Raw genomic sequence first — 72,089 nt, 5'->3', positions numbered from 1 at the left:
TATAGTGGTTTGGGGTTTGTTTGGTTTTTTTTTTTAAAAAAAAAAATCCCTTTGCCTTGAAGTCAGTATCCACAGCAGATGCCAAATTACCTCATTTGAAACTGATGTGTGCTACTCAGGGAAGACAGCTCCCAGCAGCCACAGGTGTGGCTCATCTGTTAGTTCCCAAATTCCATGGGCTGTAGTAGTTGGGGTGTAGTAAGCAGCTCTCTAGCCTGCATTCATACTGTAGTCTTTCTGTTGGGACCAACATTTGAGAAGTGTTAGATGCTCTAAGAAGTGAGCTGGGGCCACCAATTCTTCCCATATGTCACTGAGCTGCTGCCAGAAGTTAATGGCTTTTAGTCACTGCTGATCTGAGCTTGTTTTAAAATGAGCAAGTGGTGACAAGCTACCTATCTCATTAATCCCAGAGCTATGAAAAGCCTTTTTTAGTTCTCTTAGAATTATTCCATGTCTTCAGCAGAAGCATTTTGCTGCTTCCAGAAGGCTGAAGGATGGTTGGTGAGCAGACTCCTGTTCAGTGTGGGTTGGTTTTTTAATGTTATATTATGCAACATAACTACAAGTGAGGAAATATTATCTTTGGTCAGTGTTTTGGATGAGTAATTACATGTCTTTTCAGTTCTTAGTTTTAGAAAGGAAGCTAAAATTATTTTTTCAATTAAAATGAAAAACAAAGGGGTGGTACACAGTAGTAGTTCCCAGCCTTCAAGTGTGATTCTGGACAGTAAAACTTTGAGGAAGTCCAGCTTTTTCCTACCCGATCACTTGAATGCAAGGGCAGCATGACCTGAACTCATCTTAGCCTGCCCATGGAAAATGGCGGATGCATCTGTTTAGTAGTCCAAACTTCTGGCAATGAATAGTGGGGCTCCTGGACTGATATAAGATAGATAGCAGACAGGTGTAGTTGCAGGTCACAGATACACTTCAAAAGGCATTGAACTTGCAAACCTGCAAGTTATAGACAGAAAAGTATGCAACAGGATACAGAAACTCAGCTGTAGTGAAGTCAAAACCCAAACTGCTTCTTGCAAGGGCTGGAGCTAGTTTCACCTAATTTCCAGCTGCGTTTCTAGAACTGCTCCTACTCCTTCCCACCTTATTTTGCTTTCACTTTGGATGTAATACTGGTGCTTTCCCTCCCATGTAGGAAACACTGAGCCAAGCTGTACCTTTGCTCTCAGAAGCAGTCCCAGAACTCCATTTCCACCTGAGGCTGTGGGGTGGCAGTGGGAGATGGACGAGGGCCCCACACCCTTACGCATCAGTTGATCCATGCTGATGGGCATGGGCTGTCATATGTATTCCTCCTCTTTTACAGTGTCTAGTGTGAGCTTGGCCTCAAATACAAAATGAATGATTATCAGGAACACTTCAGGGCAACAATTTTAGTCTCTAGATAAATCCATGGTGTTGTTTAATCAACGTGTGCTTGCAAGCTTTGCTTTGCAAAGGAGGCAGAGAAGTAATACAAACTGCAACTGTGTATCATGAGCAATTGAAACACAAAACCCATATCAATTATAGGACTTTCCCTCCTTGCCATTCCTGGGTTCTGCTGATCTTTTTTTTTTCTTTTTTTTTTTTTTTTAATTCTCTTCCTCCTCCAACTAATTGATACTGCTTTTAAACATGGTGTTCGTAGCTGAACTTTGGTGCTCCCAGCCCAACTTTTTTAGCTTGGCTTGACTTCTGTAATGAGTGGGTCAAAACACAGTTCACTGGAGACAAGTTAGTTTCCTACATCTGTTATTAATAGCTGACATTACTGAACATTTTAGACAATCTCTCTTTCTCCCTCATGCTCTCATGTGCTTGCTTTCTTGCTCATGCTTACCATCACTTGCCCTCACTGTTGCTCTTCCTATCGTTCTTGCACACACTCATGCATGTGCTCTCGTGCTCTTTCGCACTTGCTCTTGCTTGCCCTTTCTTACTGCTCTCTCCCTTTCATACTTTCTCATTCACCCCTGCTCTTTCCCGTGCCCTCTCGCATGCTGCCTTGTGCACACACTCTCTTTCTCTCCGTTTCCCTATTACACTGTCAAAACCAGACTTCTGAATTCTAGCTGCCTAGAAAATCCTTTGAAATATCTTTGCAGTTCATAAGCTTTTACAGATATATAATCATACTTACTCTGTAGGCTTATCTCTCATAGGCTCAATTACCATGTACATATTGTTACTGCAAAATGCATTTTGGAAAAGTGAGAAACATTTAACTGGATTGTAGACTGACTCACATTTTAGAATATAAATGCCTGTATTTTATTCTGTAATTACTGTCCTGGAATACTTTTTATTCTTTGTTACTTCTGTGAACTAAAGCTTAATGTAGACTGTGTTTGTGATTTTTGGCTTTAGGTAGCGTCACTTGATTTTTCATCAGTTTCAGCTGTCTGATATACATAAAATTACAGATCTACTTTTTGAAAGTTTTTTTTTAAGTTCTGAAATTTATTTTCCTTATTTCGTGTAAGAAAAATAAATGTGAATTTATCTGGTTGTTCATACTTTCTTCCCCACCTTTTCTTTTTCCTCCTCCAGTAATCAAAATGAAAAGAGATCAAAGGCTGAAGGTTTCTCCTTCATTTTGTCAGAAAAATTTCCCCTTCAAAATCAAGCCGTTTTTATTTTTTAAAACAATCAAACAGCTAGAATTCATCTGTGTAGGTGTGCTTGGTTCAATTTACTTCATAAAGTAGGGAGCATCTAGTTTGTTCAGTAGAATGTTTTGGATGTGAAACTGTGTTTTGTATTCTGATACATGATAAAAGTGACTGCTTACATACCTTTGTTGTTGAGGGAACACTCAGGACACACAGACTGAGATCCCACCCAGTAGAACATATGACCTTGAAGTGTCACATGAAGATAAACCACTTATTATATAGCTGTGATTATTTTTTCTGTCTGTGCTTGTTTATTTAGTATATGCAGATTTCCAATGCAAGGGGCATACAAAGAAATGGGGAGGTTAAATAAGGACTTGCAGTGTATAAAGAGAAATCTTATTCAGCTGTGGTTAACAGTGTACTCAATCTCATGTCATTAAATTAACCTTAAAGATTAATCTATAAATGTCACTATTATAAGTTTATACTTGAAAGTCACAAATTCTAATCCTTGTTTAAAATCTGGCTATATTCTATGCATGTGCTTAATTCTAAAGTCTTAGGAATAAAGATTTTGGCTGATTTTCATAGGTTGTGGCTGGATCACTAGTAGTAATAAAGGCTGTACCTTTTGCAATAAATATTGGGAATTAATTATTTTTTGTGACGGGCAAGCTGATAGAAACGTCAAACAAGATAAATATATTGTGTCAATTTTTTTTCTCACAAAATAAGTAGGCTAAATGGGTTTTATATTTTGAAGGTGAGGGCATAGCACTTGCTTTAAACCAAACTGAAAATGCCTCACTGTTCTGTTCTGCTTACTGGATTCCTGAGTACATGAATTTTGCTGCTGGAGAACTGCAGGAGCACAGGATATGTGCTTCAGCAGGATGCACTGGATCACAGTGCAAAATGGATAGGATGAGGCGTTCTGAGTATGACTGATTTCAGACAGGCTGGTGCAGTTTCCAAATCCATATAGCAGTTGCATACAAGGTCAAATGACTGACTTTCCTTTCATGCAAATATTGTCTTCAGGATATGTCTTTTGAGAATCCAGTTAGCCAAAACATGCTTGAGAAAATCTTTTTGACCAGCCTTACTGATTAAATGTGGCTATTAACATAAAAGGGATCTAATAATTACATGCTATAGCACTTTATATGCAATTACCTTCCAGTGATACTTGTCTTTTAGCCCATGAATGCATGACAGAGTTGCTTTTATGGAACTTCTTTAACAATTTTAAAAAATCATATCATTACCTTCCTGGTACCCGTGCACAGGTTTAGAAAAAGCACAGGAAAATGTGATATGTATTTTGGGAAGGAGAACAGGTAGTAGCGTAACTGGCCTTTGTGTGAATTTATTTTATAGTTATTTTCTGAATTGTAGCAGTCGGATGTTATCAGTATGTTGTTTGTTAACCAATATTGTAACACTTTCTGCAATGATTCACCTAGTGGAATAATTTTACTGAACTGTAACTTCTGGTTCTAAAAAGAATTTGAAGCTGCTGCTTCTTTTACTTTCTTTTTATTTTATTTTTCCTTTTCTCTTTTTTTAAACTAACAACTACACTTCTTTGCTACTCTGGTAAACGCAAATGGGTACCTTAAAAATATTACAAACATAAAAGCTAAATTGTCTTGACATTAGATGTTCCAGGGTAAATTTCTGACTAAAATGGAGTGTAGACTCTTTTGCCAGCCCTAAAGGGATAATTTAATGAATGCATTAGTTTCTGGTATAGTTTCTTTATTATTGCAAGCAAGCATATTTTTTTAAAATTACTTGATTGAAGCCAAGGTAATTTTTCCCAACCATTAAATGAGGCTAACATGCAATTTCCTTCTCCATGAAAGCAATGAAATCCTGTATTTTCTCATGTGATCAGGTTGTTGTGTTTTTTTTAAGTCAAAACAAAAACTAAACAAAAAAACATGAAGTGGAATTTCCTACTGCCATCTGGGGGAAAGACAAAATAATCTTTGAGAGTAATTTTTAATATCACTCAGGTTTAGTTGCCAGTCATTCTGGGGTTTTTGCCTTTTCTGTCTAAAATGTCTGTGGAGCCCTCTTGTTCTTTAAGGAGTAGATCATAAATGACCACATTTTTCCCAGGCTCTGACAACTGCCTGTTTTTCATCCCCAGCTGACTTTGCTGTCCCTGAAGAAACTCCACAGCATACAGCAATAGTCTAGCACAGTAATGAGTCTGCTTCCTAAACAAGGTGGCCCTGTGGATATCTGTTTGGCTTTTATTTTCATTGTAATCTTTACTCTAAGCAAATGTAGAATTCACCTGTAATAATGCAGTGTGTTTTTAAGATACTACAAATATCAGTGAACAACCTTTAATAGGACATAACAATTCTCAGGATGAGTTGGTAAAGGTTTCCCAGAAGAGACTATATTTCAGCTAGAAAAGGGCAAACCTGCCAACTTATTTTGAGATTAGAAGCAGAATCAGTGGGAATGTTCCGCCAACTGCACAAAAAGATATTGAAGATAATGCTTCATCTTCAGATGAAGCATTGCCCTTTCTCCAAAGTAATATCTAATTATTAATGCTTGCCCAAGAATAGCTGTGCTGCTTTCATGCTTTTCACCTTTTTAATACCTGTGTCTTTAGTCTTGGACTTTAGGATCAGGAACATCTAGCATAACCTTTAGAGTTTAATTTTTGGTATAAATTAAGTAAAGAAAAATGGTTTATTAACCATTATCAATAAAGCTAACAGGTCACCATTGGCAGTGACTAATAATCTTCAGAAGGTAACTCCATGATGCAAAAACAATTGCTGAGACACTAGTGACCCCAAATCAGAAAGTTATTAGCACACATCATATTATTACAGTAAAAATAGCATGACCAAGTCTTTGTTCAGGGAGAAAAGTATTGAGGAAGTTAAGAAGGATTCATTCCCAAAGTTTGTCTTTCTCACTGCAGTATAGCAATGGGTGGAACGATCACGTGTCAAGGGAAAGAAAAGACACAGGAACCCATCACAAACAAGCTTTAGTAGAGCTTTATCTTCACTTGGTACTGATAATTTCTTTTGTTAATTTTAGCTGTGCAATAGGACTTGGATGAGCAAAGCACTAAGAAAGCACAAGCACAAAATGAGAGAAGAACACAGTCAGCTAATTTCTATATTCCTGCAGAACTATATGCCTCAGCAACTATGAACAGTTCATGCTTTCAAACACCTGAAGAGTTACCTCTCCCTCTGTAAGCCCAACGGTTAGAAAGAGCGAACTTCTGGGATGTTGTGTCCACATTTTTTGCTTATGGGAAATTTCTATTCCTGCTCTTAAGTGGGTGCAGGAGAGCTATAATTGCTTTTTCTTGTCAGAGTTGTCATGAGGTGTTCAGGTGTTTCTAAGCATTGAATAGGTCCTGTGTTTCTAAAAATTAAAAAGGTTTGCAAACCTTGAGAATGTGTAAATGGATGAACCAGACTAAAACATATGTTTGAGTTCAGTATCCCCATACTATTTTTTCTAGTACTGCAAGATTTTACCTTTCTACTTAGTGTTGCATAAACATACGTATTGAAAGTTATTTAATGAAAATGTTCTGCTTCTGAGTTATTTAAGCCACAGATGTGCAAGACTCCAGATGTTAGCTTAAGGCTCAGATTTGCTGTATTTTCAAGCAGGAGCCCTCTGTTTTGTATAGCAGAAGGAAAGGAGATTTTTATCTTTTCCTATTAAAGGTCATGGATTTTTCAGAAAATGTGCTCAGTATTTCTGCTGTAGGCACATTAGCATATTAGCCTTTGAGGGGAGAAATACAGTGAGCTTCCTTCAGTTGTGTAATGGCTCTTGATCCTTTTTCAGCATGTTATGTCACCTCCTACAGAACTCAGGATCAGGATTGACAAGATTACTTATAACCAGTCATCTTTTTTAGACACAGCTAATGGCTAACTCTTCAAGTAACAGGCTGTAAGCATTAGCAGCTCAACCCTACTAGAAACAGAATTTAATAGAACCTGATTTCTCTGGAGTTCGTGATCTCCAAAAGCTGCCAATAGTAGACAAACCGGTGAAGTATGTGTTAGATAAGTGGACAGGGAGATGGACTGAAAAGTATCTGAACTGCTGGGTGCAGAAGGCTGTGACACAGCATGAAGCCTGGCTGGAGGCCAACCACTAGTGGGTAAATACTGGGGCCAATACTGTTATTCTTGAGCTAGACAACAGAACTGAGTTCACCCTCAGCATGTTTTCAGAAAATGCAAAACTGGGAGGAGTGGTTGATGCACCAGATGGCTGTTCTGTCATTCAAAGGGACCTTGACAGGCTGGAGAAATAGGCTAACAAGAATCTCGCGAGGTTCAACAAAGGCATGCGCAAAGTCCTGCACCTGGTGAAGAATAACCCCATGCATCAGTACAGGCTGGGGACTGACTGTCTGAGGAGCAGCTTTGCAGAAAAGGCCTTGGGGGTCCTGGTGGACAAAAAAAATTGAACATGAGCAAGTAATGCACCCTTTTGGCAAAGAAAGCTGTATTAAGAAGAACATTGCAGCAAGTTGAGGGAGGCAATCCTTGCACTCTACTCATTCCTGGTGAGTTCCCATCTAGAGTGCAGTGTCCAGATCTGGCCTCTGCAGTATGAGAGGAGACATGGACATACTGGAGCAAATGTCACAAAGATGATTAAGGGAGTACCTATGGCGACATACAGGGAGAGGTTGAGACAGACGGGAATTTTTAGCCTTGAAGAGAAGGCTCAGCATAAGGAAAAAAAAATTGCTACAGGAAGAGTTAAAACACTGGAACAGACTGCCTGGAGAGGTTGTGGAATATATCCATCCATGCAGATTTTAAAAATCCAACTAAAACAAGATTATGCACAACCTGCTGTAGTTGACCCAGCTTGAGCTGAGGGGTTTGGACTAGGCAATCACCAGACATCCCTTCCTACAAAAGCTGTGGTTCTGTAAACTTGGTAAAGTCCATGACTCCCTGGTACAGTACTAAATGGAAACCATTAAAACCTTTTCGTAGAGCATGAGGCCAGTAGTTATTTGATCTGAAATAAAGGCAGACACACTCTGCTTCTGAGTAGACTGATGCAAGCAAATAGGAACAGAACTGCAGTTTTATTGTGCCAGATCTGTTTTCTAGCTGCTTCCACAATATTGACTCACTTAAATGGAGATAGAAATTAAGTTTCAAGTGCTGAACATATCCAATTAAGAGAGATTGCCGAGTAACTCTTTTGCAAGGCTCCTAATCTGCAAACGCTTTTCTAATCGATAGCTGCTTCTGTTCAATATAACCCCAAGGTGACTGTATTCTGTCAGCTGAGAGTGAGACATGGAGATCTTGAAAACCTGGAAAGATTCATGTCTTCATGAAAAAAACCTGATTTTTTCATTACACCCTAGAGTAGCATGAAATTAATCACTCCTCATTCTCTCCACTTTTTGGTATACTCATCTGTTAGCTGTACAAGGTTCCTAAAATATTCTTTTTCTCCTGTTCATGCCATGATTCAATGGTCATTCCCTGAGAGAAGACACAGATGAGACATCTGCTGGTGGGTAAATGTTTGCACACCCTCCCCAAATCCTTTGTGTGTGGTGTGCCACTTCAGTCATTAACTTAGACCAAACCAAGAAGTGGCATGTCGAGAGAATTTCCAGCGGCATCGTGAGTGAATTGTGATGTGCTGGCAAAATTCAACCATGTGCATTACAATGTATTTATAGTGTAGTAAGTTTTAGCCTGCATTTCATGACAATGAAAGCATCCTTGAAGTTATCTGCAATGTGTAGTGGTCTGATTAATGAATATTCATACATACAAAATGACATCTGCTGTGATGGACATTAGAACAGTAATTGGTTTCAGAATTGATGGATGTTTATGCTGCAGTCTACCCCAGACAGTGAATGCTGGAAACATTAGCATCCTGTTTCCCTTGTCAAAGCTCAAAAAGAGTGGAAACAATTTAATTTTTCTCTGTGCAAATTAAGTAAGTGACAGTTGTTGATTTCATACGACTTTTCTGCCAAGTCTCTCTCTAGGTGGCACAGAAAATTGTTGCACGTGGTGAATCTCTTACTTAACACTGTTGTTTAGAGACAAGAGTTATCGGTTCAGATTATGCTCCTGACTAGCATGGAATTGTTTTTATTTGATTTCAGAACTGCATCAGAAGCAGCTGGCCTTCCTCTATGATCAGAGAGACATACCTGTGCTCAATACCTGTCATTCAGCCAGCAGGGACAGTAAAGGTTGTTCAGCATATTATTCCAAAAGAAGCTGCAGTCACATCAGGTCCCCTGAAATCTCTGTGTCCATAAGGTGCAGTCAGATAATAAAACAGAGGAGGAACTACCAATGAAACAGATAAATCCACAGATGCTTGGGAAAAGAGATGGTTAAATGTCAGGCTTCCAAACAGTTCTTCTATTACATCTTTCATTTTCTGAAGTGAGGTACCTGTTGAAAAGTTATTGTAGAGAAAGGAATAAATATTCAGATGACAACGGTGTATTACGACCTGCAAGACGGGGACATCTGTTATGGGAATGCAGTGGAGTTTTGTCTTGCAAGGCATGATGCATTTTTGCATTCCAAAACTGTAATGCTGTATATTGAGTGGACAGTATATATGAGTGGACAGTGAGGTGGACAGAGAACTGGCTCAACAACAGAACTCAGAGTCTCGTGATCAACGGAGCAGAGTCTGGATGGAGGCCTGTCACTAGCGGTGTTCCCCAGGGGTTGGTGCTGGGTCCAGTCCTGTTCAACATATTCATCAATGACCTGGATGATGGGACAGAGTGTAACCTCAGCAAGTTTGCTGATGATACCAAGCTGGGAGGAGTGGCTGATACACCAAAAGCCTGTGCTGCCATCCAGCGAGACCTGGACAGGCTGGAGAGCTGGGCCAAGGAGAACCTGATGAAATTCAACAAGAGCAAGTGCAAGGTCCTGCACCTGGGTAGGAACAACCCCATGAACCAGGACAGGCTGGGGGCTGAACTACTGGAAAGCGGCTCTGTTGAGAAGGACCTGGGAGTGCTGGTGGACAACAAGTTGACCATGAGCCAGCAATGTGCCCTTGTGTCCAAGAAGGTCAATGGTATCCTGGGGTGCATTAAAAGGAGTGTGGCCAGCAGAGCAAGAGAGCTTATCCTCCCCCTCTACTCTGCCCTGGTGAGACCACATCTAGAGTACTGTGTCCAGTTTTGGGGCCCCCAGTTCAAGAAGGACATGGAACTTTTTGAGCAAGTCCAGCTGAGAGCTACGAAGATGACCAGGGGACTGGAGCATCTACCTTAACAGGAAAGGCTGAGAGACGTGGGTTTGTTCAGCCTGGAGATGAGAAGACTATGGGGGGATTTCAACGATACCTATAAATATCTAAAGGGTGGGTGTCAGGATGATGGGACTTGGCTCTTTCCAATAGTGCCCAACGACAGGACAAGGGGCAATGGGCACAAGCTGGAACAGAGAAAGTTCCACCTCAATATGAGAAAAATCTTCTTTACTCTGAGGGTGCCAGAGCAGTGGCGCAGGCTGCCCAGGAAGGCTGTGGAGTCTCCTTCTCTGGAAATATTCAAAACCTTCCTGGATGTGTTCCTGTGCCCCCTTCTCTAGGTGTACCTGCTCAAGCAGGGGGGCTGGACAAGATGATCGCCAGAGGCTCCTTCCAACCCCTACCAGTCTGTGATTCTGTGATTTTGTGATATTAAACTTGTTTATTTGCAGTGTGTTTTTCCACAAATGCATCAGTACTTCAAGGGCACATACTAAAAACTAGATGGATTTACAGATAGAACAAGGCTGTTAAGGATTTTATATCATCTTTCTGTTGTTTGAGAGAAAGCAGGAAAAATTGTCCTCATAAGTAAAATTGCCAATTAATAGCTAAACACTTACACGTGGCAATCATTGAGAAAAGGCAACCACTTTATTTTTCTGCAGGGATTCCAGAGAGAAAATGTTATACACAGAAAAATTTCTGCCAATCCATCCACACAGCAGTAGAGATGTAAAATCTCCAAAAGAAGGAAGATAGTCTACATAAGTCTGTCCATCAGTCAGCTTACACTAAAATATAGGAGGATCACATTTAAAACTGATTTGATTCCATTGATCAGAGGGAGGTTGAGAGATCAATGGAATTTTTTTTTATCATTAGAGTAGCAGTCCTTTGTATCTAGCACTTGGCAAATGGTGTGCCTGTGCCTTGTGAGCATCGTATTGTCTGTTCTGCAGGACAGCAAAGCTGTATTAAAAGATGCTGTTTCTGACAGGACAAAAAAAACCAACCCCAAAACAAAAAACCCTCAACAAAGGGACGTTGTGCAAGTTTAGATGAAACACAACCTTTCTGAACCAGCTTCCTTCTCTGAAGCCTGTGACTGAAATGCTTTTCTGGAACTTGGGGATGTCAAAATGTAGTTATTGCTTGTGAATGATACTGGAAATCTTTGACAGAATACATAGCTTAGTAGCAGACTGTAGTCCTGTTTTCTGTGTGCGTGTATGTGTGTCTAGGTCTTTTATTCTAGGAAAAACCTGTGTCCTTTTCATGGCTAGTGAGATCTATGCAGTTGGTAGGCATTTCAAGTTGTAATTGTGAGTAGCTGGATGTTAACCCAAACACTTGCTCTCTTTGCAGGCATGAAATAAGCAAGGGGAGGGGAACAAAAGGGCAATCCCAGCTTATTTGGTTATATAAACAAATTAAGTGACTACTGCTGCCCATCAAGTATTTCACTGCAAAAGGGACTCCCTTCTCCTGGTTAGTTGCTGGTGCCAAGACTATTACATGTGGTCCCTACCATCAAATCAGCCTTCTATACTAATTAAAACAGTTGGAGTGCTCTGTTGGTGTCTCTTGTGCAGATTGGCTGTACCTTTGAACATAGGTATAAATACGTGATTGTGACGGTGTAAATTCTCAGTAGCCTTTACTTTGATACCTGGAACGCAGAAGAATAGGGTTTAATATCTTCAGCTTATTTCTGCTACTTTAATTAAAATCAATAATTTTCACCATGATAATGGATGCTTTTCCCGGGCAAGACATATTGGCCTGTTCAGAGAGAATAGAGAGTAAAGGGAAAGGAGTTAGAAGATTATGAATTGTCTTATCCGCTGGATATGATATCAAGATCTTTCAAAAACTAATTTTTTCCATTTTTTCTTGAGAGAAAAGGTGAAAGGATAGAGAAGGAGTAGACAGTATTTAAAAATACAAAACTGTTCGATCAGGAGTTTTCTGCTTTTTAATATATTCTCAGAGATGAATGGAGAGATGCCGTTCTGAGCACTGACCCTGACTTTTGCTGATGCCATATTTCCAACCTGAAGGGGTTTTCATACTACAGGGAAATCGCATAGACGACTCTGGCACTCCTTACCTCAATTTTGACAAACAGTCATCATTTGGGATGCTGCCCACCATACTTATTGTATCCATTTAAAAATTAACTTAAGTTTAAAAATGTGCATTCAAACTAATGGTCTCACTTGCTTGGGAATAAATGGACTGAATGCATAAGGTATTGTTTATACTGTTTGTGCTACAGCTGACAAATGCAAAGAATACTCTCTGCATTTCCACTGCCTGTGGAATTGTTTAATGTGCAGAAGGCACCACTGGTATAATATACGTAAGAAATTAATATACCAAATGTATCCTATGAATACCGCAAGATATTCTGTTAGGCTGTGTCTTTCGGAAGATAAAATGCAGCTTGGCAGTGTCAGAAACTATTTGCTTTTTCTTCTGTTATATTACTGCCTTTAGTAGGCCAATCTTTTTCCTGTTTCATTTTTCCACAAAACTCAACTCATCAGAGTAACTTTTATGGCCACTTTTTTAAGGCAGAAGAACTTTCATGAGTGAAGATTACTGGCTTTAGGATTTGGGGCTAAATTATGGGGGAATGGACTGAAACTGTAAAGTATTAAGTGGGAGTCAGAAGTGTACTAGTTTGCATTCATGGAACAATGCAGGCTTCCTGTGGGACTGCCAAAAGAGAACATTGAAATTCCCAATAAAGCTGCCACAAAGCAAAACAGAGTTTTTAGCTTAAATAAGGACACAGAAGCCAGAGAGCATAATTTAGACACCAATTAAGAAAATATAGTTAGGTTTGTGTGAAATTGATTTAAACTTTATATTAGCCACAGAAAGGAAGTTTCTAATTAATTAAAAAGTGAGTTGTTATCGAGCAACTCTTGAGCTGGAGGCTTGATTTCTCTTTCTTGCTTTCCAGTCATAGTCTGTCTTCTCTGTATTCCACACAGTTGTTTTCTATTCCTGCTGAGCCTGTTGGACCACTCAGGGAGTAAGGGCTCATGATTCAGTGTGTGGTCATACTGCCATGTCTACCTTAATTAATTAAACTAGTATTTTTCTTGATAAGTAGAGCAGCTTCTAAGGTTGGTACTATTGACAGAACAATAAACACAGGGTGGGTGAAAATAGTGAGGAAAAAAAAGCTGGGGGGCTGAACTAGAGCTGCCCGGAAATCCTGGTAGCATCACATCGGAGTTTTATTTATTTGTTTTTTAAAACCCTGCCTGAAACCTTTATCTGCAGGTATACAAAATAACTTGAGGGCAGGTCACTGTACCCAAATGGCTGGCACATGCTAGCTGTTTCTGCTCCGATTGTCGTCTGTACTACCTGAAATGAAACTGCATGCATTACTTCTTGTTGCTAAGACAGCAATGCTTGAAGTAATGTTAATGATTCTCACTGGGTGCAACGTAGGTGGATGAGATGGACAATTTGACCTTATCTCAGAAATAATGAGTGTGTGTAAAGAAACTTTAGTCAAATATGACAATAAAATACTAGAGCTGCCCACGGATCTATGCCCCTATTTGTAAATAGTGATGGTTTTGTAATCAAGTGTTATAGCAAGTGACATTTCATTTGTTAGGAGTTAGTGAGTTCTTAGAGAAATAGTAAGGTGCCTGGTATTAACATGCAGCATGGTACAACTACTCAAAGCTGAATCAAAAACATTTCCTTTCTATAAACATTTCTGTGGTTTTATACATTTTATCTTCTGCTTGACTAGGTCTTGTGTCAGGATGGCAAAGAACAGAAGTGAAAAGCCCCTAACTCTGAAAACACAGAGAGAAGAAAGTATCCTGCAAGGCAAAGAGCTGCACTGGGTATATTTCTTGGACTGGTATTTAATTAGATTTACTATAGTGTCTCTTGGAATTAACTGTTGCCTCAGAAAGGAGGTAAAAGAAGTGACTTCTTGCTAGTGATCTCCTCCTAAAACAATGGAGATAAGAGGTGAACTAAACAAATAGTCTGGCACTTGTTCTGGTTGTGCTTAAAAATATGCAACTACTTTTTAAATATAATCCATTGTTTTGAAAAAAATTTATTTTTACCTTATTTTAACTAATCTAGCACAAAATGGTTTAGTTAAATCATGTGTCATCTGGTCTATCTGATCATTACAGGTGGAAGTGCTTGGAAAAAACCTCTTGCCATTATATTTTGGATCTTGATCTTTGCGTTCATTCTGAACCCCTGTCCCTGTGATTTTACTTATGTTCTGGTTGCAAGTTAGGTGGCTTTTTGACTTTTGTGTTTTGTGTGACATTGTGATTGAGGTCATGAGGCTGATTTAAACTGTGGTTTTAGCTTAGTGCTCCAGGGTATGCTTAAGCCCCAACTCTCTGATCACTCACACAGCAGAATTCATTGTCTCTCTCCACTCTAAAGTTATCCAACTGTCTCCTCTTGTCCTACAAAAACTGAAAACTTGAATTTTTATAGTTGCCTTCAGCACAAGCATCTGAGACATCTCTACATAGTTTTTGCAGTGTACTTGTGAGGTCAGTGCAAAAACAGATGAGGGGGAAACTGGAATTAAGGGAATTACTCAGGTTTTTGCTAGCAGAAAATGGAGAAACTGCAGAGTGGTTGGCACTTTCCCAACTCCATCCAGCCTCCAACATCCAACACTTAAAATTATATTGTTAGCTTATACCTATGTTGTTCTTCAAGTGCTGTTTCAAGAAGCTACCCTCAAACTGGTAGGGAGTGGGGTTGGGAGGGAGTCACTGGGTAGGAAGAGCACTGCAGGCCATGTTAAAGTATTTTCTGACTAGTATGGTGATTCACACTTTATCCATCCAATATGTTAGTTATTTATAAATGATCTGTGTTCTTACTAACAGAATGTGAAGAACAATGGAGATGATTTCATGCATCAGAGTATCCATGCACACAATAAATTCCCAGGAGGGGGAACAAACTTGGAGAGTATGGAAAGTCTGGAGCAGAGTCTGCTGTGTAACTAGGGGTTACTTTATGAAAAAAAAAAAATCAACCAAACAGGCAAACAACAAATATCTAAAGACTAAAGAGTGAAAGATCCCTTTGCTCATATGGGGAGAGGGAATTGTGTTCCTCCTTTCCAATGACCTGGCCAAATACATGCCGAACATAATTTTTAAAACTATTACACAACATTCACTGATAATGCGATGAACAACAGCATTCATTGATTTCTATTAGAAATTGAAAGAAAATAAAACCCCTGAAGAATACAACAAAGCCCCAAGTTTTTGCCTTTGGGTGTGTTGGACGTAGATATTGATATTTTTCAAGGGCTTTCTGGGGAGAGTTCATTTTAGTTTGTTAGTTTCCAAAGTTTTTCCTGAATAAATCTCTGTGTTGTATAGACCTTCCCTGACGGGGTTCATTCTGACCTTTTCTATTCAGGTCTCCTGTAAAGAAAGGCACAAATGTCCCCCCCACCTGGAATTAACGTGCTAGATAGTTTTAGGGTTGTTCTCCAAGCTAAGAAAAATTTATTTTTTTTTTTTCTGTGAGCTCCCCATGAATTGGATTAGAATAATAATTGTATAAAATTAAGCAAGATCTTGTTTTGTTGACCCAAATACCAGCATGTTGCATGCTTAATAAGAAGCAGCAAAGAGAACTCAAGACCCAGTATTTCCTAAATTCCTTGTCCTAGCTAAAAATGTTTAGCCTCGAACTGATAGTTCTTATGGATCTTTCTCAAATCAGCAATAACTATAATGCTTTTGCAGGATGTTTCTGAGTGTTTCTAGTTATGGAGGTTCAACAGATACTCCTTGGATAGAGCAATTTCTGAAGCATTGTCACTCCACCTTCTGAATGAATAGCTTTAATGTGTCATACCTGTCTTTCCCATTCATCAGTTGCTTTGTAAATCATGGCAGTTGATAACATATTGGGTTCCCAGAAGACAATCAGGCAAGCCTTTTTTTCTTTCCCCTCATCTCTCATTCCATCTGAACCTGTCTCTTTTTCATGTTAATTTTAATGTAAACCTTTTTTGATTTTTGTAAGGTTACGTAGTGTCTGCAGCTCAGTGCGTTAGCGGTGCCCTGCAATCTGGGGCAGACAAGTTATATATCAGTAATTTAATAAGTCATACATAAAACAAAACAGCATAGATTTATTTTGTTTCAAAATTGAGTAGGGTCAGCTGTGTGAGCAATGTATCTGCCAACTATTGTCGTTGTCCTGTCTGGGCAAGCTCATTTATCTTGCTTAGTAAACAACTTAAGAGGCAAAGGAGGTAGATGGCTTAAGGGAGTGTTATTAGGAGACAGAACCTCTGATGTCTGACGCCTTGCCTAAATCCAGGCCAAATCACTTATTAGAAATGTACCACCAGTAGGCAGTTAGGGGATGCAGCTAAATATATGACTGTTATTAGACAGGTGATAGTAGAACAGGCAGTTTTCACAGCTGGGAGGTCTGCACAGTTAAATCAATCAAATTCAAGATGTCTGCAGAGAAAACAATAAAGGAGGAAGCTTGTAAATTCTGATAATTGCCAACATTTAAGGTGCCTACATTCAGTTGTAGAGTCTTAAAATTTAAGGGCTAGTGACTGGAAACCTTAGCCATGGCTTATGAACCTAAAACTCTGTTTTCCCCTCTTAATCCTAAATTCTATGGTATTTGGAATGCTTTGTATTCTCTGGTGTGAAAGTATATGATTTCTTGATATGATAAGCTACAAACATGAAAACTAGAGAACAGGTTGTTTAGTTTTCCAGTCACTTAATTTCTTGTGCCATCAGTTCAGCATTCCTCTAACAACAAATAGCACAGCAATTTGGAAATGCAGTGGTTTAAGCATGGATACACAAACACGCTGGATGCTGGGAAGGGCGTTCTCTGTTGGAGAACAACAGTAAAATCACTATAAATTCAAAACATATAATCTGCCTGCATAAAAGCCAACAGGGGGCTTGCAAAGCATTTCTGGGGCCATTAAAAATGACCATATTTCCCAGTAGAACTCATTACCCTAAAAGCATCCCTGGGGACTCCAAGGACCCCAGTTATATTTGGAGTATGTCAAGGGTAGCTGCTTCCTCTCTCTCTGAAAGGAGCATTGCTTTGCTCTTTTTCTGAAGGCAGCACATACTTAAAAGGGTGTATTTGAGGAAGAAAAAAAATATATATATATCTGCTATAGAATATACCACTTGGTACGTCAACACCTGCAAAGCTACTTGTCACATAGGCTGTAGATCTTGGATGATTCTATTGTGAAGAAGTTTGAAACACTTGAATCAGGGAATGTATAATGGAAAACTCCTACTAGGGTCATGTATACTACTCAGTATTCAGACTGCAATAAATCTCTCTAGCCCTATTGTCCCTTTTTCCATTCAGATAGTGTATTTCCAATGTACTTCTCTCTTTTTCTCCAGAAGACTCTTTCACAATGCACTATATTTTGCTTTTAACTTAATTTCTGGAAGTCTTTATTTTTTTATTTTCTTATATAAATAAGCAGACAGATTAAGGTTACGGGTTTTTGGTTTTTTTTTCTTCTGTGAAATGGGCAATGATGGGAATCTGTATTTCTTAGATGAAATTCAGTACCTGAAAGGTGCTGAATTAGGCCTCAAGTCTGTTCTGTAGAAATGTTCTTCAGCTTCACAAATAAAAAATGCAGTGAGCTATAATGCTTTTGCTTTCTTGCTATTCATTCTTCGCAACATGGAATAAAATGTATGGTAAAAAAACTTCATGAAATAGAGGTCAGTAAAGAAGTCTAGCAAGACGGTTAGAGGTTTTCCTAAGAAGCTGTCAAAGGAAGGTGTACAAAGTGTACTATGGGAGATGATACCTGCTAGCTGTCTTACTAAAGCCGCAGGTTTCTCATGAGAGGCAAATTTGTTCTCAGTGTGCAAGGTGTCAGAGCGCAGAAGTCTTTGTTGGAAGGTAGTGGTACGGGTATGTGAATGTATGAAGGCTACTCTTAGAAAACACTAGGAAACAGTTGGAGATACACTAATCGGCTATTTGGAAATGCAGAAGTAGCCGAATAGCTGTTCTGGCTCTGTGAAGTTGACAACAGAGAGTTGCTTAGACCTTTTCTTAAACTTCCAGAGGCTCCGTCTCTCTCATGTTTTAGAAAAGGATAAGAAACAGCACTGATCTGAGGTCAGCTTGGTTACTCAGTTCACTTTACTGCCTGGATCAATTCTTTTGAAAGATAAGCATGGCGCACTGGACCATCTTAAGAACTGCGGTTACTTGGGCTACCAAAACAGCAGAGCAAAGCAACCAAGTCTCTGCATGAAGAGACTGGACACAAATTAATGTAAAAATGATTTAATTCTTTTGTTTATATTACACAAGACTAAGAAATTAGGTAGAAATAATTTGGCAAGAAACTTTCCCTATTAGAGAAAACAAAGACAAGCAGACTTTGCAAAAACAGGAGAGAAAGGAATATTAAAGATATAATTTGAAACTTCTTTTCCATGTGTTTCATTTTGTCTAACATTATGTTTTCCTTAGTTACCTAAGCAGAACATTTCTGTTGCAGCATTGAAAATGAAAGGCCAAAGATCAAACCTGCTGTAATAATTTTTAAATTTTTTTGGTTCTTTTTACAAGATAACTATGTTTATGAAAGCCTGAAATTATTCAAAGGTTGTAAGTGTCACTTCAGTATAGTTTTGTGAGATTACTACTAGTAATAATAGTATTTACTTTGTTACTGGATAAGGATCTATGTTATCCATATCATCTGTTATTTTAAGAGGAAGAAATAGAGGACTCAATTCTTTTAATAATTGCTAATTTTCCAGTATATCTCATTTTGGTACCCCGAGTTCTTTGTATGAAAACCAAACAGATATGAACGGACTGAAACAATATAATGTTTCTGTTTCAGTGGCTGATGGTATCTGTTGGTAGCTACTGACACAGTGATAATGCTGGAAATTTGTGAGAGAAGCACACTTTTAATAAACAACAGGGAAAGTGAAAAAGTTTCCTAAGAAAGCATTTTTCTGACAAATTAAGAGGTAACTGTTGATGTTGCTGTAGAGTTAAAATAAATGCAAAAATGTTTAAAGCCATTAGTTGATAAAGTAGGAAGCTGTAGGAATGAAGGAAAAAAAATACATTTTTTTGTTACCTGCTATTTGAAAAGAAACTGTGAGTGCCGTCAAATTTACGAAGGCTTGAATAATATTGTTCTTTAAGTATTGTCCTTTTTCTTTCTTGATAAGCAGTCACTCAGGGAGATTAAGTCAAATGTATCCATAGTTTGATCTTGTTTCAGGTTTTTAATATGTCAGACAAAGGGTCAAAATTCACTAGTTGTATGTTATGTTCCGAAAAACAGTTATTGGGAAAAGCTGGTCAGAGTTTATCAGCTGTCTGAGTACTGCACTCTTAGACTAAAAACTTACACTGTTCACTGAAAGAAGCATGTCTGGGCATTTTATTCATGTAGTTTTTAATAAAATACTTAACAAAAAGAAAATAAGGTAGTACTGCCATTGGTAGCAGATAACATTTGTTATCTGTTAGTCCCTCACCGAAATGAGCACTGCAGGCAAAACAACTCGGTCTCAGTTTGTACGATGTGGTTCTGTAATCCTCACACATTCAGAGAGAAACTAGCAACATGCCATACACTTTGAAACATTCTGCAGGTGGGACTAATAACCCCTGAGATAGAGTTAATTAATAATTTAGTGTTAAAACCTGGACAATAACATCAGAGACAACTGTAAAGCTTACCTCTTCTAGTTCTCATGAGGTGCTGTTTTCCAGCCCATCAGAATCCTGTTATAATACAGACCTAACAGAGAGATCCTGATGAGCAGGAACCAGGCAATTTACTTAGTAAGAAGGTTCAGATTTTTCAGGATTTCGATGCACAAAGCATGTTTTAATGAGAAGTACTATGACAATGGTTATGGCTTTTTAAACTAGAAACCTTTCTTCTACTTTTGCCTTATGAATTGGTAAGCTTGAATACTGCGGCAAAGTGAAGGGGCTCCTTAATGACCCAGGAGAGCAGCTGGGTCTGGTCTGTTGGAAAAAAACACAAAGTGCTGCCTTCTTGCTGAAGGACATAGAGAGGAGTCCAGCTGAGATAAAGTGTGCTAAGGACAGCAACATGCTGGAGATAGAGAGGCTACCAGAAGACACGAGAGTCCTGAGGGCTTTCTTTAACCAGCCGGCAGACCTGAAGAAGGAAAAAGTTTGTTCCAAAGAAGGGGTCCCAGTTTCTTTGCTTAATTACATGGGACTGACCCTGTTGTCTTAGCACACCTAACACAAGCCAGCTTGAGACAACAGTTACCCACAGCAATTGTAGTATTTGCTTGCCTGACCTAGAACACAGAAACAATGAAACTCTCTTGCTCTCATTCCTGACCAAACCAAAAACAACCTTCCTGGCCCCAAACCCAAAACCTATAAAGTCTGATCACCCTCAGATTAAAGAAGCATTAGACAAAAATGTGGACTATTTTCTTGTAATGAGTTGTCAAACTACACTATACTTTTTTATAATACTTGTGGACACGGGTATGGCAGTGAAAGGCTTCACAAAGATATTCTCTGGGTGCTACTATGGGTGCAAGAAGGTCAGTCAAAGCCTGAGGTGGCTTTGAGGAGATCGTGACAGTCTTCCTGAGACAGTGAGCCCTGAATAGAAGGTAGATGCCAGTCTTCCTTCAGCGGCTGATCCTGGGCAGAAAGGTAGAGCTGTTCCCAAACCTTGACTTCTTAGGGCTTACAAGTTTTGTTGGTTGGTTTCTTTTTTTTTCTTCTTTATTCTTTGGAAGGTGTCCAGATCTGCAGAGGTTTGTTAGCTGAATTTCATTGTCACTGGCCCAGGTGAGTTAGAAAATACCCTGCTGCAACTGACAGCTTTGTAAATAGGTAACATTTTGCAAAACATATATGTTGACATCTCTAAACGTTCTTAATTTTTTATTCCCAGGAAAAGCAACTTTGGATACAGAAGCCAACTGTGGAGCAAGTCAGCATTGTTTTAAGAGGTGAGAAGATACTCCCCACACTATGTTTATGGGGAAGATTTCTGTAGAAGTGGTCTAAGGATTAATTCCTAGCTTTTCTCCCTCTGCTTCTGTTCATTCAATACTCATCCATCAAGAAAGGTAGAAAAGTTTGAGCTATTGATGATTCTTGATTCTAAGAACTATATAACTACCTAAGGTATTTAGTTTTGCTCCTCAGTGACAATTTTTTTTTTAATTACCTGCTAAACTTGGGGGGAGGGGGGGAGGGCATAAGAAGGAGGTTCAGTATAATTTTTTTATAGTAATAAACCAAGTTCTGTTGTGTAAGCATTAGCTGGAGTAAAACAGGTAGCTAAGTATTTCCCTTTGTATCCAAGTATCCTTAGCACCAAGCTTAACATTGTCTTTCACAAGCTTGCACCACCATGGTTCTGTTTGTACAAAGCACTTAAATAAAGTCAAGTGCAGAATACAGAAGAGACTTCTAAAGCAGCTGTTGAAGATAATAAATTGATTAAATTTGATTTAATAAAATTGTAGCTTCCTGCTCCATTTGCTGTAACACTCAGCTCCTTGGGTCACTCCTACGAAGGCACCTTCTGTTGTGCCAAGACAAAATCGCCCAGACACCACGTGTGCAATTATCTGTTGTTAATACATACAGTAATAGGCCAGGACTAACACACTTGGGTGGAGGTTTTATGGTCACTCTCTGGTATTTTCCTGTAAAAGGTCTGTGCTGGCCAAATACCTTCCAGTCAGACGTGAAAGAGTAAAACTCCACAGCATCTTGGGATGGAACGATCCAGAGTTTTCCTGAGCAGCCATTTCCTCCTCTCTGTTTTTTCCCTCAGGTTTTTTATTTTGTCACACTGCTGCCTCTTTCTGAATCTTTGATCTTGCTTCTTTCTTGGAAACTGTTACTAAAGTTTCAGCTTGCCCCTTTTGTTTCTGTGTTCTCTCTTTACTTATACTTTCTTCTCTTCCGTCCATGCCTTAGTTTGATCTCTCTTGCCTTCAGACTAAGGTGAGAGCCCAGCTATGGTTTTGTCATTAAGTTATTTCATTAAAACTGGCCCCAGTCACATATTTTCCCTGCCTTCCATTTCATATTTAAGAAAAAAGGCATTAGAAGTACTACTGATACTCATTATGGATATACAAACAGTGCTTGAAACTAAACGAAAACTTCTGATTTCCTAAATTATGTTTGGCAACTGTGACATCGGTGGACTTTTGGTTATGACTTTTACATCGCAACTGAAAATTCAGTTAAAATTTAGCACTAATAGGCTGCATAGAGCTAATAGATTGCTTCATGTTTTTGTCATCAGACCCAATTCATTTCTTATCTCAAAGCTATCTGGATTCAACAGCCTTAGGTGATTTAGCAAATGAAGTTTTTCAGTGCCCTGTGTAAAAGTGGTCACTCGGTTCTCCAGGTATAGTGTTACTGGGTCATGGAAGCATGTGCATGGTAGTTTTCAGTTGTGAAATGCATTGGTTCAATACCTTTAAATTTTATCTCTCTTGGGTTGTTGGGGTTTTTTTTGTGGTAAAGTGTGGGAATGCTACAGTCAAAAAAAGAATTTGAGAAGGTTTGCCAGGAAAAAGGAAAAAACTTCCCCTCGCAATTAGTGTGTTTTTGCCAAAGACTAATCCTTATAAGTAAAGGAAGAAAAATATCTCAAAACATTTGCTAATTTGAATTTTGCTAGTTTGACTTTTGATTGCCTGTATTTTAGTATTAAAAAGCAAAAAGTTGTTAGACAGATCCTAGAACCCTGAGCTCATTTCAAAGAAGGGATAGCTAATTTCAATGCTGTCTTCTCAGACCATAAATTTCACAGATTATGAGTGTGAATAGCTGGAAGCAATGTTCTCTTTTCTTGGTTTTAAATTCCACTGCTGTTCATTTCATGGTGTCATTCTTGCACTTCTGAAAAGAAAAAAGGAAGACTGGCTGTCACAGGAAAACTCTGTAATGCCTCACAAAGGAAACCTACCTACTTCTCCTGTTCTTAGGATAAGTAATTTGGGGGCTTTAAACTCATTTTTGGCATGTTCTTCTCTTCCATTTACACTTCTATGAGTACCTTTGTGGCTGCCTCCCTTAAAATGTGATTTTTCTGATGATAGCATAAAAGCTTTTCAAAACACAGCACAATCCATTTGACTACTAGTTATCTGTTTGTTGTCTAATTTAATGTTCACAGCATGAGAAATAGGACCCTAGTATGAACCATCTTTCTTAGTATGGTGGTGGGAGGGAGTTTATTTTCCCTGCTGTGCACAAGGAAGCAGAGGAAAATTTCTGGGTTAATTCCAGCAACTTTGTGGAACTGTTTACTCATCTGTCTCCACCTTCTCCTGAATATCATTTAAGAGCATCCCAAAAATTCTCTTACCTTAAGAAAGAGATGTTTTCAACTTTTTCCATTATACTTACATGTTTCTTCAGTCTGAAAGTCTGATAAATCCTAATGCTAAGGAGAGAGGCTTGGCAGCATGGTCATGTTTTGCAGGGTGTTCATGAACAAGGAGAGGTTCTTTTATTTTTTATTAAACAAAAAAAAATGTGATTCATCAACAAATTTTCCCAAATTTCTCTTTCCTTTGCTCTATTCACTGAACTTTTCCTCCCAGGACACACTAATGTCTGCGTCATCTTAATCTACACTATGATCTGGTTTGACACCTCAGCAAGTCCGAACAACAAAACATGACGATGTGACCAGATAAAATTCTGTTTGTCTTTGTGCTCTACCATAAAACGTCTATCAGTTTCCGTGGTAAAGCTTTCATTTTCTTACTAAGGTAATCGGGACTTTATGATGAGAAATGGATGTTATGTTGCAGGTTTATATATTCAGAAATATCTGTGGTTTGGTGCTTTGTCTTCATTTGCTATTTCATTCCTTTTTTTCCTTCAGAGCACACACATGAATAAATACTTTTCTAATCTAGCAGTTTACTACGCTTGAGTTTCTCAGCTTGTTTCTTATCGTCTGCCTGTAGAAAGATGAATCTTTGTGAACCTCTGGCTTCCTGCTAGGAGTTGTTTACAACTAACATCTTTAGTCATCTTTTTCTTTTGATGTGTTTTGGAAGGGGACTGTATTCATATTTTTAAGACCACTTTCCTTTCCTCCACAGTTTCTCAGGGGATTATTTATCTTCCTCTTTCACCCTCTCCTCTACAGGACCATTTTAAATATTTCTTTCATGACAATTCTTTACCCAAGCTTTTTTCAAAATATAAGAACATTACTTTTAAGTACTCTCCAAATTGCTATTCAAAACCTGAAAAATTTAGTATGTCTTCTTTTTGATAATTTTCTGATTGTTTTTCCTCATTTTATTCTCTTCTAGGGAGAAGTTGTGTTGGTTGTTTAAGTTTGAAAGAGTGCGTTTTACTGACCAGCTGCCATTTTTGTTCTTAGACCTTGGGAAGACTCAGTTGCTGTCTGCAAATACAGAAGCCTTGGTCCAGTTGTAGTCAGATCTCTGAGATCTGGCTTTTGAACCATTACGTGCTGGCTACCATCAGGTGCAGGCTTACGGAAGAATGTATCAGAGATGTAGCTCGGGACGAAGTTTGTATTTAGTATCTAGGCATTAATCATCAGCTGTTCTTTATGGCTGGTAGTCACTTCATACCATGATTGTAGAAACCCCACATTTTATTTCATCTTTGTACTTCTCTTTCTATTCTGTTTGGTGTATTTCATAGTCTGAACAGTAGGGCATGCTAAATTGTTAAGTCTCTTATGCTTGTTCTTTCTTTCCTTTTAGTCTTATACAAACATCTGACTTTCTCGCCTTTTAAATCTGAATGGTAGTTCTGTGGCAACTGAGCTAATCAGGGCAGAAGTTAACAGCTTTGGTTCATTAATTGGAACAGAAAACTTGTGCAAACCACTTGCAATGAACTCTGCAGTCACATTCCCCTAGCCAGATCTCTAAAAACTCCTGTAATAATAATAATGATACCTTCAGCTGATGTTCTCAGTTATTTGCGGGAAGAGAAAAAAATTCTGAAGTAACGCAAAGCAGAAGAATGGGATGCCATAACAAACCCATTTGCCTAAACGCCCTTAATATCCACCAGTAACATATTTAATGATCTGAAAAATCATTGTTAGTGATGGTCCCTGTAAATCTTAGAGGATTATTTGTGCTGTTCAGCTTGAAGGTGTTAGATTAAGCTGCCAAACCAGGTGGGATTCTGGAGAGAACACAGTATGGATTCCTCCAGAAAACAGTTCTGCCAGAAATTGATGGGACTGATCCCTGTTTTCCTGATAACAAAAGCAGCTCAGGTTAATTAACCTTATATTTTGCCTAAAACAGATATCTAAAACTAAGGGAATATTCCTCGTTTTGTCTTCATTTCCTCCTCTTTCCCCTTCTCCATCACTATAGGCTTGATTCATAATATGCCAAACTTGTGGATCATATACACTGGTTTGGTAATTCAAGCACAGCTGGAAGCTTTTAGTGGTTATTTTTGGGCCATCTGGAACATGAACTTTAATCTTCACAGGCTGTAGATTAAAAGGGCTGGTGGACTCATTTTCCAAAGTTTAATTTGACAGAAGAGTGGTTTTATCTGTTACATCAATTAAAGAAGAGTCTATTTGTTATCAGTCAACAATATTGTTTATGCTAAGTACTATAACTGTTGAATGCATTATGTTGCCCATACGGTAGCCATTCTGTCATTGTCTCTTTCTTCAAATACACCTCGTATTTATTGGAGAACCTATTGCTTCTGCTCAGAGCACGCTCATCGGGAATATAACTCCGAAACATAAGCAGGAACTCATCCCACAGAGCTCTGATGAATGTGGAAGTTTAATTTAGCAGAACAGAAAACAAAATGGGGATGATGCTATCCTAGCAGAATTGCTCAAAATTTTTTCTTTTTAAATTTAATTAAAAAGGGGGCGTTGTTCCTGCTATTCTAAAAAAATAAAAACATTGTTCCCAGTACATGTTCACTTATCATGGCAAATTCACTGTTTTCCGGAGAGCAAACAGCTGATTTGTGTTACTATGCACCTCAAAATAATAATTTGAAAGAGATGGGCTGTTCTTTAATGTCTTTTGTGGTAGGGGGAATATTGTTTTTAAGGTATATTTACGTTTTGGTTGTTAGACGCTTTCCACAAACATATTGTAAAGGTTTATTTTGTTGTCAGACCTTTAGAAATGCTGAAGTATGGGAGCTGAACTGAGCTTCCCAGTATTACAAAATTAGTGAAAAGTAGTGTTGGGAACAGTACACATACTTTTTCTCACACTTCTGAGCTTCTCCTGAGCATTAACAATGACTATTGATGACAGCAGCTATGAAGGCTCCATAGGTGAGCCACCATATACATTTTGTGATCAAAATCTGCCTTAAAATCAAACGCCGGTTTTACTTTAGAATTCTTAGTTCAGAGCATTGGCTTCTCTCTACAAAACCGCAATGGGGAAGGGAGTTGCAGACCGTATTCTCACTATATCTACTTTCTTCTTTGCGTCCATATGTTTCCTCCATATCATTTTTCTCAAGTGCATAGTTATTCTTTTTTATATTATTTTCTTAGCCCCCTAAAAACTTAAGTTTTGTCCCTACTCTTTTTTTTTCTCTTTGGGTCTTTTACACACATGGGTGAATCGTATGGTTGTACCCTTTGCAAAATTTATTTTAAGTTGCTTTTTCACATTGCTGAGAAATAAACATGAGCTCTAGGGACACATGTATGTGAAAAGGAAGAAAAATCTTGTTAAGGTTTTGCTATATTTTTTCCCTTTCTGTTGTGGTATCAGAACTTGCTCTGTATTGCCTATTCCTAAATATCATGAGATATTCAGCCAAGAACAAAATTCTCACCCACAGTACTGCTCTCCCAATTTCTTTCTGTGAAGTTGGTGCTGGGGAAGAAGGGCACGGTTATATGAATCCTCCCTTCTTCTTGAACGATTTGGTTTTTAACAGGTCTTATGAGCTGTGCAGCATGCTTCAGCTCTGTCTGCATTCAGGATAATATGCGAATACTTGAAGAAAAACAGAATTTGCAGCAGTGAGCCTTGCACAGTGATATGGGTAAGGTAGTGGTTCTCAGGAATATCTCACCCTTTTGATTTAACTCCTGCGTTTTCCTAAAGGTGAGCAGCAGTAGGAAACTTCCATCAGGTTTCCGTGTGGCCACGCACTGTGGTTTGTAACCACAATATCTCACAGAAAATTGTTAGTTACGTGTACTCAAAAGATCTAAATGTTCAAAGTATTAAGTTCCTGACAAATGAAAATGAAATGGTAATTGTGATGTTAACTTGATAGCAATTTCTGAACATTTTTTGTTCAGGAAAATTGTACCAAAGCACTTTGAGACAATGAAGGCTGCGTCACTCTAACGTTTGTATCAGGTTATGTTGCTGAATCTCCATCTGGAAACTTATTTTTAGGCAGGCTTCCTGGCCTTGACTCTCAAAGTTATTTAGGCAATGAGGTACAAAGACTTGCATGTGCACCTCCTGTCAAAGTGGGGAGCCGAGAGCCCTGTCTGGGGTCAGATGTGCTATAAATGGGCAAAATTTTCCAGAGGGCTCTGCCACTTTACCTTACGCGTGAACTGTTTTGTTGTCTTTGGCAGTCTTTCAGAGACAAATATACTGGATTTTGAATATGCCAGGCCATTTGCACCATCTGCAGCACAAGATTTTGTTGAGCGGAAGGAGGATGGACGCTTGGATAATTGGTCAGTCTTTCATTTGGAGTGGGAAGAGTTACTGAGGCAGAAAACTCTGGAAATTAAGATCTTGGCATTTATGTAAACAGAAACAATCACAACTGGTGCTGTGTCCTGAGCCTCAGCAACTCTTCTTTAAATGCAGGTACAAGGTGTAGAGTTTATAGACAATTCCTACTGAATAGTGATCATGTTTGTCTAGACACTGCAAGTATCAGTGCAAGGGGACCTGCCACACTGAGACAAGAAACAAATATATGAATAAAGTATATGCTGTATTGTCTTATCTCAGCTGCCTGGTATTGGAATGAGTGGCTCACCTTTGCATCTTTGCAGACTGAAGGAAGTAATGTATATACATGTTTACAAAAATTAATCTCGCAACTACTCAATCTTAAAGTGTTCATTGTTGGATCTTGACAAATGTAGTCCCTAGGGCTGACTGTGATGGTGGTGAAATGACTGACTGCAATGCTTATCATCATGGCACAATAACAAATGGGTCAGTCTGGCAGCCATGATATTCCTAAACCCTTGTCAGTAAGTGTAAAGTTCTAAGCAGTCCAAAAAAAAAAAAAAAGAATTAAAAAAAAAAAAAAAAAGAATACAAAAAAGGTCCCAACATAACAGTTTCATGGCAGTTGTATCCTCGTAGCCTGACTTTATACCCTAAACCTCTACCTCATAATGTAAAACATTGCTTCAGAGGTTCAGATGTGGTCCAGGCAATAAAAGGAGGCCTCAGCCAACTAGTGATATTGCTCAAAATAGTTTAGTGTTGACACAGAGGGTCTGAATGGATGCTACAGATTCAATTAAGGCCAAAAAATCTGGCCTTGCTCCCAGTAAGAAGCACCAGTGCTGTACAGTGCTAGTACACAGCTCATTTTACAGTTGCCATGTACCATGCACTTCATGGATTAGGTCAAAGCATAAACTGAATTAGGCCACAACCCACCCAAGTTATACTGTGTTATATTCACTGAACTCCGACGCTCACTGTGAAGAGGTTGTATTATTGGTGGCTTTTGTATTGGTCCTAAGCTATTTACAGAAACTTGCTGAACTGAACTTAAGTAGAAAGTTATCTTTCAGTGACAGATTTTTTTTTGTTTGTTTGTTTTTTATATTGTCCAAAACCTTTAGAAATACTTAATACTTTCTTGAATGATCCCATTACTATGTTACTAGCTATAAGCTGCCTGGAGAGGAGAATTACGACTTTTTCAAGGTACAAAGAAAAGCATTGAGGTCACTGAAGCATCCAGACTCATAAAATGTTTCCTTTTAGCATTTTTTTTTTTTTTGATGTCTATTGGAGACCAGCAAAGCAACAGCCATTGCATAATGTCTGCCACAGTCCAGCAGGCCAGTTATGCAGGGCCTGAGAAGACGGGTCTGCGGTCCAGGCTGACAGCATGAAGGTGAGGCCTCAGGGCTTGGCCGTGCATCACGCAGACCTGTAAGTCCATTAACAAGAACAGGAACAGCTTCCAGCGGTGGCTGTGGTGTCCTAGCAACAGAAAGTAAAATATATGCAATTGTGCAATGCTTTGACTTGTCACCTTCTTCAGTTTGCACAGATGTGATTGTGCATTTGTCTGATCGGGCTCAGCCAGCATGGGTTTATGAAAGGGAGGTCCTGCCTCACTAACCTGGTCTCCTTCTATGATATGGTGACCCGCTTAGTGGCTGAGGGGAAGGCTGTGTACGGTGTCTACTTGGACTTTAGTAAGGCCTTTGACGCTGTCTCCCACAGCATTCTCCTGGAGAAGCTGGCTGCTCACGGCTTGGACAAGTGCACTCTGCACTGGGTTAACAACTGGCTGGACGGCCAAGCCCAGAGAGTGGTGGTGAATGGAGTCAAATCCAGTTGGCAGCTGGTCATGAGTGGTGCTCCTCAGGGCTCAGTGTTGGGGCCGGTCCTGTTCAATATCTTCATTGATGATCTGGATGAGGGGATTGAGTGCACCCTCAGTAAGTTTGCAGATGACACCAAGCTGGGTGGAAGTGTCAATCTGCTGGAGGGCAGGAAGTCCCTACAGAGGGACCTGGACAGGCTGGATCATTGGGCCAGAGCCAGCGGTATGAGATTCAACAAGGCTAAGCGCCGGGTCCTGCACTTGGGTCACAACAACCCCATGCAACACTACAGGCTTGGGGAGGAGTGGCTGGAGAGCTGCCTGGAGGAAAAGGGCCTGGGGGTGTTGGTTGACAGCCGGCTGGACATGAGCCAGCGGTGTGCTCAGGTGGCCAAGAAGGCCAAAGGCACCCTGGCTTCTATCAGGAATAGTGTGGCCAGCAGGAGCAGGGAGGTGATTGTGCCCCTGTACTCAGCACTGGTGAGGCCGCACCTTGAGTACTGTGTTCAGTTTTGGGCCCCTCACTACAAGAAGGACATTGAGGTGCTGGAGCGTGTCCAAAGAAGGGCAAGAAGCTGGTGAAGGGTCTGGAGAACAAGTCTTATGAGGAGCAGCTGAGGGAGCTGGGGTTGTTTAGTCTGGAGAAGAGGAGGCTGAGGGGAGACCTTATCACTCTCTACAACTACCTGAAAGGAGGTTGTAGCAAGGTGGGGTTCAGTCTCTTCTCCCTAGTAACAAGTGATAGGATGGGAGGAAATGGCCTCAAGCTGCGCCAGGGGAAGTGTAGGTTGGATATTAGGAAAAACTTCTTCACCAAAAGGGTTGTCAGGCATTGGAACAGGCTGCCCAGGGAGGTGGTGAAGTCTCCATCCCTGGAGGTATTTAAAAGAAGGGTAGAGGTGGACCTTGAGGATATGGTTTAGTGGTGGACTGGGCAGTGATAGGTTAGCAGTTGGACTCGATGATCTTAAGGGTCTTTTCCAACCTTAACGATTCTATGATTCTATGATATACATATTTATCATTCATTTGTATATATATGTACAAACACATATACACACACACACATATATATATATATCAACAGAATGTATGAGTATCTTATATCATGACCAGAATAGAATTATTCAAGTTTTCATCCATGCTGTTATGGAGAAAAGTAACAGAGTTGAATTCAGAAAGAGGTAGAGTCATTGTTCAAATGAAGGATGCTTGTAAGATGGGAGTTTGCTGTATCACAGTGCTAGTCTAAGAACCTCTGTAGAACACCTTTTTATAGAATATTGCAAGATGACATTAAAGTGTTTAAAATATCCTCTAATGAATTCTGATTCTTTCTGTACTGAAACTGAAGTGCCTTTACAGATGGTTCTACCATATTCCATCCTATCCTACAGAAAGAAAAAAAAGCTGAAATTCAGCTGACTGGCTTCTTGCTAGTTTTCCAATCTGTCTATAGTTTTGAGCATTTAGTTTGTGGGAGAGATTGGCTAATTAAAGCATATCCTATTAGCTCAAATGTATAGCATTGCTACCTCCACTGTTGCATTCCTGGAAACAGATTTTTTGATTTTTGACTTTTGTAGAAGAGGATTTCAGAAGCAGCAGCATAAGAAGAATGTGAGCATTTGAATATGCCCATAAACTCTTATTTACCCATTGCAACATTTTTTCAAGTGTCCTATCAATTTGCTGTGTTTTTAGTTATACTTGCTTTCTGTCTTACGTTACTTTTCAGGGGTCCTTGTCTGAGGAGGTAAGGGCTTGAGAAAATGAGAGGGGGCACCCTGGCTTTGTGTTTACAGCACTAACATTTTACTTTACCTCTTTCTCATGATTCTAATAATTGTTGAAAAGCTGTCTTCTATGATTTTTAGCTCACAGACTTCAATAGTTCCTTTAGTAGGTGTTTCTCAAAAGACAGAGGTGAAAAGCCTGCCCTTATTATCTCCTAACAGCAATCATTCTATGGCCCAGACAAGAGCCGGTAGTGGGCTATATGCATTGCTTCCACCCTGCAAGGTTGCATAAGGTCTGATTAGCAAGCTATGGAGCCATATGGAAGAAGGTGAAAAAAATTTGTTCTGGAACATTTCTAATTTAGAGGGTAAGAATGCTTATCCTTGCAACTGGTAAAGTCCTTGTGAAAGTGTTAGCCAAATAGGGCTAACTGATCTAAGAAAGTGCAAAATGTTTGAACTGCCTTGACAATTTTTCCCACCAAGCCATTCCTACATTTTTCCTGCTTCATTTAGATACAGGATTTTAGCAGGGGAGAGAGGCGTTTATTTTCTCCTTGATGTCCTACTCTTTTTCTGCCCTCCCTTAGTCCCTTAAGTGTCTCTGGACTGTAAAGAGCAGTAATTTTGTTTCAGTACATTCCTCTAAGGATTTTTTTTAAATGGTATAACTTAATGGCCAGTTCAGTCATACAACTTCTGGGCATGTCATCGCTGGGCATCTCATCAACAGAAGTGAGTGGGAACACTGATGATGTGAGAAAGCTTCCCTATCCAAAGCAGAAGGAAACCAGGGTATTTATAAAGTTTCCACTGGGAGACGGAAGCTATACTAGAAGATGGCTGGGTTACTCACCTAGTATGCGGGGAATAGATTGCAGATAAGTACTGGGGCTTACCTCGTCCCAGGTGAGTACCCTGATGCTGAGTCATGAGGGTCTTCTTCCCCAGGCCTTCCAGACCTGAGCGACTTTCTCAAAACTTTCTTTAATTATTAATTGATTATTAATAAAATAAAATAAATTAAAATAAAATCTTTCCCTCCCACCACTTTTCATTTAAAGGGAATAAGGGTTGAGTATTTCCACTTGTCTCAGCATAGCAAATGCTTGGAGTATCACACAATTTGGAGGAGGCTGAACTCAGCCCTCAAGAGAACTAAAATCAAATCACTGACTGGGGTAGCATAGGCCAGTGGGTAGCACTGCATTTATTTTTGCCCTGCACAGGGCAGGAAGGAAAACCAGTAATCAATTCACCACAGTGCCGTACTTGGGCTGCTTGGTACAGCTCGGTACCCACTGGGGTAACAGCGCTGCTCTGGGGGCCTCCTGCACTATCTGCTCCCTCATGGGGCATCTCTAACATCTCGCCATGCTGCTCATTAGAGAGAGGCCCATAATTATTATTTGTATTAGTGAAAACACATGAGCCTGGACATCAGGGCAGAACTGAGAAAAACATACTGAAGTGCTTACAGACCTCCCAGTTCTCATAAATCTTTCCCTAGATCAAAATGACTCATTCCACTCTTTTGTAATATTCAAAGCAAGTAAAAATGAGTATTTATAGCACCACAGACCTGCTGCTAACACTTCTTTGCCCTGTCTCAAAATTTATGGTAACGTATTTTTCTAACTGCAGTAATTTGCCACCAGTCTTTACAAGAATGTTGAGTATAAAGCACATATTAAAAAAGGGGGGGATAAATCAATCTCTGATGATTACAAAGTATTAGGGTCACTGTATAAAAGCGTACATTAATATGTGATGCTTAAATTAGAAATCTGTAGCAAATTATGGAGGGAGGAAAAATGTCTGAATTCAAATGGCAGTGCAGATCAGGGCAGCTTCCTCCCTTGGAACACTTGGTCTAAAAAAGACCTTGTATTTCTGAGGATAGTTGCTATTTGCTAGCACGTGGTAACCATAATTACCCCTCGTGTTTGCCAGGAGAGAAGTGCTAAGGCAAACCCTTACTCAGTCTGTTAGGGCAAAGCAATGCTTTGCATTTTCCCTTGTGGAGCTACAGTATGGTAATTTCTGATGGGTGCCCATGGTGCCTTCCCAAACTTACCCCAGTCTCTTTCTGTTGCCCCCAGTAGCTGGTGGGGAAGAAGCGTGGCAGCTTGTTCCTCTGTGGTGGATGTGTGTGTTTAGCTCAGTGCCCTGAACGTGCATTTGCCGCCTCTGAACCAGTGGCTGAGCTTTCGGGAGTGGTCTGAGCTGTTGCTGCTGCAGATGGATTTGCTGCCATGTGTCACTTACTGTGGCCGTGACTATTTGCCCGGTGGCTTGGAGGAATTGCTATGCTGTCATCAATCTCCATGGCCTCCTCTGCTTGTCTGTGCCTGTCAATAGCACTCTGACTTTTTTTCTTTTACTGTAGGTCACGAGGACGTTTCGGTGTGGTATCGTACTCACCTCTTTGAATAGTTTATGACAATGCCTTAGTCATTTGCACCTCTTTCAGGGGTTTAATTCTCATGAAAAGGAATCAAAGAAAATGCCATGTGTATCATAAAAAATAGGCAAGGGGTGTAGTTAAAATATATAGCTGATTACAGGAAATCAAATAAACTTAAATATCATTTCCCTGATACTGTGAGGTGAATATTTTCCTCCCTTCTTCCCAAATTTTCCTTGCTAGTGATGTATTGTGATCTGACATTTAAGATTTTGGTTTACCCTACTTTTGGCAGGGAGGGGTTAGTCAAATTTTGTGGCGTCCTACACACAAAAACTGAAATTAGGCTTAGGAAAGGTGGGGGTGGGGTGCATATGTGCGCATATACACCCAACAGCATTCCAACTTTGCTGCTACCGTAATGGGAAAATGCAACTCTCTCATCTGTGTTTAATTGTCATCCTCTTCTGTAAACTGAAAAAATGAGTGCCTCAGAAATCGAGGCACTGAACTATTGTAGATAACAATTATGTAACGGTGAGCACTGCTTGGTCTGGGAAGCTTAGTTTCTTATTAATATATCCACACTTATATATATCGTTGTCTTTAATAGGATGTGGTTTAGAAAGGTATTTGTTTTAAGTTCATAGGCTTTGCTGTGGACTTGGTGAGCCAGCATCTGATTTGGATTTATTGAAGCAGATGTTAAGCAGAGAGAAGAGACTGACACATCTGTAGTGGTTCCATAGCTGTCTGAATTATTGCTAAAACCCCAGCACTGGCACATCTCTAATTTAATACACATTTCAGCAGTGACCGTGGTAATAAAATCTGAAAAGCCTCGTTCTCCTTTCATTAAAGTCAGAAGGGGGAAAAAAAAAAAGAAATCTGTATCAATATGAACACGGAGGTGTTCCTGACCAACATGAAAGTATCCTTTTATCTAATAAAAAAAAAAAGACTAATCTTGTTGTTTTGACAAGCTAGCTCTTGCCGGCTACGTTCTTTTTAAGCAAATGTGATGCTATGACAAAATTCTTCATGCACTCGAATGGTTAATTGCAAAGCTGTCTTTCCAAAGGACTGCGCTTCATTTAGAAGCTGTACATCTGAACTCACAAGAAAGAGACAAAAGATGAAAATGGTTCAGGTCTGAAATTTAGGAAAATAATAAAAACAGGATAAAAAGCATGAGTTCCAGGCTGAGAAGCCTATCTGGGTTTCAAAGACACATAGGGCTACCCTGCACTTCAGTGAGCCAAGAATAGGTATCCTGGCTGTCATCTGGCTGGTTGGGGGCAGGCAGCTGGGGACTGGAGTGAGTAGATAGTATCAGGTGATGATGCATGGAAAAGTCCCCCACCATGGACTCTGCCTCAGGCAGGGGCCAGTTCTGCTCAACGTCTTAATCTCTGAGATTGGGTTGCCTTTCCCGAAGGTGCATTGCAGGAATAAAAAGGGCTAATGACACCTCACAGCACTATGCTTTTTTTAACAGGTGTCTCAGACCGTTTCAGCTGCTTGAGAGACAAGCGCTTTCGTTTAGCTTACAGGTACCTCCTGAAACAAAGCACATGTTTTGGGTTGAGCTGACATTAACTGAAGACAGGCTTGAGATCAGGGGAAGTTAGGGGTTCTTTGTAAGTCTGCAGAAGCTAAAAGTGTCTTCTGAGCTGTACTAAGAAAAGTTACTTTTCTTCCTAGTGAAGACAATACCACTATGCTTATAGTAGAACAGTTCAGTACGGGGTCAAACATCCGCTCGATAGAGCAGCCCACCACCAGGAGTATGTCTAATTAATCCTGCTGTGCTCTGAAAGGGCATAAATCCTATCAAAGTTTTTGGGCAGTCTTTCACTTGGTTCAACAATTATGTGGTGCTAACTTACTGTAGCAAGAGCTGATAAAAGAGTCAGGTTGAAAACAAATAGTTTTTTCAGGACTTATATATTTGTGAATTTGCTACTTTGGTATCTGATTTTAGGATTAGCCCAGCTTCAGGTTATTCTGCAGGATGGGATGTCGGAATTTTGCTGAGGCCTAATTACACGTGTAGAGTAATGATGATACAGTTATCCATTTATAAATGTCTTAATTGATCACTTGGCACATAATGACGCTTAGATTTAATGCTTTGTAGTATGACAAAACATAGGTATATACACCTCAAGAAGGTTAAGTTAATTACTTTGGGAAACAAAAGTAAATTGACTTTGGGGGTAGTTAAATTCTTGTCTACAGCAGTAAATTATTTTAGTTACTCTACATAGAACGTAAGTATAGTTTATCTGCTTTTCATTGGGAAATGGCATTGAATAAGCACAGTAAAATCTTCTAACAAGACCTTTTTCCATTAACAACAAAAATAATCCATTGAAACTCGTTATGTTTAAAATGATTTGCCATAGTGGGAACACGTGAACAAGTCAGAATTAAAAATAGGCACAGCTATCCAAGCAAAATATGATAGCACGGCCAGAGAGGCATTCATGGTTATTTCTTTTCTCTTAAACACATCTCTAAAGGAAGCACTTCATCAAAAAATTGGGGGATTTTTTAATCGGCTTGTCAGTGATAAACTGACAAAATGATTAATTGTGTACCACATTCATCTGGGACACTAAGGAAACATGTTGCCTTGAAAACAGTTGTCTGTAATGCCTTTTAAAACTTCTAAGTAATCCTGCCAATTTAGAGACCCAAACAGTTAAAAGCTGTCTTTTTTCCAAGGAAGATAAAAGGAAGGAAACGTCTATGATGACTTACGTCCACTAAACCTAATTAAAAAAAAAAAAACAAGCAACAAACCACAGCACACTCTGTGATGTTCTGCTCTAACGCAGGAGAGGATGAAGTCTCTCTCCAAATTTCTTTGACCCCTTCTGGAGGGAGAAGGTGTACATGTTGATGTTTTGATGACTCACCTCCTGTAGATAGGCTATATTCTCATCATATCATCTCTCATTAGCTAGAAGAGTTGGAAAATGCTAACGCTTTTGATATATGACTGTCCAGTTTGGCTGCAAAGAGAAATTTTAGGTCTGATTTTTCCATGTAGCTTGAACCTAACTTGCACAACTGTTTAACTTAAAAAAGGGATGTTTTCGTTCCAGAAGGAATACTCCTTGTATGTAAATGGATAGCTTATGGGTAGCTTGTCAGAAAGCACTTTAATAGAAGACTATAACTGGGTCTATGGATCCAGAGAAGGATTGGTCATCACTGGAAATAGGAAGTATTTTATGTGAATATCTGTTTTCCCTTCCTTGCTTATTTGCATTCTCTCCCTAAGCTGTTTTGTTTTGGTCAAAGGTCCAAGAATTTTCAGTGCTCAAAAGGAAGATTGGAAGTGTGTAGTTCTGAAGTTTTATAACAAGTATGCCATCAAGTTATCTTTTTAAATTTGCCTTCTTCAGAAGCTAGCCTTATTAAATTTTTATAAGAACTTGTAATGAAAAATAATCTTTCTAGTAATCAGACTTACAAAGGGAAACTAAAATATGGCTGAAGAATAATGTGAAAGTTAAAATTCAGAACAAGGTAAAATCTAACTTAAGGCAGTTTTGTAATTTGGAGATCTTGAAGTATGCATTTTGAAATTTGGCATTGTCAAAGTGTCTTCTGACAAGTTAAGCTTACCCTATCAAGAAATAAAATAAAACAAAAAAACAAAAGAAAAATCCTGCTAAAACTTACTTGACAGAACTTTGTGCGAGTGTGCTCTTTCTGCTACTGAAGATTTTTGTTAAGGGTTTGAGGTTTTTACACCCATGAAAATAATGGATATAGAATAAATTTTCAATATAGGAAAGACAAAATTCTTGACGTTCCTGGTGTCTTGCCATTCCAGTAGAAAATTCTTTCATCTTCGGGGGCCTACCATTATTGTGGGAAGGGGTTCTCCCTGTATTCTTGAAATTCAAATTATGTGTAAATAATTTGGAAGGGTTTTATGGGAAAGGAGGTTAACTTCTTTAAAAACTTTGCATCATACAGGCCTCTATTTTGTGCTAAAGCTGTCAAAATTTTAAATGTATGTGGGTTTTGCCTTTTTCTACACATGGAACTGTGGCTTTTCAGGGGAGTCTGGCTTTGTCATATTTTCAAATTTAAAAAGCAAAGCTGACACAAATGACAAACACATGGTAGGACAAAAATAATAAAAATATTGCTAAGACAACACAGGTTTTTCATGGCAGAAAAGTAAAATTTTAGTATGCTATAATAACATTTATTTTGTGATAATATTTTTATGTGCATGTTGTGAGATGAATTTAGTTATCTTTGCAGGGAGGAGCAGAACTGTGAGCACAAAGTTGTCAGTAACATTTGACTTGAATCTAGAAAGGCTTTTATGTCAGATTTACATTTCTGTAGAAATTTCTGCGTTCACCCCTTGCCATAATATCTGAGAGTATTCAAACATTAATGTATATAGCCTTAATAGCGTTATGAGGTAGGAAAATATTGTCATTTTGACTGAAGAAGGACAACTGGCAAATGGAAAAGTTTAAGTGCTTGATCTAAGAGCCTCATCAGATTAATGCTGCTCTTACCTATGAGGAATTGCTGGTCCAGATACAAATAATTATTAGATTGAGTAAAACTGTGTGCTTGACAGATCATCTCCTTGGATGAACCTTTTCACAAGGGCCTCTCTGTGTAGATGAAGTACTAGTATGGGATTGGAAGGAGCTGTGGTCAGCTGTGGACAGCCATGCATTAGCTAGATATAGTTCCAGGTGAGATAGTTGTCATTGGGTAATAATTCAGCCTTATTAGCCATTTTATAAATTTTGACTTATTGCTGTTGATATAGCAAGGTGTTAATGCAGCAAAATAGTTTATGACTTGGGACTTGGTGTCACATTAATGGCAAAAATGCAGTTATCTCCTTGTTGGCGTACAGACTAAGTTAATGGTTTTGCCTAGAAGCTTCCTTACTGACTGGCGGCTATAAGCAAGTTGCGTATCAGGAAAATGTGATATCCCTCACTCGAAATTTTCAAAGTAATGTCTGTATAGAGATGGTAGGCAACAAGTATCCTCAGAGGTGAAATCTGGTCTGTGGCATGAACTCCCTTAGGACTAATCTCATCCTAAACCTCCACTTCTTCTGATTTAGTGGCTTTCCTTCACCAACTCCTGTTCTCATAGAAATGAAGCAGCAAGGACCTTTTTTTATAACAAATCCTTACAGTTGTTCTTCCGGGAAAAGAAGAAAAAAGTGACAAAGTACATTGATAGGTGTAGTTTTGGTGTGTTGTTGATGGGTAGTAAAAGTCTCGTAAAGAATAGGATTTTTTTCCAGAGATTCCCTAACTGGCACCAGTCTGTCAGACTTGATGGTAAAGTGCTGTTTAATCCTTTCCTTTGACCCCCCACCCCCTTCCTCAAAGCATCTTCTTTTAAAGTTCAAACTCCCTGTTTTCCCAGCACAGTATTAAAAGCATTTTTATCTTCCAGTTATATGTATGTGGCTTAAAATGTCTGTCTGGTTAGCTGTCAAAAATGAGATCCTGTGTGTCACCTGCAGGTACCCCAGGAAATCCACTTGAGTAGTTAGAATAAAAAAATGAGGCCGGTACTCACAGGGACAGGACTATCTTCTTCCCCTTTTTGACACAATGTGTAGCTTTGTGTTCACTCTGGGCTGACACTGAGCTGTTAGAGATTCTTATTTTCTTCTTACCCCCTGTTTCATAATGAAAAGTGTTGGCTAGGAAGCCACAGTGAAAGGACTGCCAACCTGATGGAAAGATTTGAGCTTTCAAAAATACCCTCACACTAAATCAGGAGGAAGCCAAGACTTTCCAGTTGTGAGAAATCGGACGCAACTGTCTAGTGGAAAAAGCATCACCTGAGACTGGGAAGACGAAGAAGAGTTAAATCCTAACTCTGCATTGCTTAGAGTCAGAACCTGCATGGTGTCATCTGATTTATAAATGAATGCCCTTACTACAGGGCCACTGGCTATCTGAGGATAGCATGTAGTGCCTCATTCATTCCTACTTACAGTCTTGCTTTGTTTCAATGCAGAATTCTGTTCAGAAACACCATCAACCTTTTTTTAGACTTAGTTTCCTTCAAAAGATTCCAGTGAAAAGTTCATTTCAGTTATTGTTCAATTTCTGTAAAAGGAATGTCCTAGTACAAGATGTTTCTCTCAAGCAAGCTGGTTTTATTTTCATCTTGAAGGACTAGAATCCAGTGTGTGGCTTTTTCTTTTCCCTGGTTAGCTTGATGCACAATTTTTACTCAGCCCATTATTTGACTGATCTTGAACTGGCTACAGAATGATTTGCTCATACACAGATATGCATGGAGGCTGACTGGTCTGACTGTGATCAGGTACTGTAATACGTTACTTCAGCGATAGACTGGGACCACGGAGTTTCCCTTCTACGCTGAAAAATTAATTAATCAAGAGGACGGGGGCAGCCTAATCTTTTAATAATAGTCCTCTTAGGCTGTGTTACAGACAAACTCTATTAAGTAAGAGATGCTTCTGATGAGCCTGAGGCCTAATCCGAGTAGAGACCAAGGTCTGTTTTCTGTGCTGATCTTTGGGTGTCCCATGGCAGAGCAAGAAGCTTCATGTCTCCATGATGTGCTCGGGCTTCCTACTGGTAATATTATATCGAAATAGTAACTGCACTTCTGAATAGCATGCTTCCTTATGATTACAGTCTTGCTAGTTCTCCCTCTTTTTTTAATGTGTTTCTCTTGCCTATTTCTTACCTCTCTTTCAGGTCAGATCCACAGCTCAACCAGACTGGGTATAACTTCACTTAAACCAGGGTAAATGTGCTAATACACATTTCATAAAGATGTTGCCCAACATGATAAAGTCAAATACCAATAAAAGAATCTAAAATCAATTAATAAGCTCCTTCTCACAAGCAAATCATCTCCATATTTGCTGTACGTTCATAAATATTTGTACCTACACATGATATTTGTTTCTGTTTAAAGCACATTTAAAGTATACCTACCCGCAAATGTCAGACTACTACCTGGAATTGACATCCTGCTGTAAATCCTGGCCCACCTGTCACTCTGAGGAGGACTTACGACTCCAGGAGCACAGTAAGAACAGACAAAGTGTTCTAGCCTATGCACTGTCAACACGAGCGGGAGCAGCAGAGGACACGAGCAAGCAGGCAGCTCAGTCCCAGAGAGTCAATGCAGAGTGAGAAGCAGCAGGAGGACCGCCAGCAGCAGACTGACTTGAAAGCAGAATACAGATATGTTTGTACATGCCTTCCCTATTTCTGTCTCCTGCCCTCCCTTTCCCTGTTCGCCCATGCTGAAATTACCATAACCCACTTCAGAGCAGACAGTTACTTTCTTCAACTGGCTAGTCGTTTCAGAAGAGCTCCGTTGTATGAATATAAAGCAAAAGTTGTTAGAACTCTTTCTTCTTTCCACTTCCCTCTCCTGCTGCCTCCCAGCTCTTTTTCTAAAGCTTGGCATACAGTTAAGCCCTAAAATTATAACACCTTTTCCCTGGCCATGTCATGCTCCCTTTCTGAACACCTCTCATTTCAACTATGGTGCTGCACTCAGCAGGCAAATAAGTAGTTTTTATGAGACCTTTTTCTTTTAAAAGCCTAAATTGTCTCCCTCAGTTTATCAGGTCATCTCTTCAATAGAACTAGCCTTCATGACTCACAGATGTTCAGTTCTAAGAAGGAAATATATTGATAGTATAGAGCAACTATTCTGTTTTTCAAATATTTATTTATGGCAAGCATTGTAAGATCTTGTGCGCTACGTGCCCCTATCTGCTTACGGATGCAAATCTCTTCTCTTGCTGCTTCCCTAGTTGTTTGTATTTCATTAGCATCCAGAAGCCTCAGCAATAGCCCAGAATCCTTTAGTTATATGTACTGGGAACAAAAAGGTACCCCTCTGAGGAAATAAACACAAGCTTAGTGGAACTCTGAAAGCTTTATACTTGTTACCATTTTGCTTTTCCAGATGTGTATTAAAGAGGTTATGAATGTTAACTATTAGAATTACGTGTGGGAATTTCTCATCTTACGAGACTTTTAATCTAATTTTTATTAATTAATGTTAATGCTGGTAGAATGTGCTTGTTTAGATGATACAGACTAGATTCCTTTTTTCCCTTGACTAGCGACATTTCTGATGTAGCAGCTGCTGTACAGTTTGGAACAAAATGCATGCAGAAAGTTACAACATACTAGTTAGATTGTTTCAGTTCAAGCACTGCTGTACATAGGCTCTTTGCGGAAAAGAGGTTATTCTTATAGTTTAATAAAATTATACACACCTTACAATCACATGTATATGTACATACATTTTTGTATATATGTACGCATAAAAATAGCCTAAAAGCAAGAATGGTCACTGGAATTCTATTTATGAAGTAGAATAAGAGTCTACATATAAATCAACTTGACCTTAGAGGTGGCATCTGAAGTAGTCCGGCACCTTAGTAAATTAGGAGCAAGAGTGCAGAAAAATGTAAGGAAATCAGACATTACTGCCCTGAGATAAAAAAAACACTTTCTCTTTGGAGGCCAAGCACTGACCCTTAGAGCAGCATCAACAATTTTATAATGCATTCAGAAGCAGGTCTCTCAGTGGCACAGCATCACAAATAGCTGTGTACAATATGTTTGCCCTCCAGTAGAATAAATCAATGAGAGAATAAATAGTGTGGCGGGAAAAAAAAACAGACAGGCACATTTCCTTCTGTGATGCAAGCTCATCCTTTTCATAAATGAAGAGGGGGGGTTAGGGTAGGAGAAATAAGTGGAACATCCTGCTGCTGAACAAATGCCTTCATGTTTGTTATAAACAATCCTAAAGCAATCACAGAAAAGTCCATGTTTGGGGTTAATACTGCTGGAAAGAACACTTAGGATGGGCTGTTTGCTCTCTCCAGATGCATACTTAAGAGGGATTTTTATAAATGATACATTTTGTTTGTTTTTTAAGTCTAATGTAAAGAAGCTATATCAGTTTATCAAAAGAGGACTTACGTTTACAGTTAAAGCAAACCACACATACAAAAAACCAAAGGTCTCACAAAATGCAGGGTTAACTTGAGGACCTTATTGCTTTTTGCTAGAGGATAGGCTGAGGAAAACATCAGTTAAACTCAGTGTTTAATAAAAACGTAAGCATAGGACATTAAGTTGGCACATCTGTTTTGAAATTAAACTAGACACGCAGTCATCTATCTTTTTGCTTATCCTTTGTTGATTTCTAGACATCTCCATCTGAATTTCTAATCAGACTCATGTAGATGATGAATATGTAAAAGTCAGTTGTCTTGTAGCTGTGATAATGGCCTGAAGAATAACAGCATTCACTACACAGAAACAGTTAATAAGTCGTATTAGACTATCTGGAAGAAAAAAACCCACATCAGTTTTTGGTCTCATCAGACCAGAGGAAAAGCAGTATAAAACTAAAAACAGGTAAAGAATGCCTGCCTGTGTTTTGCTGGAAATATTTGCTTGTTGGATCTGCTGGAGAGTAGATCTGCTGGAGCCTGAAAGCATGCCTGTTTCTTCCAGCTGGTCCCATCAATGCGTACTATCTCTGGCTCACCATGTCTGTCTCCCTAACTATAAATATGTGACGGGTAAAGATATTTTCTCTGACATTTTATTAGTAATCACATAGCACTTGTATATTGTCCTCAAGACACTAGAAAAACTTGAATCCTCTCAACTGCCAGCACTGGCTGCATTTAAGATGGGAAAATGCAGACAGAAGGGGAAAAGTGTGCTGCCACAGGCTCAATGAATTGAATATCACTGGTTCTTGTTTCCAGTCAGTCCTTAGCTTCTTGCACATAGCCTGAGTCAGTAACAGTGAAGAACCAGTTTTCTAAAAATAGTCACGTAGCCAGAAATATCAATGAAAAAAATATGGTTGGACTAGATACTTGAGGAGTGTAAAAGAGTCTGTGTTACATCTATAGAAGAGATCTTGATCATCTTCCAGTGTGTGTATAAGAAATTTTGATTCCTAATAAAAGCAGTTCTCCACAAGTTTCCTTTATATAGTCAGCATCCCTCAAATCAGTTATGGTAACCTAAATCAGAAGAAGAAAAGCAAAAGTCTAGGTTTTGTGTTCAGCTAATTACAGCTCTTTTCTGCCCCCATTATTTCAAATTATTTAAGATATTTCTTATTTTAATGAAATATCGATTATAAATGGTGTTAACATTTGTCTGCTATACCTTGTCTGTCTACTAGTTACTGATTTCTATCAGAAGGATTTCCATTACTCTCTCAGCCTAGCATCAAATGCTTTTAAAACAAACTTTTTGTATTTAAAAATGTTTCCTAGTTTCTTCAGAAAACCAAATTTCTTGTTTAATACAAGCTTGAGGTGTATATTCACCAAGTTGTCATGCTTTGTCTTGATAAGACTATAAAGAGAAAGTCTCTGAATACTGCCTTTTTCTTTTCTTCTGTTTGTCCGACAAGGTGCAAATTACTATCTAATTATTTTAATTTTGGTGTAGCAGCTATAGAAGTGTCTGTTTATGGTTATTCACAGTATTGTTTAACCTTTGCATTAAAATGGCTAACGAGGAGCTTTAAATGGTTTTTGAGGACTAGCTGGAACAACATTTCATGCCGACTACTGTTCTGCCTCGTTAAGAAAACAAGAACAATGTTATGGAAACAGAGGATAATTCCTTCAGGTACACCTTTCTAGGCTTGTGTGTTAAAGTGTTAAGAGCTCACCTGGAAAAAATCCTGGGGAGTGACTCTTTTTCAGTACTTTCAGGCCAGGGGATGGTCTTAATTGGCCAACATTTTGCCAGTCACTGCTGCTCTTTCAAATCCCAGCTGGGGAAAGAATTCAGTGGGATTCTACTTCAGCAATGGCTTGCTTGTTCAGGCTAATAACAACATCAAACTAATCATAATCCGTGGTGATGAATTTTGAGGTACCTTTCTGTGGAGCATTGCCCAGTAACTGGAACTTTTGGTTAATGTTTTTCTTTGCACCTGATTCTGCTGCAGTCAAAACCACTGCAAGTTCATGAGCACGTTTCTATTGTTTGGGCAATTGAGTGTCCAAGGAGGAATGGGATCTAGTTTGTTCTCTCATCTAGTTTCTTATGCAGGACTAAGAAGTCTGAAAAGTAGTAACTCAACAAAGCTGCTCAAATATGTTGACCTGGCTGGGAACATGCTCAAGCAAATGATCTCTTAAGGAAGCAAGTAGGTTTTATTTTTACTGTAGTGAAAGATCCTGTCTAATCTAACAGGAGAAAGTGGGGATAAGTCACCAAGATGGGCTAGATGCTGTTTCTTTTTCTGCCAGTTACTTCTGCTTGACTGTCTTCATATGTCACTTGCTATCTGGGTATTTTTTAATTTTCATTAGAAAGTATTGTTTAAATACAAATGTTACTGGGGTTGATGTAGGTCTTTATACATGTCCTGAGCCATGAGGACTCTGGTAAAAGTCCTTTGAAATTGCCAAGCAGTGTTCAATGAATATGGTAAAGAGGCAAAGAAACTAAGGAATGGTTCTCATTTGGGAAACAAGGCTGGAGCAAGACGTTTCTCTCTCCAACATACAGAAATAATACTGTTGAGTAGAATATTCCTGACCAGCTCTGGCACCATATATTTCCTTAGACATCACAGTACAATACTAGTCTTGCCAGACAGTATATTCTACATGAATATAGGAAAGAAAATAATCCTACAGAAAAGTCAGAAACTAGTTTTCAGATGTATTTCAGTCATCTGAAACAGGTGACAATACAGAAGTGAACAATCTCAGTAACACAGGAAGGGTCCCTGGACCCCACAACCAGGTCAAGGCACAAATGTTAGCTGGGTATTTAATTTGTAACTATGCACTCCCCAAACATGTTATTAAACTTTCAGACAGCTGTTCAGTAAGCACAGCTGTTGATCATCTTCAAGTGAATTATATGTGTTTCTGTGGCTATTTGCTGTTTATCGCAAGTCGTGTGCTCTCAAGTCAAGTTATATGACCATTTATTTTAATCCTTTTCATCTTTAAAGAAATGGTACTGGATCAGAGCAAGCAGATAAAAGCATATCAGCAATCTTTCCTCTGTCATTTTTACAATCAAGTTTGATGAACTAGGAAAGCATTCAGGGTGGGATGAGGGAGACCATGCTAACCACTGCAAGTTTGACAAAAGGATGAAAAGCCTCATAAAATTGGAATAATCAGCTTCTTAAAACATACTGTGCATCTGCCTTCATATAGAAACATTTGTATTACTAAGATGTGTAAATAATTAAACAAGCACTTCCTGCCTGCTATTAAAAAACTAAACAAACAAAAACCCACAAACCCATAAAGGATAAGGTCAAGTGCCTCAAACAGCTGACTCTTTGCATCACAATTGCCATGCCATCGAATAGTTCTAACATCCTGGAGAGCAATGCAGCTTCTGTATATCATGCTTTTGGTTATATAAGTGCATCTGCTTTTCACCAAATTTTCGTTCCTCCTGAATTCCTCAAACACAGCTTTCTACCACCATCACCCCTCTCCCTTCTCTTTCACCCTCAGAGAAAACCTCCAAAAGCCTGTTCTCTTTATTGGAAGCCTTCTTGCCAAAAGGGAAAGTCAATCATTAGAAATAGCATAAGTACTTTTTTCCTTGGGGGGGGGGGGGGGGTGGGGGGTGGGTGGGAATGAGTGTTTAATGGTCCCTCTTAACTCTGTCCAGATATCTTAAATTTCATGTGGTGAAACAGGTTAAAAAGTTTGTATAACAATTTAACATGCACTTATTTAAATGTTTTAAGGTCTTAAGCCTTCTATTTTCTATTTTTACCACTTCTGTTTGCTTCTCTGTTTCTTTCTTAATTATGATTTTACGTACTGGATAGCGCTAATAGTCCATCAGCTCTAATATGCTTTGGAGAAAAGTGAGAAGTCTGTGGTGCCTTTGAGAGGCTGAGATATATTCTGAGGGAACAGTCACTTGGCTCCTGTTTTCTACAGTCCTCAGCCAGCTTCCTGAAACATCAGTTGTGATTGCACCTTGTAAATCCGGAACAAATTGGATGAAAGAGACAAAATAGAGACTGACCTTTAGGGGATGAAGGTGTAAAATTCCTTTTTGTTTCAAATCCTCATTGAATAGAAGGTGGGGTTTGGGCAGTTTACAAACTTAGAGTTAATTTTTGTACTTTGTATTATTGGTAGGTGCTCTCAAGAGCTGCAAAACTGTAATATGTTTTCCTTAGTTTACGAAGAATTGGATACACTTCCTTTGTTTTGTGAAGGATTTTCTAATACCTAAATTTAACCTGTACTGTATTCAAAAATTCACCCCACAGATAAGGGGGTTATGGATTGAAGACTGTTAAGAGTATTTACTATCTCTTTCGGAAAGCACTAACCCTCAAATTCATAAATGGTATCATGCATACCTAGAGTTCTAGGGGGGTTTGAATCTCGGCATTTGATGTGGGGTGATGTTCACAGACATGCCATCACTACTTGGATTTTTTTTTTAATAGTACAATATTATAAATTACTTTCATTCTGAAATTATCTTGTAAAGGGCACCACCTTTGCAGCAAAATCCATGGTTAATACAAACAATTGCTTTTGTTATATCTTCTCACCCAGTGAAATTTTTCACAAATGAATGGCTAAATAAATTTGCTAAAAGTTTCACCCAGTGGCTTTTAGGTTAGGGTACCCTAGTAAAGCAAAGTTAAGAAATACTACCAGTACCTGTTTTGTGCCTGCTCAATAAATACACAGATTATTTCAACTCCAGGGCTGAATGGGCTCTGGTTTACAGAGAAAATAAGAGTTATATGAATTTCTTTATTTTAGACGAGCAGTGTTTCAATATGACAGTCTTACTTCAGATCAATGACAGGTCAGCGATAATGCTAATACTCTGCACTGAAAACTAACACCTGCTTTTAGTATTGATTTTCCTTGAATGTGTAGCTGGGTGGTGGATTAGCAATAAATTTTTTGAGAGACTTCTAATGATATAAACATATCAACAGCTACACAAACTCCCAGAGATATTTGACCTCAGATAAAAATTTACAGTGTGTATTTATAGCTAGCCTCAGAGTTAAATGGATTTTAAAATGAATTTGTGTAGTCATGCTAGCGTGCTTTTAGGTTATCAGTACAGCAGGTGAGCTTGTTTACTTGTTATTATATGTGAACAATAATTATGAGCTCTAGTTAAAGACAGAACCCATCCGCTCCTGCTCATAAACCAGGATGGTGAGGCTCAGGACATTCAGTAGATTTTACATCCTCTTCCTCCATGCATTGATAATGGTTTCTTTGTGACAAGTGGATATGTTGTTTCTTAAGACTTGTATAGTAAAGCAAAGATCAGAAAATCAGAGCTTCTTGATACAAGCCATTTTCTAGTTATTGGCACAGACTGGCTTTTAAAGATACAGCAAAGTTGTCGCATCTGTGGTGTCACGTTCAAACCTGCCTTATCTGAGCGTGGCAAGATTGAAGGTGCATTCTGCTTTCCTGTGTTTCCTGCTGGTTAGCCTGTCAGCCAACAAAACTGTGCTGGCATCCTGGTGCCTAATTCTTCTACGTAGTCTAGTCAGCCTAGACCCTCAAACACTTCTCTTTCATGGTTGCAGAGATCTCAGAAAGGCACGGAGTGTATCCCGACAAACAGACTGCATCTAGAACTCCCACATGGACTTCGATAACACATGCAAGTTGCTTGAATTGATCGTACTGTAAACTTTCTGCTAGTTAACTCCAGAGATGGTGCTGTTTGACCAAAGCAAAAGGAGTACCATGCCAGCGTGCTTGTCCCGCATTTGTCTGTAAGTACATGGAATATTTGAGTTGTGGATTTCTTTGATGATCCTTCTATTTAATTTGATGGCTGGTTTTTTCCTCCCCATTTGTTTGAGCAAAACCTACAAAACCTGCGTCACTTCTATTGGTTATTTATTTCCATTTGAACATGTATCACTGTAACCTTTCATGACAGAGTCTGTGATACAAGCACTTGCATAAATCCAAAAAATTTTTGGGTGAGAACACATGAGGAAAAACAATGGTGATGAGAGATGACTGCAGTGAAATGCTGATGCATGAGACATAGATATTACAAGCTCTGGCAAGTGCATTGTGCTTTGCAAACTGTGATATGCTGACCTAAGGGTCATGCAGACAAAAAGCTAAACTGCTCATTTCAATCAAAGTAATGGGAATAGGCATGTTACAAATAAAAGGATGCCATCAAGCTACTTTTCTAGCACAATCTGCATGTCAATAGAACAGGTTTACCTTCTACAGAGTATGTGAGTGCAACCTCCAGAATATTATTACTTTCCATTGATATGTATGTTTTAGAAATAGTTCATCATAGTATTAGGAATTACTTGGACTGGTCAGAAGATGACAATTTTATTTATACATGTTGAGACTTCTTTACCTGGCTACCCTTTCTAATGGGATGGAGTAGTTAGCTCTTTTTTTATTTCCCATTCAAAAAAGTGTGGAGTATAGCCTAGAATCGGGAATGGCTTCATGGTTAAGGCTCCCTCCTTGGAGGTATGAGATAAAGATTTACACCCTTGAATTACTCAAGTACCTGGAGGTGGGAAAACTGGTTCAACTGACTACCCTAACCATTGGCTCTTCACATGACCCCCTCTCCCCTTTCTCCTCCTCTCTATCCCTCTGAATTTACCTGCGGTCTCTGAAATCACAGTAGCAGCTTTTACTGGAGCTGATAGGTCACTACTAAAGGTTTGTGAGAAGAGGCTTATTATTTTTCCCTCTTTGAAAAAATCCTGGCCAATTTTAAGTTACATGTGCATATGGAACATGATCTTTATGCAGCACAATGCTTGCAGTAAGATTGTGTTCATTTATATCACTAAAAACAGACAGAAGAGCTAACACAAAAATAGAATAGAATATGTTAAATCAACCGCAGTGTAAATTCACGGCCCTCATATTAAATGGTGACAGTCTAATATGCCTTGTTTTCTCTAGTGTCTTTCAGTACATGTGGAAAATGTTAGAAAGTAGCAAAATCTTAATTCATTGGTTACAAAGCATGCTGCTACATGTTGATACAGAAATATTTTGTGCAACTGATCTGCTGGTTGGCTTTGTAATTCTTTAAGGTATTGGATACGAATAGAAGCGTTTCTACAGAGGATGTTCAATATCTTTAAGGAAAAGTTTAGCTCTTTGTAGTCAGCAATTGCAATTAAAATATGTTCTTTGCTAATGCTGTAGTGTAATATTAAGTAATTCATCCATAGAGAAGTAAAAAGAGTTTCATATAGCTACTTATTTAATGTTCTGTATCCACTTATGAGAATGCTATTGCGAATCAGATTTTGTTTGTAAGTTGATGCTCATTTGTAGAGTGTGGTAGATGTCTTTGGTTGCTTCAGCCAGTGAACTGAAATACAGTTTAGCTGGCACATATCTAGGAATGGCACCTCACTTCTAGAAGTGTAGTGTTCAAATATTTAATAGACACTTTGGAAATGGGGACAATGCAATGCATATGTACAATGTGGCCTGTCAGAGCTTGCCTTTGTTATCTCCTTTTTGGGGCTCCTATATATTAATTGTATGCACGTCTCAGTGGAGGATAATAAATACTTTGTTATCGGTACTGTGAATGAGGAATCTGTGTGGGCATCTGGCAACTGGAATAATTTAAGAAACCAGATTGCTGCCAGAATTAACAAACTACATACATGTATACAAGTCTGTTATAATAATACTACAGGGAGGGCTTTCTGTGCTGTCCAGTAGGTAATTCTGTATTTAAGGTGGTGCTCTTGCTTATGGATGTCTCTCTTCCCTTATTATAAACAAATGTAAATTGCAAATAGTTGTGCATGTATGGAAATTGTATCATGAAAGACTGTCTAATGATTGGTGTCAACTTCTTCCTCTCAGCATTTCTTCTCATCTCCCTGCATGCCCTAGCTGGCATTTCTAGTTTGGGAGCCACAGCTGTTCAATGTATTCCTGCTAAATTTTGTGAGATGTTTCTGTACATAAAGAATTTTAGGGTCAAGACTTTCCTAAATGGGTCTGATTGGGCTGAATCAGTGCTAATTCTGATCCAGACTGAGTGGCATAAAAGACTTCCAACTGTTATTAATTCAAACTCAGCAGCCCTCAGGATCTGGCACAGTGTTTAATGTATGTTTTACAGCAGTACTTGTGTAAAGCTATTAATCTAAACTTTTTGTAGGATCTATGCAGAGCAACACTTGGTACTGATGATGAATGGCTTCGTTGTACTAGGTCATTATGGTCCTAAGTAATTTTGTTGGTTGGTACTTTTCATTTTATACCTGAAATCAAATAAAAATGACAAATTGTAGAGAAATGAAAAAAGTATAATTGGCACAATAGGTTATTACACTCTGTGATTGGAGATAATGAATTGCAGCAGGGATTAAAGACAAAGGTATACCCCTTAAACTGAATTTAATCTGCCTAAGTAGTGAAATAGATATTTCTGTCAGGCCATAATCTTCTCAGGTTATGCAAAGATAATATGGAATCCACAGCCCCTGCATCTTTAAGCTGATAGTGTTCAAGTAGCTTAACCCCGCAGGTTTGATTCATAACAAGTATTAGGTCATCATTAGTGTAAGTGCAAAATAAACCACAACCAAAATCAGACCTGCCCAAACTTGCTAAACAACCTTTTGTAAATCTGTGCTTATATATAGCCTACCTCCAAAGACTCATCAGGCAAAATAAGTCCTATTCAGAACACAGAAATGTCCTAAAGATTGATGCTCAGCATCACTTAGTATTCTCAGAGCATTGAAAATAGGAGTTAGTAAACTGGCAGATATTCGATGTGGCCATTGCTCAGACCAAACTGGATGTTGCAGTAAAAAGAATGTATATCCTCTTCCTTCCCCCTTGCCCCCCTCTCTTTTTCAGCAAATGCATTAAGGGTTAAGCCCGCATTCCGTAAAATCCCTAATGCATACAGCTGGAGCAGGCCTAGGACTGGTTTGATATCTCATAACTTGTGAATTGTTGTATCATTCAGTGATACAACAGTATCTGAAATGATTGTGTTGCATCTTTTCAATGCTTTATCACATTCTTGTCAGCATGTGTTTGTAAGGAAAAACTGAAGAATTCTAGAAGCAGATAAAATAATCTAATTCTTAAAAAAATTAGTCACAAAAAGAACTGCTTTTTATTTTGTGGCAGGGGAGGTAAATTGTGGTTCCTGCATTAACAGCTGGCACTTGCTACATGGGAGATTTCCTTTCTTAAGTACGCAGGATGCTCTTTTCATCCTGGCCAGCATACTTTCCCCTAGCAAATACATTCATCTGCAATCTGACAAAGGTTTAAGAATGATCTTACAGGTTGAAAATTTTTGTCTTCTAACTCTGTAAACAGGCTTTAGAAATAACGCCATAGAGTTCTTTGCAAAAAGCCTGGTAGCTTTTATTTAGATTGTCAGTCCTTTATTTTCAATTTCTTTTATCCATTAAAAAACAACACAAAACCCCACAAAAAAAACCCAGGAACCCAGCACTCTGGATAAAATAATTCTAGGAGCTGTGAAAGTTTAAATTCACAGCACAAAAGGGAACGTTGCTCATGCAGGGACTGTTGAATGCTAATAAGTTTGACACATCAACTTGCTGCAGCTCCTTACAAGCCCTGAAATTCAAAAGTTCACCTTGAAGTTTGCACATAATTTTGCCATTCATTGGACATGTAACTTTTATTGTGAATACTGGCATTCTTTTGCAGACCAAGAATGAGCCAATCACATCTGAGTAGCAGCCTTGTCAGCACATTAATTTCTGTTGGTAATTTTTTTTTGTCCCTAGGTAACTTCAGTTACCATGATATAATCTTATTTTGTTTTCTTTCTCCGGTAACTCTCACTGTTGTCAACAGGCATTTCTTTCCAGTTAAACACACTACTTGCTGCACTTTTTGTAGAAGATTTTGGATGAATCTTCTTTCTTTTACAGCTCTTCTCATGCTACAGTTTTATTGTTTCTTTTTTCATCTATTTCAACACACACACTGTATTTCTGCTTCAGCTTTTTTTCTTTCACTAGAGTTTCTACGCACCTTGCTTGCTTTCTTGTCCTAACCTTGCACCACTATTGCTAATTTAACTCTATCCCAGCTGAAACCAGGACACTACGTCACCTCCTCGTCTCCTGTGCTAGGATCCTGAATGTTTCAGATCAATTACTTACAATTTGAGTGGAAGGTTTACACAATTTTGGGGATTTTCTGTTTAGGCAGTTGCCAGTAAAAAGAACGGAAGGAAAACACACTGAAGGTACAGCAAAGGGTTAAAATTAAGCAGTAAAACATTTTTATACCTCTTTCATGATAATGTTCTACTGGATGAGGAATTACTTATATTATTTGTGAAAATAAACCAGGAAATTTGGAAAAGTAAGGATCTCCTTATGAATTTAAATGGAAGTATTGTGGGTGATATTTCTAGAGGTCTCAAACGAATAACATTTACATTCCCTTTGTCCCTTCTCATGCATTTTAATTGTGTGTGTGCAGAGGTATAAAATACAAAACGCTGAGCAAACAAATAAATCATATGTTTAGACAATGAAATATTAATTTAATCGGTATTTAAAAAGACCTTGTGAGGTTAAGATGCATATATCTTAGTCTCACACTTGGAAATGAGTATGCGTCTAAGTAAGTTATAATGTCATGCAGAAAATAACGTTTCAAGAGTGTTAAAAGAAAAGACTGTAAAGCAAATACTCTATGGAAAGGTAAATGAAATGTCTACCATTTTATTTTGTGTTGATATACTTAAACCCTTCCCTCCTCTGCCCCTGTCTGTTAGGTCGTCTTGCATGTAAATGGTAACATTTTCACATGACACCTTCAATAACGGTCTTAAATTTTGAAAAATGTGTATATCTTTCTGCAAACATAGTCTGAGAGATAAGCATATAAAAAGAACTTGAAGCAAAATAAGTTCACCTGACTAAACTCTTCCTGGAAAGTGTTCTATCTCCATTTGCTCCTCTTCAGAAGACAGCTGGGTGCAGGGAGGGAAGATAAACACCCCTGTCTCTACTTCTCAGCAAAATATCTCAACCATGACCAAGACAGATTGCCTATAGGCATGAAAGATGTGGTGCAAAAGGTCTATTCAATCTTTGTCTCTTCTACAATCACCACTTAATGCAAATTTGTAGTATGAAGCTTTCCATGAAGATGACTTTTCAGGTGAGAACTGGGCTGAGACCAATTTGCTTTACTCAACCCACTGGACAGGCATCTGTCAGAAGGTAACAATATTCCGTTGTTGTTTTGAACTTGCAGCAGTGTTGAACTGCATAACATAATGTTTTGTAACTCTACAACCAGTGTCATGAAATTTTAGAACCCTAGCATGTAAAAGCCATATTGTATTAAAAACTACTCTCCTACTACATCAATGTATTTTTATCAACCAGCATCAGACTAGGTGCTCACAAAATCTCCTTAGCCCCTACAAGCTGCAACAGTTTGTCAGCTTTGGATACTTCCGAGCGTAGACTTCCCCCTTCACCAGAACTGGGTTTTATAGTCTGACTGTAGCAGTAGCACACACAGAAGACAGTTGCAGTTAAGATGTGCCCATGGAAAAGACACATAAAACAGGCAAAATTCTTCCAAAAGACTTAGGGAAACATTAATACTTTTCTGCCTGGCTATGAAGAAGACCACATTTGGGATACAGTATAAAGTCCTGGTCTTCTGTAACCACAGATGCTGAACCATAAAACAGAAGAGATGGAGAGATGATTTGGGATGACCCTCTCTCTCTGAAAGGAGGCTGAAAATCCTCTATTTATATTACTTGATGTAGGAGGAAAGGGAGGGAAAGGGGTGAGAAGAATAAAACCAGATAGCTAAGTGAAAGGACTATGTACAAGAAACACAGGTTTTTCAATGGCTCTGAGTACATTTGGGCTGGAGAGCAGAAGATGATGTAAGCTTCAGGTATGCCTTTCGGTGGTAATGGGGGATTCAAAATGAAAAGAAAAAAAAGGAAAATCTATGGAGAATTAAATTGGATACATTTATGAGCAGGATTGTATGACATCCTTGCTTACAATAGCAGGAGACCAGATTTATGAACCTGGAAATCTCATATCAGTCTTATGTTTTTAAACTACATAACATTAATATAATAACTAAAAATATAAACCATATTTGGACAAAGCCTGAAAGGTGTATGTAACTACTTCTGTCAAAATCACTGGGAAGATAAAATAGTAGTTTGCTAGTCTGCCCAGAAATTCATATAATAGAAAAACACGTTTGATTAGAGTACTATGCTACCACAGATGAATAGTGTTGGGTAGCCAGAAGAGCAGCTCGCTTGCTAGGGTGGTGTATCTGACACTGTTCAGATATGAACGCCTTGATTGCCACTGGAAGTAAAGCTTGCGGGAATGCAGATGTGTATTCTTGTCTGCCAGAAGACAGAGAAGAATAGTGTGCACATATTTGATGTAATGGGAACAGTAAACCCGTCTGAAATATTCACAGCAGGGCAGCTCTCCAGGAGCTTAGTAAAAAGGAGGTAAAATAAACAAATCTGTTTTCACAATAGCTGCACATCGCTAGAGCTGAAGATATTGAGGAGGAGCGTGGTGTTATGTCAGTGCCAGATGAGAGAGAGCTGGATCCTGGGAGACTGAATAAAGCTACTTAGCTGAGCCTGCCTGCTCTGTGCTCAGGGTTCCTACAGCCCAGCTCCTAGGCTACTACTTATTTCTGAAGAGCTGCTTTCTGTAGCTTTGTGGGATGGACAATGTATTCTTTTTAGTCTGTCCTCCGCTTCTGATGTTCTGTTCCTAAATACTGTTGGGGTGCATTACATTTCTGCTGACAACATCTGTAATTTAACACACTCTTGGCTACCTAGATATTTTAAGGAGAGCACTACATAAAAAAGAAATAAAAATTCACATTACAGTAACAGCACTGGGGTCACATTCCATAAAACCTAAATAAAGTGAGGTGATCATGTGGTGTTGATAAGATGATTGTGTTAAGGGAGTGATACATTACATAACTATGTTTTAGGTGGATGATCTGATGAAGGATAGCAATAGAGAAATTAAGGAAGGGAAAAAGGGATTTATGCTTTAACTGAAGAAAAACACAAGCATTGACTTGTCCTTTAGCTAAATACACCGTCTTCTCATTTATTAAAAAAAAATAGGAAGTAGCAACTCAGTGTCACATCAGATGATGAAATTAAGTTTCTTATTCCCTGCCTAAATCTTCCATCTGGTACCAATGTAAGTACATTTTGTTAATAAATACATTCTTGCTAAAAGGTCTCTGACATCTCTCTACAGGAATTCTCTGTCAGATAAAGTTCAAATTTTGATAATTTAGCTAAGTAAATCTTTTGGGCAGAATAAAAAAGCATATTTTGTCATTTGTTCTTACATAAATATTACTTAACGATTTCTGCAGTTATTCTGAGGCTTTGAACACTTCAGAATACGTCTTGGGTTGGTTAAGATAAAGTTGGCTGGACCACCGGCTTGTAATCAGCACCATGAAGTTGTGCAGCAGGCTGGTTACTACTTGTGTGCCTCAAGGTGTAGGGACCCTGGGGACAGCCACAGGCCTTAATTTCCCCAACCATCCCCGCTAGGACCTCCACCCAAGTGCCCTATGTCCCCAGCCCCAGAGCACTATTTCTGGTGAGGAAGTCACCCCAGTGGTGCCAGGTATGTGCCCAGCCCCAGCTCCTGCTGCCCTCACTCCATCACTGCACTTCCTAAACCGACCTCACTCCATCACTGCACTTCCTAAACTGACCCTAGACCTGACTCATTACCTTGCCTCGCCTCACCTGATGTTTACAGGCTGTCCAAGGAACCTGTCTCTATCACCAGATCAGTCCTGCTCAGAGCCTGTGAACCCACACCCCACCTGTGTTGTGGCTACCCTCTGCTCCTGGTGCATCTTCCCTTGTGAAACAGCCCTGCTTCTCCTGCTCCCTGACCCAGAGGTCCAGTACTGTTTAATGTTTCCATTAACCACCTGGGTGATGGCAGAGAGGACACAGTTAGGAAATTTGCAGATGATAGTAGACTGGAGGGAGTGGTCAGTGTGTTGGAGGGCAGGGCAGCCCTTCAGAGGGACCTCAGCAGGCTGGAGGAACAGGCCAGCAGCAACCTCCATGGAGTTCAGCACCGCTGAGTGCCCTGTACTGCAGCTGGGCTGGAGCACAGCAATTTGAATAGGAGTCAGTGGTGTGTCTACCATGTCTTGGGCTGTTGGCAGGAGTGCAGCCAGCAGACTGAGGGTAGAGATCCTTCCCCTCTATTTGGCACTGGTGAGACCACATCTGGAGCTGTCTGCCCTGTTTGGGGCTTCTCAGTACAAGATAGGCTGAGGTACTGGATGGAGCCCAGTACCTCACCGTGCTGGTCAGGGCTGGAGCACAGGGTGTATGAGGAAAGCCTGGGCTTGTTCAGCCTGGAGAAGGGAAAGCTGAAGTGAGGGAGCCCATATTGCTGTCTGCTGGGGGGCGTGTAGGGGAGACAGAGACACACTGTCTTCAGTGGGGCATGGTGATGAGATGTGAGGGAACAGGTGCAAGCTGCAGTGCAGGAAATTCCCATTTGGAATTGGGACAAATGGATGTTCGTAAAGCATTGGAGCAGGTTGTTTGAAAAGGCTGAGGAATTTCCACCATTGGAGGTACTTGAAACTTGACCGGCCAAGGCCCTGAGCAGCTTGATTTAATTCTGAAGTTGGATTTGAAATCTTCAGAGTAGGTCCTGTTCCGAGCAGGGGATTACACTAGATAGCCTCCAAAGGTCCCTTCCATCATGAACTATACTACCTTTCTGTGAAAATTATTCATTCAGATAAGGAGACATTTCCTTATCCTTGTAGATGGGTAAGCTGAGGCAGCAGTTAAATTGTCTGCCTAAGGCAATAAAGCTATTTAGTGGCATCAGATTTCAGTAAATATTCACTTTAAAACTTTCTTGTTCCTCATTTGAAATGTTCCTTCATATATTCTCATAGAATTTGTGTTCATCTTAACTTATTGTGGCAACGTTTTTTTAGCAGACTACTGGCTAATGAGTTATTAAGCAATGCTGAGTACACAGCTACTTACGAGCTCTTCAGGCTTTTTATTTTAAATTTTATTTTAAAAAAACAGCCTTTGCATATTTTTATTTATCATAATGAGCAGGTGACCATGTCAGGAAGGCAGGACAGTTTCATTACATATGTGAATGTACAAAGTTAACCATTGTCTGTAAGCAGACAAAAGAATGACATTTAAGTATGCATTCATTGATTACAGCTGACATCTAGTTTTTATAAATTATTATTGTTCAAAGAAATAGGGGGTGAAAGGTAAACTGATCTTACATACTTACATATATATATACATATACATATATATATACATACATACATACATATATATACACCCCAGACTGATTTGTTTAAAAAAAAGCTCCAACATATAGGAACTGAAAGATGTTGACTTTATGGAGCTACTGGAGGAATTTGCATTTACTGATCTTCAGCCAGACTGTGTGCCGGCACAGCATTCCTTTCATGTCGGTCAGCTTCTGAGAGACAGGTGCTACAGACTGCTTTGTAAATGATGTTTAGTGCCTTCTACTGCCTTACAAGCATGTGGAAATCATTTACACAAATTCAATAAAACAGAAGGTTAGAGTCTTCACGTTCACATTTAAAGGCTTTCTGAAGCCCTTAGTAACTGTAATTTATGGGCATGTTACCTGAATGTAAACTGATAATCATATTTCTCTGAGCCTTGAAGCTTTTGCTCTACTCAGTACCTAATGTAGCAGTGGTAAATATTTCAGAATTTAAAGCTGCAGTAGTACATTTGCAAGTCCTACAGCCCCTGAAGTCAGGGCCAGTGGCTCTACATATGAAGTCAGTCAGTCTCTGTCTCCCCCCTCTTCTATTTTTAATTGAAAAATTATGACTCAAAGAGAGATGAAAGATTCAAATTGTAGTCCATTTACTAGAAAGAAGCTCATGCTATTTATGACATTTAAATTTTTCTTTAAAATACAAGAAAAGACTTCTGTTAAGTGCTTGTATATAGCACAGCTGTAAATTCTTGTTTATCTGCTGTGCTGCAGTTTGTGTGTCTGCGTTTCTCATCTTGTTGTGATTACTCAAGAATGTTTTTTCTTTATTTTTGAGAGCTCTACAGTGCTGGCATTTATCAAGAGAAGACACACAGCACAGCCTTGCATAAGCTTGGCACTGGGACAAGTACAGCTGAGGTGGTTGCCAGGAAGGCTCCACTGAAGTCAAAGGAATTGCACCATGGGTGAGTTTCGCCATCGGCTTGGGTTATGAAGGACTTTTAACACGACTATTTTCAGTAATGCATCAGCTGTTTAAAGTAGTCAAGTCTGGTTTTGCTTTTGGGTTGAATACTGTATTTGACCTAATGCAAATAAAAGAGCTGAACTTCTGCTCAATGGAGTGAATGGGCTTTTTGTTAGTGGACTACTTTTGCACTTTCTGTTCTCACTTAACCTGTCTTGAGTGCTAAATAACTTGATTTCATTAAATGGCATGTCAATAGTACTGGGTCCAGTGAATTCCTGGGAAGAACAACTTTGCTGAATATTTTGTGGGTTTTGTGTTCTGGTCTTCTATTTAATATATCACATTTTAAGTGACAAGATGGTGCCTGTTGCCTGAATGCAAGCATTCTTTTGTACCGTCATTAGAAATCTGCAAACAGCACTGATTTTTGATAGTGCCTGTTTTGGTTCATCATGTTGGCTATTGATGGATCCACTTATAATCAGCCTCCTAAATAAAGAAAAAATGAGTAAACAACTTATATTTTGCAAGGACAGAATAAACTGTGCCAAGCATTTAGTAGTAGGGCTGGTCAGTAAGTTTATAATAGACCTAATTTACATACTAAGATGCCAGATGTTTATCAGAGGAAACCAAATGAGATTTGGATGTTAAATTTTGGGGATATGAAAGAATGGGAACTTTATCCAGATCTCAGATTCATGTTTCTAAGTACTGCTGAGTAAGTGCCTCAGCATTAAATACAGGTGCCTGTCACTTGAAATTAATTAGCATTCATGCCTGGTTTTAATCAGCCATTGCTAAACCATGATTGTATCACATATTTTTCAATAGTAGGTATTTTTCTTAAAGTCAGGTGCCAGGGTCATGTAGTGAGAGGAGAAACTTTGGCACAGGTTTAAACCAAGAAGCCACACAGAAAGGTCTTGGGACTTGAAGAAATAAGTGCCCTGAAAAAAACTTGAAAATCTAGTAAGCAAATGTCAGGGCCCAATGATGTTTTGTTTTTTAAATAACAGATTTTATTTCAATATTTCCAAGATTTGTTGGGGGAATGGAGACGTTATTGAATAAAAACAACTTGTAGAAAAAACTGTGTGAAGGGACAATTAGAAAGCAATCCAATCCACAGCTCAAGTTTGTGCAACTTTGTGTGAGTTTTACATTTCATAAAATAACTTTGCTTCCTCAGTAGATAAAAAAAAACCCAGAACAACCCATCTTAGAAATAAAGTGTAATTTAAAAGAACAACTTTGTTTACAGTTCTGTTACACTGTGTCCAAAATTTTTATTTCAATTACTGTAAATTTTAAATACAGCATTCTTGCTATGAGTAGGTAAGAGTTATATATTATTCTGAAGAATATATACCCCTAAAGTAGAGATGTAGCTAGTTCCTGTAGTCTAGCTAATCTGGTGATTTCAGCCCCAAATTATTTGGGATCAATAGACAGCTCTAGAAGAAATGCACCTCATGATAACATTGGAGAATTTGAGGGAAAATTTTGATGAAAAATATTTACCTCTTTCACAAAAATAAACAAATAAAAAAATTTCAGAACTACATTTTTTAAAAAGGATGCCATTAAATAAGAGATACTTGCTTTATTCATTGTTCTAATAGTATAATTTACTCAAACTTTGGCTATGAATACGTTCAATAGAGATTTGGGGAAAAAAAAAGAGAAAAAACCCAAACCAAACAAAAACCAAGCCCAAATCTGCATCTCCTTTTATGTAAAGAGGAGTAGAAAAGGCATAGAAAAGTGATGAAATAAATATGTTGTTCTAATGACATGGATAAGGAAAGCAATAAGGATTAGTCCTTGGGGAAAGGCACCCCTGCATCTGTTCATTTCCATGAATCATGTTACCTTCACACCATACACTTCCATGCTAAAAAAAGGTCCATGCAGCACCTCCCGGTGTTACTCTGTTGTACAGGCTGTATGTCAGATGGGCATGAGCTCCTTCAGGCTCATGCCAGTATATGTCTATATTCAGCTTTCCTGTAAACCATAGCCTGGAGCTAATATTTGCTCTCACGTAGAATTTGTTCCATTAGGTACTGTTAGCCAAACAAATCAGATTGCTGGAGAAACGTAATGGGATCTGTAATTGCCTCGTCCTTAGAGGCATGTTTCACTACAAGCAGTCAGGGTATAAAGCATTCCTTACACTTAACTCCCAGATCTTCAGAGATTATGTGTTAGGGAGTGCAGAGACACCTTTTTACCACCATCGCCACAGCCATAACTCTCTCAGGGGTAAAAAACAATGCTAAATAGATGACTATGCAGAAATGTACCATGTTCTGCAGTGACAAAAACACCCATGTAGACGTGGCACTTCGGGAAATGGTTTAGGAGGCATGGTGGTGTTGGGTTGACAGGCGGACTTGATGATCACAGAGGTCTTTTCCAACCTTAATGATTCTATTATTCTATGACAATTTTTAATGAGGTTTACCAAGTTAGTTAATTTCTAAGTAATATAAATGTTTCACTGGAAAATCAGCCCTGCCTTTAATAATGGGCAAATTACAGAAGAATAAACTATATCAATTGTATATAAACTGTCTGGGCCAAACTACAGCAAGAAAGATTGCCAAACAGGAGAAACAGCCCAGAGAAACTAGGTGGTCCTTTCATTGCCTAAAGCTACTGTTGCCAATCTACTAAGCTAAATACACATTTCACAGCTTGTTGCTTCTTGAATGCATTCAGCTGAGTTCATTTTGTGTGCCAAGTACTTGTTCAGAATACACTGAACGTAACATCTAGTTTTTCTGCCAAAATGGCCTCTGTCAAGCCTCCCTCCTGCATTTAGCCAGCTACAAAAGCTGTTCCTTGCTAGTGAATTCCAGTGCCATCAGTGTTTTCCCTGAATTATTATAGTAAGAGCACTTCTTTCATTGCTTTGTAATGTGAATGTTCAATTCCTCATTTTTCCAGAGGGGACAACGAGGCTGTTGCTGCCTTGGCATACAGAAGACTTGGAGAAGATGCACAGGCTAATACTTTACTTGCCTTCTGTTGCCTCTCTTCTTTAATATACTCAGGTTTGTGTGAAACAATTTCATTAAAGCATGTGCTGAAATTCTTTCCAGGGAAGGGGAGAGATTCATTCTGTTCATGTTACATGTGCTGCCTTAGAGCAGCTTCCCTCTTGGGCTAGCCTGCACCTGCCTGTCTCTCATCTCCCTGGACAGTTCTGGAATTATAATTGCAAATAGAATTGTCAACTTTTGTAGGCATTTGAACACAGTGACATGCATGCTAATTCTCTTGTTGCTTCTCAGCCTTAGGCTAAATAACATTAATTTTCCTTGAATAGTTTCAGAGGAATATTCTGTACAGGGCATAAAACTGGATTTGGTCACTCAGAGTTAAAACACTGGATACCTTTATTAATAACTTGCCAGAGTTAGGTTACAGTGTGCAACAGGAAACACATTTTTGGCGTTCTAGAAAAAATGAGAAAGTGATGTAGCACAGATAAGCCCTGTAAAACAAAGACTCAGACTAGATCAGGGCCCTACAACTACATTAACTGTTTTATTGCAAACGGGAGTCAGGTGTACATTTTGGCAGCAGGGAGCAATCTGAAATCATATTATCATCCTTGCCAAAGCTCTATTTCTAAGGCCTCTTCTTATTTAGGTGACTAGCTACAAAACCAAAACAGCAATGCAGGGGCCCTCAAGTTATGGGCAGTTCCCATTAGTCAATTTTTGTAAAAATATGAAGTCTTGGACTACATTCCCAGCATGTACAGTGTGGCAGTTCATTACAAGAAGAAACAAAGTTTCTATTCCCTTAGTTCTGTGCATTTCAGTTTCATTTTTCCTGATGAATGGTGGAGCTTGGGGCCGAGCCAATCTCCAACACGTATGTATGGGCGGGGTGGGGGTGGCAGGAGAAGGGACTTGGGTCTATGATACAGCATTGCCGCCTTGAAAATTAAAACAGCTACCCTGGACACAGAGCTGTTGTGCTTGGCTGGACAGCTGAATGCATTCATATCAGCTCTGGCAAGCCCAAAAGGAACATGATAGTGCAGTTGTGCAGTGATGCCGAGCTCAGGATCTCTTCTGAAGAAATAGACTCGTTCTCACCTCTACCAGGCACTCCTGTTTCTTCCCTTGTGCTGGCACTAATGGTGGCTGGGCACTTGGGAAGATAGTTCAGGGAGTTACAGCAGCAGAAAATTAACCCGACTGAAAATAAACAAAATAGTCTTCTGCTTAAAATGTGTTTGGGTCACTGCAAGAAAAGCAAGACATTCCACCTCAGGGAAAGGTTGCAGCTAAATCTCCTCAGCTGTACTGTAAAAATTGGCTGTTAAGTGATCTCAGATACACTTAAGGCGGTTGTGACTAGGAGGTTCAAATTTTGGGGTTTCCTAGTCTATAACCATTATAAAGAAACCATTAAGAGAGGCACAATGGGCATTGCTTTGGCTGTTAGCAGCTACTTAGTCTGGGTTTTCAAGTCTGAATGAGGCAAGCAAGACAGATCTTGTTTAGCAGCAATGTATAGGTGACTGGCCACACTATAGCTCATTGTCTCTTTTCTGCATCTTCCTCTCTCCTGCTTTCTGAGGATCTTTAATTTCTCCAATTACTTCCCTCAGCCTTTGCTTTCTTGTCCCTGTGGGGGAGGTACACTCTCACACTGGGATGGTGACTTTTAGACCACCTTTTCAGTAATAAGGTTTGGTTAGGACAGCCCTAGAACTCCCTTTGATGCTTCTGAGCAAGAGCCCTACATCCTGACAGGTTTGTACTTCTGTTATGGCTTAGACATGGTTTAATGGTGAAGCTGTAATGAGCCAGATTACAGATTGTGGAGGAATAGTGCACATTGGTTTCTAGCATATAAAAGCAGTGTTACAGAATAAGGACATCAGTCTCCAAGTTTGCCTGGTGTTCCCCATCTGTATCAGTAAGAGTAGGAGAATGTTACATTTCCAGTGGGATTCTCCACAGGTTTTGCAAAAAGCTGTACCATAACCTTTTCAAGAGCTGGTGAACTGATAAACAGAGACCTTGTTTATGTTGAGCCAGGCAAATTTACTGATGTGTATATTTAGAGAGCAGTTCTGCTTCAAAGAACTTCTTTTGTCTTCACATTTCAAATCAAGAAAAACCTTTTCACAAATAAAACAAGTCAACATCGGATTTCATGGTAATTTTACTTTAGCCTATTCTATGAAAATATTATCAGAGACATTCAGTTAAAAGGAGGAAGGAGAGGCTATTCCATGCTCAGGCATCCAGCTTTGTGTATACAGAAGGTGGGAGTAATTTCCTTGCCAGCTGAACTGTCTTCAAGGTTGCAGCCTTCTGTGAGTATCAGAATTGCTTCCTACCTTGGAATAGAAGTTAATCAGTTTTTTAAAGATGTGTCCGAAGAGGATTTTTTTTTTCTCCTTCAGAAAAAGCTCAATGAGTTAATCAGAGAACACCAGGAATGAAAACAGTGCAAGACACTCGCTGCTGTTGGAAACAATCAAATAGGTTAAGCCACTAAAAATCTAATCAGAGTTACAAAGACCTTGAGGCCTTTACCACACTGGGAATACAGTCGTACTAGCTTGGCCTCGGACAGAACAACGCTGTTGCTGGCTCAGCTCCACCCCAGCCACCATGTAAAGAGACTTTGAGCTGTTTTACAGGTGCAACACTGATACTGGTCTCAGCTATGGGCACGTGGGTCTTGTGTCATACAAGTGGTATGTGCAGCCATATTAGTTTCCTTACTGGTGACTTCTTTTGTCCTTTCTGGATTTTACTCTGTTCTCTGTTTTACTCTGTTCTCTGTTTTACTCTGTTCTGTGCAGTCTGCAGGAAGCTCACACTTTCACTCATACTTGATATCAGCACTGCAGAAGAGTTTTTCTTCTGGCTGAATTTTATGTGTATTTGGTTTATTCACATTTTATTGCATATATATAATGCATACACAAATATTTATTTTCATGTACACACACACACAGAAGACACACAAAAGTTACTAGCAGGTATGAAAGATTGAACAACTTTTTTTTCTTTGTGTACATAAACAGCAATTTACATTGGAAATTACATTACTGAGTATTCATTTTCAGACCACCTGACATGAGTTTTTAGCTGGGTGTGGAAACTATTGCCCCGTACTCTTTTCCTTTTTGCACTGTATTTCCACCTCCTACAGTTAACCGGTTCCAAGAGACTCTGGTTGCCACCATCCCTGCAATGCAACTTTTTCTGACGGCAGGTATTCATGTGTTCATCAGTGCTTTCAGCTCAGCCTTTGGATTTCAGAGCTTACTACTAGCTAATTAAAAAGTGTGTACATTAATACAGATACACTCATGTTACCATGTCTCTTCTCTTTTATCTGGTTTGTTTCTTCAGGTGTTTACTTCTGCCCTGTGTTGCCCTTTCCCTTTGAGAGTACAAAGGTACATGTGTGTGTGTGAAAGAATGGATGAAGGAGCACATGAGTCATGCTCCACCACAGAGAAGTAGAGAGGCCACTGTCTTTGCATGTCTTATATGCTTTTTCTTCGAGAAGATATCAGATTTTCTTGATATCATTACTTGTTCCTTGCAATGGAGATATCTACTGGGTGCTTAATGAGGTTTTGAATGACAGTCAACACCTCTGCATCCCAAAGCAATGGACATAAGTTTTTACACTATTTGAATCAATAGTAAGTAGACCAGGAAGTAACTTGGGGTGGAGGAAAGTGTTCTCTCTCTCTCACACACACACACACATATGCGCACACACAGAGTTAACATCATTTTATCTGGGGACCTAGAATTATGTTTATATTTAGATCTTCTTACTCTTCCTTATAAAGCACTTATTTCACCAATCTTAAGAACAGGTAACAGATACTTTTCTGTTCGCTAAAGCAAGAGCAAGCTTGTGACAAAATTAAGCATTTTGTTTCTTCCCCTCCTCTTCATTTCTTCTTCTTCTTTCCCTCACCCCTCAATTAATTTTTCCAAGGCAAGAGTCTGGGAATTTCACAACAGTTATTGAATATAGGCCAATGGTGGTGTCATTCTTTGTGATTTGCTTGTGACAATTTTCAGTTCTGCATACTGAAAACAGACTTCCCTGAACCATATTTGTTCTGTCACCCCCCAGCAGTGTCAATAAATGGGAGCAAACAAGAAACTCAACAATGATTTTTCACCCACCGATTCCCAGTTCAGGTAGTCAGGTATTGTAAATTTGACTGAAACCAAAACATTTTATCAAGGTTGCCTGTCTTTCAGCCACTGACTTATATGCCTTCTTTGTTGTCAAAGGGAAAGGGAACTAATAAGACTGTTGCACACTGACCAATTCCTTTATTTCTAGCCCAAGAAAGCCATTTTTCCAGTGTGCCTGCACCTGTGATCTAGGCTGGAACAGAGAAGGGTCAACCAGGTCACTGTCTTCTTAGGGCAAAAGCTATTGTTTGCAGAAAGCTTGGATAATTCGGGCATGATTGCTGTGGTGTTGGAAGGTTAAGATGGGTCTCCAGGGCAATTATTTCCCCAGTGGATTTTAACCTGGGCAGCTGGAAGTCAACCGCTCTGTGTTCACTTTGACCTAATAATTCTGCAGGGCTTTCAGACAGTTTTAAGAATGTTGCTTATTCAGTATTTAAATGACATTTTTTGTATTGTATAGAGGATAGAGATTTTGATTAGAAGAAAATTGAACAGGAGCAAAAAAGAAACTACATCATTCAACCTTTTCTGAACAATAATTTTTTAAAGAGTAAACAAGTAAATTTGAAATAAACAAAGAGCACCCTTCTGAAGCAGTCGCAGCTATCTTGGGAAAAAAGGGTGCTAGAGCTAGGAGAGAGTGAAAACTCCCTTACGCTCAGAAGGCAGATGATTTACCAATGGGATAGGATATAGCATGGGCAGGTTATCCTTCTGAATAAAAAACCTTTTTTTCTCTGAAAATGAGGGCAAATGTGGAAAAGAAGGAAATAAACCCCTTACGTCTTAGAAAGAGAGCTTCCCAAGATCAAATATTCCTCTGCATGAACATTTGCATGTGGTTATGAAACAATATTTTTCTCTGATGAGGTGCAAATGAACTCAGCAGCTCAGCTGTGAATACGTGAGAGCTTTTTAATATGTTTTATGTGCTTCTCAATATGATTATGTGTTTTGTGTTTCTGTATATGCACCTATATGTGTAAATATCAAAATCTTATCCTCCTGTTACTGCAGTAAATATCAGCTGGAGTTTTGTCATTTGCTTTGAGGCGGAGCAGTCAAATTCTTATTTGTTACTGGGAACTGCTGCTTCACATGAGGTGAGACCCTATGCAACACTAGGCACCCCTGTGAAGGAAGAATTGTCCCCCAAATCACACATAGTCAAAGGAAATTGAAAAACTCACTTTGTAGGGTTATGGTCTTTTCTACATCCTGCAGTGGACCTCGATATCTTTTCTGCTCTAATATCATGTTACTGAAAGACCCATATGAGATAGCAGTTCAAATTGGAAGAAATTAACTGTTGAGATCTGAAAAGAGCTGTCAGCTACAATGGGGTCAACACTTCAGAATACAAGATGAAACATTTCTATAACAACACTGAATAGGATTTATAATTTCTTTGTAATTCAGTCCAGAGCAAACCCAAAAACAAGGGATGGAAGAGGGAATACAAGAAAAAATGCAAGGGAAGAAAAAGCATCAGGAAAGCAACAGAGGACATAGGCAAAATAGTGTTCAACAGAAAAATAAACATAATTCTCTACAATAAGTACACCAGAAATGCCTTAAAAAAAAACGTGAACAGCTCACCTTTAATAAGAATGGCTGCAGTAGGGGAACTGTGCACGATGAACTGCGATGTGTAGAGAAGATCCAAAGATTCAAAGGGGTACTGCATATTCTTAAGCTTTGTATTATTTTTCTTATGACATTGTCAGAATTTTGGTCTAAAATGGCTTATTTTTCCCCATTATTTATCTGTTTTAGTTGGAGAGTATTTTGTTTTACCATTTGTAAGAGATTTTTGTAGTGTGGGGTTTTTTTAGTACTAGCCTAGTCTCCTTTAACTGTAATGGCATAAGAGCATCCCTAGCTTTTGGGAGCATCACGTGATTCTTTCAGAGGAACACTGCAGTGGAGGTTGAAGGAGGTTATATGCTCAACTGTGCCATCCACGGGAGTGAAGGAAATAGCCTGTGTACCTAATTCCCTTTCTGCAGGTCTACTAGAGCCAGGCAGGCAAACTGGAGGGATTCTTTGACCTTTCCTGTGCCTCATTTTCGCTATCAGTTAAATACTTCCTTTAAGGCTAAAATCATTTTTAAACCCTCAGGTAGTAAATGGAATGTATTCACATGCTAAACATAATCGAAGGTCATAGTGAGCAGCATTGTAAAAAATCACACCCCTCCATGAACATTTTTCAAAATGCATAGCAGTTGTCTTTAGATTCACCCCAGCAAGGGGCAGTTTCTGGTATTCGGGTTCCAGAAGTCAGTCCAGTCTGTTGATAAAAGCCTGGGATGCTGAGTGCTTCCTGAAAGATTCTTCCTGCAGATGCCTAATGCTGATGTTAGGTGCAAGATGCTTAAAAATGCATGGCATATGACTCACAGCAATGATCTGAGAGGATTTCTCCTCCAAGAAACAACATTGTATTCCTGTTCTTTTGCTGGTGACTTTTGTCATATTGAGCAAGACAGCAAAAGCTAGGGCTGAATGAAATATGATGTCTTTCCCATGAGCGTTTCGAAACACTCTTGAAAAGTTCTTTTGCTTTGAAAATTAATTATTCAGTTTTGCAATGTAAAAAGGAGGGATTTTTTTCATTTGGCTTGGAAACGGGAAGCATTAATTTTATTTTTTTTTTCACTTTTCAATGCTGGCTTTTTAGTTACTTGAAAAAAATAGCCTGGAAAATAGGTGTGGTCTTCCTAGAACCTACTGAATTAAAATGTGCAAAAAAATATATATACATTTATATAAGTGTATATTTATAGGGGTGTGAATATACGTAGATATAAGAATTTGCTTGAAAACAACTGAGAATGTCCCCAAGTCCAGCCTCTCTCTTCTGAGGGATTCTGAAGTGTTAGAGAGGGTCTGGATTTATCAGGTGTGATAACCTTGCCTTGCCGTATATAAGGTTTGCCTGTGTATAAGTGTCTCCTGTGACCTTTGATTAAGAATGTTACAAGAGTTCAGATGGGAAGAAAAGATGTGAGAAGTCAAGTGGATAAATTGGAGAGGACTCCTGTACACCATGGCACATTAATACTCTCTCACCCAGATATCAAAAGACAGTAACTATAAAAGCAGAACTGTGCAAACAGTCTTTCTGGTGGTATGATTCTAGTTCAGCTTTACATTTTCAGCTGAAAGTAACAATTTTTCCTTCTGAGCTCTAGGGTGACAAAGAACAATTGCCCTCTGTGGAGCCTGAACTTTCCACCTCACCTTAAGAGCTGCTGGTGCTTTAACAGATTGTGCCCAAAAGTCCTGTCTTTCTGACAGACCTAGTGTAGAGTCCAAAGTGTAAACAACTTCTTTGCTGTTTGCACTATTTTGTAGCTTGTTATTAAGATTAAAAAAACAGTTAGGTGCTCTCTGTGTAGTATGGCTTTCCATGCAAATGTCCAAGTGGTCCCGTCACTCTTTTTCCTGAAGCAGCAGTCCCATGCTGTGGTTGCATTTGCTCCTGTTGTACAGACATATAGCTAAGGCACTGTATGGAGTCCCCAGTTTCCACTTATTTCAGGTACCAAATTGAGACACTTAGAAAATGAGTCCTCAGAGTGTTTTATTGTTGCATAGTACCATGTTTGTTCAGAGTAGGTTCAACTTTAATGTCAGCAGGACTTTGATGTCCTCAACAGCTTTAAATATCAAACCTGGACATATCCAGACGATGGATTACCTCAAATTTAATAGGTGTTGATGAAAAGCTATGCATTAGGCAACTCATCTACCATCATAGAGAAATGCGCAGTAGCAGAGAAATGGTGTTGCAATATAACAGGGTAAGCCATGATGCTGGCCCTTCTGTTGTCTTGGAGCGTTATTCAGGAGAGACATCCTACTCTCGATGCAATGCCGTACGGAGCAATCTAAGACTGATTCACGTGGTTGTTGACACCTGCATCTTCCTAATTCAGAAACAGACTGAACAAAGTTTAGCCAACTAGGCAACTCCATGTAGGATTCTGAAAAACAGAAGGCAAATGCCAGTTTATTTATTAAACTGCAATATATGACTTCACAGTGAAATAGAAAATCTGAATGTGACTTAAACAAGAAGACAAAAACACTGAGTCTGCGACTGAAAGGTGTAAAACAAGTAAAATCCACCTGGAGTTAATGTGATTCTTTTCTGTTAAAGCCCAAATGATCAAAACAAATGGAAATTTTGCCACTCAAAAGAATTGAGAAACTGATCTCTGAGAAACAAAAGAACCCCCAACTGCCTAGGTTTTTAGCACAAATGGCAAACAAATAAGAACATCAAAAAGAGCTGTGTATCCTTTGCAGTTCAAATACAGAGTAAGCATAATAAAGGTAAATGGATTAAGGGTTGCAATAGGGTTAGAGAAATGTGGAAAAGGAGTGCATTTCTCATAATTTTTTATTTCTTTTACTCATGGTCTCAGGTTGTTTCACATCCCTTTGATATTCCCTGTGAAATTTGCTTGATCTCAGGTCAGGAACTGGACTCTCCAAATTTCAGGGAGGAACTTGAGTTTACTGGAGTCTTTAGCGCATGAGTTCAGTAGGAGACAATCTTTCTAGGCAGAATATTTGCCACTAGGTGATTATACTAGGAATTGATTGTGCCTTTATAGCGAACAGCTAATTAAAACCCTGAAGATAACGTGCAGTGGTCTCTGATAGCCAGCTGCCAAACGGACCAATTTCTGTGTCTCTGAATACCAGAGGACACGTTTTGGTCTTGCCTAGAGCCAAGGGGATCTGCATGCTGTCAAAGCATCTGCAGCAGTGGGAAAGGTGGGTTTCCACAGCTGCGTGGTACCAACCTGTGCCCGAGGCTGATGCCCCCTCAGCAGGGTCTGTGGCCAAAACTTGGCAGCTCAGTGCCAAAGGCCTGGTGGGAGATGAGGAGCAGGGGTCTGCACTTGGGTGACTGAGGAGTGCTCTTGTGTTTTCTTAGGCCAGTTTTGGTGGTAGAGTTGTAAAAAGCAGCATGAGGGAGGAACGGTATCACCTTAAAACAGCAGAGCTATTCAGAGAGGGGGCAGTGAAGATCTGCTCGTGGTTTGGCCCATCAGGAGAGTGAAAAGAGGGAATAGTAAAGGAAAAAGTATCTAGCCCAAGCCTTTTGTGGCTAACTGATATGTACAAATGTTGAAAAAACATTTTAATAAAAACTCAATGTTGTTGAAAACTTTGGGAGAGTTTTTTGAATACATTGTGTCATGGTTTCAGCTGCAATAGAGTTAATTTTCTTCACTCTAGCTGGTATAGTGCTGTGCTTTGAAATTAGCATGGAAAAAAAACCTGTTGAGATAACACACAGATGTTTAGGCTGTTGCTGGGCAGCGCTGATACTAGTCAAGGACATGTCTAGCTTCCCATGCTCTGCTGGGTGCACAAGAAGCCGGGAGGGGAGGGGGCACAGCTAAGAGAGTGGATTCAAACTGACCAAAGGGATATTCCATATCATGTAACGTCATGCCCAGTATGCTACCTGGGAGGGGCTGGCCGGGGGAGGGAGGGAGCAATCGCGGCTCGGCGACGGGCAGCGTCGGTCGGCGGGTGGTGAGCGGTTGTATCGTTCGTGTTTCTGCGTTTTTGTTCCCTGTTTTCCCTTTCCTCCCTTTTCCCTTTTATTATATTAACCTTACTGTCATTATTATCATAATCATTTATCATCATTATTCTATTGTAGTTATTAAACTGTGCTTATCTCAACCCACAAGTTCTTTTGCTCGTCCGATTCTCTTCCCCATCCCACAGGGGTGGGGGGGGGGTGAGCGAGCG

The 72,089-nt window shown here is 39.2% G+C and overlaps 1 long non-coding RNA gene across 1 annotated transcript; it reads left to right on the top strand.

The window, feature by feature from the left end:
• The first annotated feature begins 20,910 nt into the window (after positions 1 to 20,910).
• Positions 20,911 to 62,187, top strand: LOC135315747 (uncharacterized). Its single transcript, XR_010375251.1, has 5 exons — positions 20,911 to 20,971; positions 40,680 to 40,793; positions 48,345 to 48,536; positions 58,954 to 59,083; positions 62,044 to 62,187. It is a non-coding gene; the product is annotated as an uncharacterized LOC135315747 (long non-coding RNA).
• Positions 62,188 to 72,089: the final 9,902 nt, after the last annotated feature.

Source organism: Phalacrocorax carbo, chromosome 1, assembly GCF_963921805.1.
Source record: "Phalacrocorax carbo chromosome 1, bPhaCar2.1, whole genome shotgun sequence".
Classification (NCBI taxonomy): domain Eukaryota; kingdom Metazoa; phylum Chordata; class Aves; order Suliformes; family Phalacrocoracidae; genus Phalacrocorax; species Phalacrocorax carbo.
This window is presented reverse-complemented; position numbering and strand designations above follow the sequence as displayed.